Here is a 65,851-nt window from a genome sequence, read left to right as displayed (position 1 = left end):
CAGTGTTCCATGCAATAATAGCCCTATATAATACTGTATGCTTTCTTGAAGTTGTTCTGGATTTGGGGACTGTGGAAAGACCCCTGATGGCATGTCTGGTGGGGTAAGTGTGTGTGCGAGAGCTGTGTGTGTGTATGTTGACTCTGCAAACAATTTGGGGTTTTCAACACAATATTTCTTATAAAAAGAAGTGATGCAGTCAGTCTCTCCAACTCTTAGCCGAGAGAGATCGGCATGCATAGTATTTATATCAGCCCTCTGATTACAAAGAGTAAGACATGCTGCTCTGTTCTGGGCCAGCTGCAGCTTAACTAGGTATTTCCTTACAGCACTGGACCACACGACTGGACAATAATCAACATAAGACAAAACTAGAGCCTGCAGGACTTTTGGAGTGTGGTGTCAAAAAAGCAGAGCATCTCTTTATTACGGACAGACCTCCCCATCTTCACAACTATTGAATCTATATGTTTTGACCATGACAGTTTACAATCTAAGGTAACGCCAAGTAATTTAGTCTCCTCAACTTGTTTAACAGCCACACCATTCATTACCAGACTCAGCTGAGGTATTTGTATTTATTATGGATCACCATTAGCTTCCTGGGGTATGACAAAATTAAGGCAGTTATACGATTTTAAAAACATTACAATACATTCATTACAGAATTCACAACACACTGTGTGCTCTCAGGCCCATACTCTACTACCACAAAATCCATGTGTACAGTTGAAGTTTACATACACCTTAGCCGAATATATTTAATCTCAGTTTCTCAATTCCTGACATTTAATCCTAGTAAAGATCCCCTGTCTTAGGTCAGTTAGGATCACCACTTTATTTTAAGAATGTGAAATATCAGAATAATAGAGAGAATGATTTATTATTTCAGCTTTTATTTCTTTCATTACATTCCCAGTGGGTCAGAAGTTTACATACACTCAATTAGTATTTGGTAGCATTGCCTTTAAATTGTTTAACCCTTGGTTCAATGTTTCAGGTAGCCCACCACAAGCTTCCCACAATATGTTGGGTGAATTTTGGCCCATTCCTCCTGACAGAGCTGGTGTAACTGAGTCAGGTTTGTAGGCCTCCTTGCTCGCACACGCTTTTTCAGTTGTGCCCACAACTTTTCTATAGGATTGGGCTTTGTGATGGCCACTCCAATACCTTGACTTTGTTGTCCTTAAGCCATTTTGCCACAACCTTGGAAGTGTGCTTAGGGTCATTGTCCATTTGGAAGAACCATTTGTGACCAAGCTTTAACTTCCTGACTGATGTCTTGTGATGTTGCTACAATATATCCACATCATTTTTCTTCTCTGATGCCATCTATTTTGTGAAGTGCACCAGTCCCTTCTGCAGAAAAGCACCCCCACAACATGATGCTGCCAACCCCGTGCTTCACGGTTGGGATGGTGTTCTTCAGCTTGCAAGCCTCCCCCTTTATCCTCCAAACATAACGATGGTCATTATGGCCAAACAGTTATATTTTTGTTTCATCAGACCAGAGGACATTTCTCCAAAAAGTACAATCTTTGTCCCCATGTGCAGTTGCAAACCGTAGTCTGGCTTTTTTATGGCGGCTTTGGAGCAGTGGCTTCTTCCTTGCTGAGCGGTCTTTCAAGTTATGTCGATATAGGACTCATTTTACTGTGGATGTAGATACTTTTGTACCTGTTTCCTCCAGCATCTTCACAATGTCCTTTTCTGTTGTTCTGGGATTGATTTGCACTTTTCGCACCAAAGTACGTTCATCTCTAGGAGACAGAACGCGTCTCCTTCCTGAGCGGTATGACGGCTCCATGGTCCCATGGTGTTTATACTTGCGTACTATTGTTTGTACAGATGAACGTGGTACCTTCAGGCATTTGAAAAGGATGAACCAGACTTGTGGAGGTCTCCAATTTTTTTCTGAGGTCTTGGCTTATTTCTTTTGATTTTCCCATGATGTCAAGCAAAGAGGCACTGAGTTTGAAGGTAGGCCTTGAAATACATCCACATGTACACCTCCAATTGACTCAAATTATGTCAATTAGCCTACCAGAAGCTTCTAAAGCCATCAAATCATTTTCTGGAATTTTCCAAGCTGTTTAAAGGCACAGTCAACTTAGCGTATGTAAACTTCTGACCCACTGGAATTGTGATACAGTGAATTATAAGTGAAATAATCTGTCTGTAAACAAAGTACAAAGTAGATGTCCTAACTGACTTGACACCACTATAGTTTGTTAACAAGACATTTGTAGAATGGTTGAAAAACAAGTTTTAATGACTCCAACCTCAGTGTATGTAAACTTCCGACTTCAACTGTACATGGGTATGTTATCATGTGTGTGTGTATCCATGTGTCTGTGCCTATGTTTGTGTTGCTTCACAGTCCCCGCTTGTCCATAAGGTCTATTTTTAGTAGTCATGGCTCTATGTAGTACTGTACGCCTCCCATAGTCTATTCTGGATTTGGGGACTGTGAAGAGACCTCTGGTGGCATGTCTTGTGGGGTATGTATGGGTGTCTGAGCTGTGTGCTAGTCGTTTAAACAGACAGCTCGCTGCTTTCAACAAAATACAAGAAGTGATGAAGTCAACCTCTCCTCTACTTTGAGCCAGCAGAGATTGACATGCATATTATTGTTTGCTCTCTGTGTACATCCAAGGGCCAGCCGTATAGTCCTGTTCTGAGCCAATTGCAATTTTCCTAAGTTCCTCTTTGTGGCATCTGACCACACGACTGAACAGTAGTCCAAGTGCAACAAAACTAGAGCCTGTAGGACCTGCCTTGTTGATAGTGCTGTTAAGAAGGTAGAGCAGCGCTTTATTATGGACAGACTTCTTCACATCTTAGCTACTCTTGTATCAATATGTTTTGACCATGACAGTTTACAATCAAGGGTTACTCCAAGCAGTTAAGTCACCTCAACTTGCTCAATTTCCATATTATTTATAACAATATTTAGTTGAGGTTTAGGGTTTAGTGAATGATTTGTCCCAAATACAATGCTTTTAGTTTTTGAAATATTTAGGACTAACTTATTTCTTGCCACCCATTCTGAATCTAACTGCAGCTCTTTGTTAAGTGTTGCAGTCATTTCAGTTGCTGTAGTAGCTGACATGTATAGTGTTGAGTCATCCACATACATAGACACACCGGCTTTATTCAAAGCCAGTGGTGTGTCGTTAGTAAAGATTGAAAAAAGTAAGGGGCCTAGACAGCTGCCCTGGGGAATACCTGATTCTACCTGGATTATGTTGGAAAGGCTTCCATTAAATAACACCCTCTGTGTTCTGTTAGACAGGTAACTCTTTATCCACAATATAGCAGGGGGTGTAACAAAACAGCCACCACAATCTTTTTATCATACACTTCTCTGAGCCAAACATCAGTCATTTGTGTAAGTTCTGTGCTTGTTGCATGTCCTTCCCTATAAGCATGCTGAAATGTCAACTTCTTTATTGTAAAACAGCAATGTATCTGGTCAAACCCAATTTTTTCCAAAACTTTACTAAGGTTTGGTAACAGGCTGATTGGTCGGCTATGTGAGCCAGTAAAGCGGGCTTTACTATTCTTAGGTAGCGGAATGACTTTTGCTTCCCTCCAGGCCTGAGGTCACACACATTCTAGTAGGCTTAAATTGAAGATATGGCAAACAGGAGTGTCAATATCGTCCGCTATTATCCTCAGTAATTTTTTTCCCATCCAAGTTGTCAGACCCCGTTGGCTTGTCATTGTTGATAGACAACAATCATTTTTTCACCTCTTCCACACTCACTTTACGGAATTCAAAATTACTATTCTTGTCTTTCATAATTTGGTCAGATATACTTGGATGTGTAGTGTCAGTGTTTGTTGCTGGCATGTCATGCCTAAGTTTGCTAATCTTGCCAATGAAAAAAATCATTAAAGTATTTGGCAATATCAGTGGGTTTTGTAATGAATGAGCCATCTGATTCAATGAATGATGGAGCCGAGTTTGCCTTTTTCCCCAGAATTTCATTGAAGGTGCTCCAAAGCTTTTTACTATCAATATTTATGGCATATCTTTGTGTCATAGTGTAGTTTCTTCATATTTTTCTTCAGTTTAATCACATGATTTCTCAATTTGCAGTACGTATGCCAATCGGTTGTGCAGCCAGACTTATTTGCCATTTTTTTTGCCTCATACCTCTCAACCATACAATTTTTAATTTCCTCATCTGTCCACAAGTCCTTTTCTTAAAGGGTGCATGCATTAAAGGGTGCATTAAAGGGTGCATGCTTATTAGTAACTGGAATAAGCAATTTCATAAATGTGTCAAGTTCAACATCTGTTCGCTCCTCATTACACACCACAGACCAACACATTTTATTTACATCAACAACAGGAATCACTACAAAACTTATTGTATGACCTCTTATACACTATATTAGGCCCAGACTTTGGAACTTTGGATTTCCTAGATATGGCTACTATATTGTGATCACTACATCCGATGGATCTGGATACTGCTTTCAAGCACATTTCTTAGTAAAGATGTGATCAATACATGTTGATGATTTCATTCCTGTGCTGTTTGTAACTACCCTGGTAGGTTGACTCTGTTGATATCACATACATTATCAAGCATTTCACACATGTTATCCAGATACTGACTGTTAGCACTTGGTGGTCTATAGCAGCTTCCCACAAGAATGGGCTTTAGGTGATGCAGATGAACCTGTAGCCATATTACTTCAATAGTATTTAACATGAGATATTTTTACAGGAATGTGGTTCTGAATATAAACAGCAACACCTCCACCACTGGCATTTCTGTATTTTCTGTAAATGTTATAAACTTGTATTGCTACCACTGTATCATCAAAGGTATTGTCTAAGGGAGTTTCAGACATATTCAGAATATGAATGTCATCTGTTACAAGCAAGTTATTAATTTCATGAACCTTGTTTCTTAAGCTACATATGTTAATGTGGGCTATTTTGAGCACTTTTCTGGGATGCTTGCTTATTTTCATTGCTTTACTGGGAAGCTTAGCAGAAGTAGATATTCTCATGTTATTTATGTTAGTGCAGGGTGAGCTGCACACAGGGAACTTCCTACTAGGGTACACCGCCTCAGTGCTAACAGCATAAATCTGGTTCATAGACATATGATTGCTGCATACAATAGCTGTAGGATCAGCAGAGGCATTTAGGGCAGTTAGAGGGATATCAATTAGGTGACTTACATTGTGTCTACCACTGCCCCTGGTATAATGTACATTTGCTAAAGCATTATGATGACTCAGCGACACAATGGTAGGGATTAACTGAGCTGGGGTCATTGATAAGTCAGGTCTAGAATTTAGGGAATGATTTGTACCAAATACAGTGCTCTTAGTTTTAGAGATGTTCAGAACCAGTTTCTTACTGGCCACCCATTCCAAAATAGACTGCAACTTGATTAGCTGTGGTTTCTGGTGCGAATATGGTTGAATCATCACCATACATGGACCATTAAAGAAAACCCTTTGAGTTCTATTAGATAGATAGCTCTGAATCCACAATATGGCAGAGGTTGAAAAGCCATAATACATATGTTTTTTTCAGCAACAGGTTATGGTCAATAATATCAAACGCTGCAGTGAAATCTAACAGTACAGCTCCCACAATCTTCTTATCAATTTCTTTCAACCAATCATCAGTTATTTATGTCAATGCAGTACATGTTGAGTGCCCTTCTCTATAAGCATGCTGAAAGTCTGTTGTTCATTTGTTTACAGAGAAATAGCATTGTATTTGGTCAAACACAATTTTTTCCAACTGTTTGCTAAGAGCTGGCAGCAAGCTTATAGGTCTGCTGTTAGAACCAGTGAAGGCCGCTTTACCACTCTTGGGTAGCGGAATCACTTTAGCTTCCCTCCAGGCCTGAGGACAAAGACTTTCCTCTAGGCTCAGATTAAAGATATGACAGATAGGAGTGGCTATAGAGTCAGCAACCATCCTCAGTAGCTTTCCATCTAAGTTATCAATGCCAGGATGTTTGTCATTATTGATCGATAACAAAAAAAATCTGCTTTTTTTTCATTATTTGTTTTTTTATGCATGAATACGATGGCTCATTGTTAATTGTTGGCATTTCCTGCCTTATTTTGCCCACTTTGCCAATGAAGTAATCATTAAAATAATTGGCAACATCAAATGGTTTTGTGATGAATAAGCCATCTGATTCGATGAAAGATGGAGCTGAATTTGTCTTTCTGCCCATAATTTCATTTAAAGTACTCAAGTCTTTATATCAGTGATCTTGGCTTTATAATAGTTTATTCTCCTTTTTGTTGAGTTTAGACACATAATTTCTACATTTGTAGTAAGTCAGCCAGTCAGATGCGTAGCCAGACTTATTAGCCACTCCTTTTGTCCCATCTCTTTCAAACATACATTTTTTCATCTCCTCAATCCATAGAGCCTTAACAGTTCTAACAGTCAGTTTCTTAACAGGTGCATGTTTATCAATAATTGGAAGAAGCATTTTCATAAATGAATCAAGTGTAGCGTCTGGATGCTCCTTATTAGTCACAGCAGACCAACAAATATTTTTAACATCATCCACATATGAGTCACAGCAAAATCTTTTGTATTATCTGTTATACACTATTTTAGGCCCAGCTTTAGGAACTTTGGATTTCCAGGATATAGCCACTATATTGTGATCACTGCATCCAATGGCATGGATACAGCTTTAGAACAAAGTTCTACAGTATTAGTAAAAATGTGATCGATACATGTGGATGATCTTGTTCCTGTAGTGTTTGTAAACACCCTGGTAAATGTATTAATAACCTGAACCAGATTACAGGCTCTGGTTACAGTGAGAAGCTTACTTTTGAAGCAGACAGCTTGATGAAAACCAGTCAATATTCAGGTCCCCAAGAAAGTAGACCTCTCTGTTTACATCACATACAATATCAAGCATTTCACACATATTATTTAGATACTGACTATTAGCACTTGGTGGCCTATAGCAACACCCCAAAAGAAAAGGCTTTAGATGTGCCAAGTTAACCTACAACCAAAACACTTCAATAACACTTGACATAAGGTCTTCTCTAAGCATTACAGGGATATGGCTCTGAATATATACAGCAACACGTCCCTCATAAGCATTTCTATCTTTTCTATGAATCTTATATCCTTGAATTGCTACGGCTGTATCATCAAATGAATTATCGGAGTCTCAGAAATTGCTAATATATGAATGTTATTTGATGTTTGCTCATTTTTGATTTCATGAACCTTATATCGAAGGCTACATATATTAATACGGGGTATTTTCAGCCCTTTCCTGTGTAGCTTATCAGAGATAGACATAACATGGAAAAGATCAAACAAAGCAAGATACCAAAAAATATATTCAGCAGTCCATTAATCAATTGATGTATGTGTGTGCTGTGGGGTTGAAGCTACGAACCCATAGGCTTGGCTCTCTCATCCCTTCCAGGCTTCTGTCATAGTGGATGTAAGCAATGTACCCACGCGCTCTGGCAGCTTTCATGGCTGGGATGAGTTCTTTCCTCTTCTGGTGCACAGCTTCAGGATAGTCCTCGTTGATAAAGATATTGTAACAATGTGCGCTGAAGCAAGTCGGGAAGCAAGTTCAGGGAGTGAGTGTTTTAATAAAATAAATGGAACATAATACAAAACAAGAAACACTAACAGCACACAGACATGAAACAGAAACAATGACGCCTGGGGAAGGAACCGAAGGGAGTGACATATATAGGAAAGGTAATCAGGGAAGTGATGGAGTCCAGGTGAGTCTGACGAAGTGCAGGTGTGCGTAACGATGGTGACAGGTGTGCGCCATAACGAGCAGCCTGGTGACCTAGAGGCCGGAGAGGGAGCACACCTGACAGTACCCCTCCCCGACGCGCGGCTCCAGCCGCAGGACGCCGACCAAAATGACGATCCCAGGGATCAGGAGCGGAACCTGTCAGTCTGGCTGAGAAGTGGGAGCATGGCGACCTAGAGCGCCGGAGAGAGCCTACATATGTGATGCTCCCCCCTCCCTGGCGCATTCAGCTCCAGCCGCAGGGCGCCAACCAAAGGGACGATCCAGGGGATCAGGAGCGGACCAGTCACCCCGGCTGATGCGTGGGAACCTGTCGCCAGCTGGGGCGCAGGAACCTGACAGACCGGCTGAGGCATGCGAGCCTGTAGCGGCTCCCGGACCGACGTCATTCCCACCGGAAAAAAAAAAAAAAAACTATCCCTGATGCTTCCCTTAGGTGAGGCGTCATTCTGTAACAATGTGCGCTGAGAGTCGGGAAGCAAGTTCAGGGAGTGAGTGTTTTAATAAAATAAACGGAACATAATACAAAACAAGAAACACTAACAGCACACAGACATGAAACAGAAACAATGACGCCTGGGGAAGGAACCGAAGGGAGTGACATATATAGGAAAGGTAATCAGGGAAGTGATGGAGTCCAGGTGAGTCTGACGATGCGCAGGTGCGGGTAACGATGGTGACAGGTGTGCACCATAACGAGCAGCCTGGTGACCTAGAGGCCGGAGAGGGAGCACACGTGACAGATATACGTTCCTCTCAAGTTCTTGGCTCTTTCCACAACAGCTACCTTGTTCTTGAACCTCAGGAACTTGACCACTATCGCCCTGGGCCTGTCACCTGGGCCGGTGGTGGGTTTTCCAGTCCTGTGGGCGCGTTCCATCTCAATCTTCCTGTGGTCCATCTTCAATTTCTCAGAGATCATTTCCCTCACTTTGTCTTTAGACTCTGTCCAGGTCTCATGTGGAGTTTCTGCAATTCCGTCCACAACCATGTTGTTCCACCTTGATTGTCCCTCGAGTCTGATTTATCCATCATTGTTATCATGGATTCACACACAGAACTGATGTCCTCTCTCAATGACTTACAGATTGCTGTCATCTTGCCGTTCTCCTGTTTCAACTCGAGCTGACCCTGGGAAAACTGCAAACTGTTCATCAGGTCAAGGACCTCTCTGGTCAGGTTGCCCATTCTTTTATTAGTTGAATCCACCAGTATTTGGACAAAACACTTGAAGCTATTTTCTTGTTGTTGTAACAACTGCTTGTAGAACTATTTTTGTTTGTTCACCTGTGATAGAGAGACACTGTCACGTTGTATAAATGATTTTAAACAGGCGCAGGAATACGTAATAGGGGGTTTTAATACTCCTCCCAAAAATACAACATGCCATGAAAAGGCACGGGACAATGCTAAAAAAAAACACGTATATAAAAACACAGGGATGTAACCCAAACAAAAGAGCGTGGTTAAACCTCTAATAAATACACGGGATGAAACCCGTAATAACAATACACGGGACAAAACCCGTAATAACAAGTGCACAACACCAGCAGCGGGACGACATCGGCCTTGAGGACGACCACAAGGACGCGGTACGGGTCGGTCAGGGCCAGTTGCAGCTGCCGAAGTAGCGGCGGTGTCGGACGGACCAGTTGCAGCTGCCGAAGTTGCGACGGCGTCGGACGTGCCAGTTGCAGCGGCGTCGGACGTGCCAGTTGCAGCTGCCGAAGTTGCGACGGCGTCGGACGTGCCAGTTGCAGCGGCGTCGGACGTGCCAGTTGCAGCTGCCGAAGTTGTGGCGGATGGGCCAGTTGTAGCTGCCGAAGTTGCGACGGCATCGGATGTGCTGTTCCCGCTTGCTCCATTTAGGGTCGGTTATTCTGTCACGTTGTATAAATTATTGGAGACAGGTGCAGGAATACGTAATAGGTTTTAATACTTCCCCCAAAAATACAACATGCCATGAAAAGGCACGGGGACAAAGCCCAAAACAAATACCTATACAAAAACACAGGCATGTAACCCAAACAAAAGGGCGAGGTTAAACCTCTAATAAATACACGGGACGAGACCCATAATAACAATACACGGGAGGAGACCCGTAATAACAAGTGCACAACAACAGATGGGACGAGACCCATAATAACGAGTACACAATACACGCAGCACGAAAGCCGAAACAACAAAGCACAGGTACTCACAAGACCAACGGACATGGGAACAATAACCCACAAGACAATGGTGAACAGAGGGCACATATATACAATTACTAATTAGGGGAAATGGGATCCAGGTGTGCGTAATGAAACAGTTCAGTGACGCCTAGAGCCGGTGACGTAGACCTCCGGTCATGGTGCACTGAATGAGCAGCAGTACCGGGGGAATCCGTGACAGACACCACTGTCCTCAATGGTACTCCCGTGGCTTTGGTCTTTGTTATGGTAGCTAGCAACGTAGGTTACGCTGTTACTACTCGCAGTTCCAGACAGGGCAGGTCTGGGACCTATTCGTTAACCAGAAGAGCAACTTGGCTGACACACATTTTTTTGTCACTCAGGTCCAATCGGTCTGGATGTCGTCGTGTCTGGGTCTGATTGTTCTCGGTTCCGTTCGGGTCTGGGTCCCCCTTTTTCTTAAATGATCAGGTCCATTCTGGTCCAGTTCTGTTTGTCCTCAGGTCCAGGTCCAACTTTTTGGACCCGAAAATACCTCCATGGGCCATTTCACATATCCACTTTCGGGTGGCAAAGGGAGAATCATCTTTGTTGTGTGGCATCATTGGTTACAGTTAGGATTAAACTGAGCTGACATTGAGGACTAAGGATTTGAGGTAATTGGGTGAGTCATGTGTCACACAGTCCAGCTGTAATGGCCCCAGGAAAGAACACAGACAGAGGTGGAGACAGAACACACTAATGTGATGTTAACTTCTGACTCAGTAATTTGATTGTTTTTTTTAAGGTCGTTTGTCATGAAGCTGTTTGTGTGATTTAAAAAACAACATTCATACAGTATGTATTTTACCATGGTGCTGCTATCGAGAAAATGTGTGGTTTTGGCAAAGGCTGCTTTATCTTTTTTTGTATCAAATAGAAGAAAGGTATTATGAAGTTATCCCATTTATGTTCCATCTTGCCTGAGACACAGTTCTCCCAACTTGGATCCAGAAGCTAAGATGAGCTGTGCTGTGATTACTGATAGCCTGTCCCGTGAGTGTGTGTGTGTGTGTGTGTGTGTGTGTCCGTCCAAGCTGATGAGGGTGCAGGAATCTATTGGCTGCAGGCTCAATTCAACACTTACCATTAGCATCTTTTGAGAGGGAGAGACAGAGAAAGAAAGACAGAGAGGGGAAGGGAGAGGGAGATGTGAACATCGTGTTTGTGTTATTCATTAACAATAACCACGTCTAGTACCGTATTCAGTTGTTGCGGGGTTCGGACAATAAATACATAGGCTATTCCCGGGAGCTCACCGCGGAATATACCCCAGGCACGTCGCTGGCGCACGAGGCTCTGCAGTCCAGTGACACACGGTCCCGGGATTTCTCGCACCGCTCTCCTGTTTTCTCTCTCCTTCTTCTCTTTTTTTCGCGGTTAAGGATGAAATGCTCTGCCAGCTGACATTTTTACCGCAGCAGCCACATGAACAGACCAATGGAGCTATGACGTGTGTGTCGGTGAGTCTCATCTATCACCCTGTTCTTCTGTGTGTGTGTGTTTGTTGTCCTGTAGGCTACAACACTCATTACTATTCATCGGATGTTGCGCTTCACAGTGAAAATGTTGTGACTAAAACCCGCTATAAAATGTATTTCACTATAGGCTGTAGATAGATAATATAGCTGGACAGCAGATGGATAAGGTTGCTTTCTTTAGATATGTCCGGAGTCAAAGCGTCATGATCTAAGCTGCACAACCTGTGTCATGGCCACTGTAGCACCTGGGGGGTGTCACTGCAGCGAATGGAGAGGAATGGGCTCTGATTAAAATATTCAGCCATATGCAGCTGATACAGGCCCAGACATAGGACGTTGCAGCGCCGTAGGCCTACCAGTCACAGCTAAGAGATACATTTAGATGTTATTTGTGGTCCACAAATATTAACCCCCCCCCCCCCTCTAAAATCAATTCAATTCAAATGACATGTATTGTCATGAATGGGGAGACCAATACAATATCTATACAATAAGAACAATTACTTGTCCTAAAAATGTTAATGCGCATGGGGGGGGGGGGGGGGGGGGGGGCTGAATTTAATAGCAAGGGCTGAGATTTAGAAACCAATAATTACAATGAGGAAATAGCTAACGAGTAACATTGGGGTATTTTGTATCTGTTTTTCCCACCTTAATTCATGACAGGTTGTTGTCACATACTATGCTGCCAGCTCTAAGATTGTTGGCATGTTGATTTTGAATGTAGGCAGAAAAGATTATTCCTCCGAAACAATAATTACACCATGCTATTGCCATGTTATTACCAGTTTATTCTGTGCTGTAGCCGGTAGTCCATTGTAAAATGCTACCAAGATTACTCTCACTTACTCTGTAGTTGGGGCATGAGAGGAGAGCATGTCTCTCAGTTTCTATCATTCTGCACCCTGAAAGGTTGTACAGCTTGTTCTCTCTGGCCAGTGATGTTTTTTTAATTAGGTCTTCATATCTATACTGTAAAGTCTGCCTTTATTTGCACTATGGGCTGTATCAAAACTTGCATGCATTTTTTTTCAACTGGCAGTAGAAGAGGGAATTTGCCCAGTTCAGCCCACATGCTAAGAGGAGTCTCAATGTACAGTTGAGGTCGGAAGTTTACATACACTTAGGTTGGAGTCATTAAAACTAGTTTTTCAACCACTCCACAAATGTATTGATAACAAACTATAGTTTTGGCAAGTCGGTAAGGACATCTACTTTGTGCATGACACAAGTCATTTTTCCAACAATTGTTTACAGACAGATTATTTCACTTATAATTCACTGCATCACAATTCCAGTGGGTCAGAAGTTTACATACACTACGTTGACTGTGCCTTTAAACAGCTTGGAAAATTCCAGAAAATTATGTGATGGCTTTAGAAGCTTCCGATAGGCTAATTGACATCATTCGAGTCAATTGGAGGTGTACCTGTGGATGTATTTCAAGGCCTACCTTCAAACTCAGTGCCTCTTTGCTTGACATCATGGGAAAATCAAAAGAAATCAGCCAAGACCTCAGAAGAAAATTGGAGACCTCCTGGTCTGGTTCATCCTTGGGAGAAATGTCCAAATGCCTGAAGGTACCACGTTCATCTGTACAAACAATAGTATGCAAGTATAAACACCATGGGACCACACAGCTGTCATACCACTCAGGAAGGAGATACGTTCCGTCTCCTAGAGATTAATGTACTTTGGTGAGAAAAGTGCAAATCAATCCCAGAACAACAGCAAAGGGCCCTGTGAAGATGCTGGAGGAAACAGGTACAAAGGTATCTATATCCACAGTAAAACGAGTCCTATATCGACATAACCTGAAAAGCCGCTCAGCAAGGAAGAAGCCACTGCTCCAAAACCGCCATAAAAAAGCCAGACTACAGTTTGCAACTGCACATGGGGACAAAGATCATACTTTTTGGAGAAATGTTCTCTGGTCTGATGAAACAAAAATAGAACTGTTTGGCCATAATGACCATTGTTATGTTTGGAGGAAAAAGGGGGAGGCTTGCAAGCCGTAGAACACCATCTCAACCGTGAAGCACGGGGTTGGCAGCATCATGTTGTGGGGGTGCTTGCTGCAGGAGGGACTGGTGCACTTCACAAAATAGATGGCATCATGAGGATGGAAAATTATGTGAATATATTGAAGCAACATCTCAAGACCTCAGTCAGGAAGTTAAAGATTGGTCGCAAATGGGTCTTCCAAATGGACAATGACCCCAAGCATACTTCCAAAGTTATGGCAAAATGGCTTAAGGACAACAAAGTCAAGGTATTGGAGTGGCCATCACAAAGCCCTGACCTCTATCCTATAGAAGATTTGTGGGCAGAAATGAGCAAGGAGGCCTACAAACCTGACTCAGTTACACCATCTCTGTCAGGAGGAATGGGCCAAAATTCACCCAATTTATTGTGGGAAGCTTGTGGAAGGCTACCTAAACGTTTGACCCAAGTTAAACAATTTAAAGGCAATGCTACCAAATACTAATTGAGTGTATGTAAACTTGTGACCAACTGGTAATGTGAGGAAAGAAATAATAGCTGAAATAAATAATTCTCTCTACTATTATGCTGACAATTTCACATTCTTAAAATAAAGTGGTGATCCTAACTGACCTAAGACAGGGAATTTTTTATAGGATTAAATGTCAGGAATTGTGAAAAGCGGAGTATAAATGTATTTGGCTAAGGTGTATGTAAACTTCCGACTTCAACTGTATATATAATTCAAGGTCTGTCTCTCCATCTTTGTCTGTCTCTGTCTCTCTCCCTCCCTCCAGGCAGAGCAGTGTGACTGTGCGGAGAGAACTGGGAGGTGAGTGGCTGACCCAGGGAGGAGAAAGACATATTCTGAGACCATCGCTGTTTGAGTGTGTGCTAGACTCACAGTCGGAGTCCTGATCTAAACACCAACGCTCCCACCGTCCCTCCCACATGTCTCCCCCGTATCCCCCCACCCCTCTCCTCTTTCTCCCCTCCTCTCTACTGTGTGTCCTCTCCATGCTCCTGTCCCTGTCCAAACTGAGGGGCGTCCTCCCCCCTCTCCTCTCCCTTATCCTGTCCCTCCCCCCTGCTGCTAGCCAGTCAGTCATCACCACGTCCCAGGGCAGACTGAGGGGTCAGTTGACCCCCATGCCCTCTGACCTGCTGGGCCCTGTGGTCCAGTACCTGGGGGTCCCCTACGCCCGCCCCCCCACCGGGGAGAGACGCTTCCAGCCCCCTGAGCCCCCCCTGTCCTGGCCGGGGGTGAGAAACACCACCCAGTTCTCCCCCGTCTGCCCCCAACCTGTAGAGGAACACAGCCTGCTGACAGAGATGTTACCTCTCTGGTACTCTGCCAACCTGGACATAGCCAGCGCATACCTGTCACAGCAGAGTGAAGACTGTCTCTACCTCAATATATACGTCCCTACTGAGGAAGGTATGTAGTATGTACAAACACACACACACGCCATCTACCTCAACTTATATTATGCATGCACCCACATGTTTCTTTGATATCTGCAAGAGCTATTTAGCGCTCTGAAAATATGGCTTGTGTGTGTGTTTCCAGACATCCATGATGAGGGCGGTCTGCGGCCGGTGATGGTGTACGTCCACGGAGGTTCCTACTCAGAGGGGAGCGGCAGCATGATGGACGGCAGTGTCCTGGCTAGCTATGGAAACGTCATCGTCATCACAATCAACTACAGACTGGGAGTACTGGGTTAGTCACCTTCACCTTCATCATCATCATCATCATTGTCGTCATCATCACCATCATCACGTCATTGTCATCATCATCATCATCGTTAAATTCTGCCTAATCACCTTTCTGTTACTCTCTCACTGGTTGAAATGTCACATTTCTGTGTTGCCACTGGGAAGCTAGCAGCCTGTACACAGCCAGATTCATCTCTTGTGTGTGTGTGTGTGTGTGTGTGTGTGTGTGTGTGTGTGTGTGTGTGTGTGTGTGTGTGTGTGTGTGTGTGTGTGTGTGTGTGTGTGTGTGTGTGTGTGTGTGTGTGTGTGTACGCCTGGTTAGAGGGGAGCCATCAGCTCTGTGTTTATGGCTCACAGTAGGTGGAGTTCAATTAAGCTTATGAGAGAAGGATGAGAGGAGAGAGAGGAGAAGTGGGGGTGAGAGAGTAGAGGAGAGAGAGAAGAGAGGCAGGGTGAGAGGCAAGGAGGTGAAGGGAATGGGAGAGAGGGTGAGTGAAGGGGGAGAGAGGAGGGGAGAGGAAAGTATAAACTGAAAGAGGGAGTGAGGGAGTGGAGGAGGAGGAAAAGAGGGGAGGGGAGGAGGAGGAAAAGAGGGGAGTGGAGGAGGAGGAAAAGAGGAGTGGAGGAGGAGGAAAAGGGGGAGGGGAGGAGAAGGAAAAGAGGGGAGTGGAGGAGGAAAATGGGATGGGAGGAGGAGGAAAAGAGGGGAGGGGAGGAGGAGGAAAAGAGGGGAGTGGAGGAGGAAAAGGGGATGGGAGGAGGAGGAAAAGAGGGGAGTGGAGGAGGAGGAAAAGAGGGGAGTGGAGGAGGAGGAAAAGAGAGGGGGAGGGAGGAGGAGGAAAAGATGGGAGTGGAGGATGAGGAAAAGAGGGGGAGGAGGAGGAAAAGGGGATGGGAGGAGGAGGAAAAGAGGGGAGTGGAGGAGGAGGAAAAGAGGGGAGTGGAGGAGGAGGAAAAGAGGGGAGGGGAGGAGAAGGAAAAGAGGGGAGTGGAGGAGGAGGAAAAGAGGGGATGGGAGGAGGAGGAAAAGAGGGGAGTGGAGGAGGAGGAAAAGAGAGGGGAGGGGAGGAGGAGGAGGAAAGGGAAGAGGAAGGGGGGGAGAGGAGGGTTGAAGTGATCTGACATGATCATTTAAGGTCACATGTATCTTGTGGCACAGCCCTCAGTGACACCCACACGCTCCAGCTCATCCTGTATATGTCTGTTAGTGACACACTCATGTCCCTAGTGTGGTGTGTGAATTAGTGACACACTCCTTTTGCGTCTGCGTCTGTGCATGTGTTCAGTGACACGCAGATGTTCTGGTGTCCCAGGTCTACCCCAGGTCTGACTGAGGGTGGTGAGCCACGGTCACATGACATCATTAGTCACTGAGTCCTCAGGGTTTGGCTACACTGCAAAACATGTCTGTCAATCTCACCAAGATTTTTCTTGTGTTAAGACAATGAATATTGTCTACAGTAAGGCTTAACAACTGCAGCCACATACTGAGTTAGCGTTAGGCTTAGGTTGTAACAGCATACTGTAATACTTGTTATTATTGATTTATTAAAATCATTAATGAGAGATTTATAAGTATCTGCCGTAGTAGCCAATCCCCAGTGAGCCGACTACATGTAGTCCCAGAATTGTAAGGAATCAAACCTAGTGTTTCCTTTTGAAGTAGTGTTTCCCTTTAGTTCCTAGCCCATATTTACATCCTGTTGTTCATATCTTTGATGAAAAGTATTTTTAAATAAGATATTCCTGTTTGATGTGTTATTTAAAAAATTTTTTTTACTCTTGATATTTACTAGACTTTCCTTTAATATTTTTGTGTATTTTTATGTGTTATTTCTTCAGGTTTCCTCAGTACGGGTGACCAGGCAGCTAAAGGCAACTATGGTCTGTTGGACCAGATCCAGGCTCTGCGCTGGGTGAAGGAGAACATTGCTGCATTCAGCGGAGACCCAGACAGAGTCACTGTGTTTGGCTCCGGAGCTGGAGCCTCCTGTGTGAGCCTGCTAACTCTGTCCCACTACTCTGAGGGTAAGTAACCTCTAACCCCTGAACCCAACCTCTGAACCCTTACCCTTGACCTCTTAACTTCTGTCAGCCTGGTCACACTTCACAAAGAGTCACCTCCAATTCCTGACCTATAACCTCTGACCTCTAACCTCTGTCAGCATGCTGTGTATCAGATCTGTTCCAGAAGGCGATCATCCAGAGTGGGACAGCCCTGTCCAGCTGGGCGGTCAACTACCAGCCAGGGAAGTATGCAAGGCTGCTGGGGGACAAAGTGGACTGCAGCCTGGAGGACTCATCAGAGCTGATCGCCTGCCTGCAGGGGAAGACCTACCAGGAGCTGCTGGAAGAGAACATCACCCCAGCTAAATACCACACCGCCTTCGGACCTGTCATCGACGGTGATGTCATCCCTGACGACCCCCAGATACTCATGGAGCAGGTGAGAAAATATTAAACACTCTATGGTTTATATACACTGTGTCTACCAAACATTAAGAACACCTTCCTAATACTGAGTTGCATCTTGATACACACAGGAAACTGTGAGTTGCAGTTCTTGACACAAACCAGTGCACCTGGCACCTACTACCATACCCTGTTCAAAGGCACTTAAATCTTTTGTCTTGCCCATTCCCCCTTTGAATGGCACTCATACACATCTACACTGATTGAAGTGGATTTAAGTGACATCAATAAGGGATCATAGCTGTCACCTGGATTCACCTGGTCAGTCTGTGTGTTTTAAAGAGAAGGTGTTTGTAATGTTTTGTATACTACTCAGTGTACATTATACATGTATTACAAGTTATATGGTTTCTTCGTTTTGGCAAGATTTCATTTTGGGTTCTGAGATGATGGTTAAGGATGCATTATATATATCTTTTTTATTTTTTATTTTATTGAATATCGAAACATTTCGAAACATACAATATACTTGCAGTGAAGCCGCTCAACAACTACATCATACCAGTCATCCAACAGATTCCCATTCAGAGTGACACACAGAAGCATCCAGGGTCAATGCCCTGCTCAAGGGCATGTTGACCGATCTACCACCAGGCCAAAAAACATGAACCGGAACCCTCCATGATCCCCCCACAGTTCCCCAAATAAAAAATACAGTTAATTCCATTTCCCACCCCCAAGAACCCCCCAGTGCACCAACAACTAAGAGAATGAACTAAAGAGAAAAAAGGAAAAGACTGAAGAAAACAGCAAACAGCAATACAAAAAATTAAATAAAGAAAAAAATTACAATTAAAACAAAGGACATCAAGGACAACTAAAATCATAACAGCAATGCCAACTGTATATGTTTGTGTGCATGTCTGGCACTATTACATGTATGTGTGTGTTCTTGTATGTGTTTATTTGAATGAGAGTGTGTGTATATGCATGTGTACACACACCTGCACGGCATCAGCCTTTTTACTTTTATCTTTGACCATCATTCTATCTCTCACACAGCAACTCCACTCCCACTTGTCTCCAATTCCACATACCAACCCTCAGCTTCCCTCAGCCCATCCCATCTATCTCTGCTGGCCACCCACTTCGGGTTTCTACACAACACATATCTTTCAACTATGCTGTGATGTTTAACGTACAATTTCAATCTATCAAATAGAATCCACTAATCTAATCGAATAGAATCCACAGATTGCGAGTTGAAGATAAATCATTTTACTACGAGTATTAGTATATTAGTAATTGACTGACCCGGTCTCTCCAGATCTCCTAATAGTGCTATTTCTAGGGTCAATTTTAGATCAATGCTATGCATTTTCAGCCATTCCTGAACCTGAGCCCAGAAACAGTCTACCTGAGGGCAATACCAAAATAAATGGTCTATTGATTCTGTATCCTCACAACAAAATCTGCAGAGCTTCGATGATTTTATGCCCCAAATATAATATTCAACATTTTGTTGGTGGCAAGAATTATATAATAATTTTAGCTGAAAAGCACGAAGTCTTGAATCTTGCGTTGTTTTACACATCAACTCATACACCCTGTACCATGGAATCGGGACATCAAAAATCTCTTCCCAACTATTTTGCAATCTGTATTGCACAGTTGTCAACATCCTGGTCCTCAAATGAAACTGGTATACTTTCCTATTTATGCTATTTTTATTCTTCTGCCAGTTTTGATCCTTTATATTGGACAGACAGACCAGTTCCCTGGACAGACAGACCAGCCACCCGCCTCCTCCATTTTTGGGGCAATGCTGTAATCAATTGGTTGTACTCTTGGATTGAGCAGACCTTTCCGTACAATTCTGATAACTCCATGAAGGACATAACTCTACCATTCCAATTTACAATATCATTTAAGAACAAAATACCCTTTTCAAACATCTTTCCCATAAATACAGGTATTTTATCAACCAGCACATTTGAGTTCAGCCATAATATTTGTTGTAATATTTGTTCTATCTTTTCAGGGGGATGAAATTGAAATTGTAGCCAGCTCTGCAATGATTGTTTGAAAAAGAGAGATACGTTGAAAAAAGTATCATTTTCAATTAATCAAAAATGAGACATTGTTAGGGCTGTCTCTCTCCTCATCCTCGGACGAGGAGAGGAGAGAAGGATCATCAGACCAAAATGCAGCAGTAGGGAAATAGGCCATCTCTTTATTTGGAAAAACTATGATGGCAACACGAAAGAAACAAAACACTTTCAAAAGTACAAAACAAGAAAACGACGTTGACGAAACCTGAACATAAACTTACATAACTAAACGTAAACTCACGGACAGGAAACAGACGACATCAAAATAAACGAACAGCCAAACAGTCCCGTATGGTACATACATTCGACGACACAGGAGACAATCACCCACAAACAAACAGTGAGAACACCCTACCTAAATATGACTCTTAATTAGAGGAGAACGCAAAACACCTGCCTCTAATTAAGAGCCATACCAGGCAACCACAACCAACATAGAAACAGATAACATAGACTGCCCACCCAAAACACATGCCCTGACCTAAACACATACAAAAACAACATAAAAACAGGTCAGGACCGTTACAGAACCCCCCCCTCAAGGTGCGAACGCCGGGCGCACCAGCACAAAGTCCAGGGGAGGGTCTGGGTGGGCAGTTGACCACGGTGGTGGCTCCGGCTCTGGACGCTGTCCCCACACCACCATAGTCACTCCCCGCTTCTGTCTTCCCCTCCCAATGACCACCCTAAAACTAACATCCCCTAAATGAACGGCCAGCACCGGGAGAAGGGGCAGCACCGGGACAAGGGGCAGCACCGGGACAAGGGGCAGCACCGGGACAAGGGGCAGCACCGGGACAAGGGGCAGCACCGGGACAAGGGGCAGCACCGGGACAAGGGGCAGCACCGGGACAAGGGGCAGCACCGGGACAAGGGGCAGCACCGGGACAAGGGGCAGCACCGGGACAAGGGGCAGGTCCTGGCTGAGGGACTCTGGCAGATCCTGGCTGAGGGACTCTGGCAGATCCTGGCTGAGGGACTCTGGCAGATCCTGGCTGAGGGACTCTGGCAGATCCTGGCTGAGGGACTCTGGCAGATCCTGGCTGAGGGACTCTGGCAGATCCTGGCTGAGGGACTCTGGCAGGTCCTGGCTGAGGGACTCTGGCAGGTCCTGGCTGAGGGACTCTGGCAGGTCCTGGCTGAGGGACTCTGGCAGGTCCTGGCTGAGGGACTCTGGCAGGTCCTGGCTGGACGGCTCTGGCAGGTCCTGGCTGGACGGCTCTGGCAGGTCCTGGCTGGACGGCTCTGGCAGGTCCTGGCTGGACGGCTCTGGCAGGTCCTGGCTGGACGGCTCTGGCAGGTCCTGGCTGGACGGCTCTGGCAGGTCCTGGCTGGACGGCTCTGGCAGGTCATAGCAGGACGGCTCTGGCAGGTCATGGCAGGACGGCTCTGGCAGGTCATGGCAGGACGGCTCTGGCAGGTCATGGCAGGACGGCTCTGGCTGGTCATGGCAGGACGGCTCTGGCTGGTCATGGCAGGACGGCTCTGGCTGGTCATGGCAGGACGGCTCTGTAGGGAGGAGAAGGAGAGACAGCCTGGTGCGTGGTCTAGGCACTGGCTGCGCTGGAGAGGAGGAAACAGCTGGAGAGAGAACCCGGAGAGACAGCCTGGTACGGGGGGCTGCCACCGGAGGACTGGTACATGGAGGTGGCACCGGGTATACCGGACCGTGAAGGAGGACACGTGCTCTTGAGCACCGAGCCTGCCCAACCTTACCAGGTTGAATGGTGCCCGTAGCCCTGCCAGTGCGGCGAGGTGGAATAGCCCGCACTGGGCTATACTGGCAAACCGGGGACACCATTCGTAAGGCTGGTGCCATGTATGCCGGCCCGAGGAGACGTACTGGAGGCCAGATACGTTGGGCCGGCTTCATGACATCCAGCTCGATGCCCAACTTAGCCCTCCCAGTGCGGCAAGGTGGAATAGCCCGCACTGGGCTAAGCACGCGTACTGGGGACACCGTGCGCTTTACCGCATAACACGGTGTCTTACCAGTACGACGCCTTCTACCTCCACGGTAAGCACGGGGAGTTGGCTCAGGTATCCTACCCGGCTTTGCCACACTCCTCGTGTGCCCCCCCCCAAGAAATTTTTGGGTCTGACTCACGGGCTCCCAACCGCGTCGCCGCGCTGCCTCCTCATACCAGCGCCTCTCAGCCTTCGCTGCTTCCAACTCCGCCTTGGGACGGCGATATTCCCCTGGCTGAGCCCAGGGTCCTCTACCGTCCAGGATCTCCTCCCAAGTCCAGAAGTCCTGGTTGCTCTGTTGAGCATTACCTTGCCGCTTGGTCCTAGGTTGGTGGGTGATTCTGTTAGGGCTGTCTCTCTCCTCATCCTCGGACGAGGAGAGGAGAGAAGGATCATCAGACCAAAATGCAGCAGTAGGGAAATAGGCCATCTCTTTATTTGGAAAAACTATGATGGCAACACGAAAGAAACAAAACACTTTCAAAAGTACAAAACAAGAAAACGACGTTGACGAAACCTGAACATAAACTTACATAACTAAACGTAAACTCACGGACAGGAAACAGACGACATCAAAATAAACGAACAGCCAAACAGTCCCGTATGGTACATACATTCGACGACACAGGAGACAATCACCCACAAACAAACAGTGAGAACACCCTACCTAAATATGACTCTTAATTAGAGGAGAACGCAAAACACCTGCCTCTAATTAAGAGCCATACCAGGCAACCACAACCAACATAGAAACAGATAACATAGACTGCCCACCCAAAACACATGCCCTGACCTAAACACATACAAAAACAACATAAAACAGGTCAGGACCGTTACAGAACCCCCCCCTCAAGGTGCGAACGCCGGGCGCACCAGCACAAAGTCCAGGGGAGGGTCTGGGTGGGCAGTTGACCACGGTGGTGGCTCCGGCTCTGGACGCTGTCCCCACACCACCATAGTCACTCCCCGCTTCTGTCTTCCCCTCCCAATGACCACCCTAAAACTAACATCCCCTAAATGAACGGCCAGCACCGGGAGAAGGGGCAGCACCGGGACAAGGGGCAGCACCGGGACAAGGGGCAGCACCGGGACAAGGGGCAGCACCGGGACAAGGGGCAGCACCGGGACAAGGGGCAGCACCGGGACAAGGGGCAGCACCGGGACAAGGGGCAGCACCGGGACAAGGGGCAGGTCCTGGCTGAGGGACTCTGGCAGATCCTGGCTGAGGGACTCTGGCAGATCCTGGCTGAGGGACTCTGGCAGATCCTGGCTGAGGGACTCTGGCAGGTCCTGGCTGAGGGACTCTGGCAGGTCCTGGCTGAGGGACTCTGGCAGGTCCTGGCTGAGGGACTCTGGCAGGTTCTGGCTGAGGGACTCTGGCAGGTCCTGGCTGAGGGACTCTGGCAGGTCCTGGCTGAGGGACTCTGGCAGGTCCTGGCTGAGGGACTCTGGCAGGTCCTGGCTGAGGGACTCTGGCAGGTCCTGGCTGGACGGCTCTGGCAGGTCCTGGCTGGACGGCTCTGGCAGGTCCTGGCTGGACGGCTCTGGCAGGTCCTGGCTGGACGGCTCTGGCAGGTCCTGGCTGGACGGCTCTGGCAGGTCCTGGCTGGACGGCTCTGGCAGGTCCTGGCTGGACGGCTCTGGCAGGTCATAGCAGGACGGCTCTGGCAGGTCATGGCAGGACGGCTCTGGCAGGTCATGGCAGGACGGCTCTGGCAGGTCATGGCAGGACGGCTCTGGCTGGTCATGGCAGGACGGCTCTGGCTGGTCATGGCAGGACGGCTCTGGCTGGTCATGGCAGGACGGCTCTGGCTGGTCATGGCAGGACGGCTCTGGCTGGTCATGGCAGGACGGCTCTGGCTGGTCATGGCAGGACGGCTCTGGCTGGTCATGGCAGGACGGCTCTGTAGGGAGGAGAAGGAGAGACAGCCTGGTGCGTGGTCTAGGCACTGGCTGCGCTGGAGAGGAGGAAACAGCTGGAGAGAGAACCCGGAGAGACAGCCTGGTACGGGGGGCTGCCACCGGAGGACTGGTACATGGAGGTGGCACCGGGTATACCGGACCGTGAAGGAGGACACGTGCTCTTGAGCACCGAGCCTGCCCAACCTTACCAGGTTGAATGGTGCCCGTAGCCCTGCCAGTGCGGCGAGGTGGAATAGCCCGCACTGGGCTATACTGGCAAACCGGGGACACCATTCGTAAGGCTGGTGCCATGTATGCCGGCCCGAGGAGACGTACTGGAGGCCAGATACGTTGGGCCGGCTTCATGACATCCAGCTCGATGCCCAACTTAGCCCTCCCAGTGCGGCAAGGTGGAATAGCCCGCACTGGGCTAAGCACGCGTACTGGGGACACCGTGCGCTTTACCGCATAACACGGTGTCTTACCAGTACGACGCCTTCTACCTCCACGGTAAGCACGGGGAGTTGGCTCAGGTATCCTACCCGGCTTTGCCACACTCCTCGTGTGCCCCCCCCCAAGAAATTTTTGGGTCTGACTCACGGGCTCCCAACCGCGTCGCCGCGCTGCCTCCTCATACCAGCGCCTCTCAGCCTTCGCTGCTTCCAACTCCGCCTTGGGACGGCGATATTCCCCTGGCTGAGCCCAGGGTCCTCTACCGTCCAGGATCTCCTCCCAAGTCCAGAAGTCCTGGTTGCTCTGTTGAGCATTACCTTGCCGCTTGGTCCTAGGTTGGTGGGTGATTCTGTTAGGGCTGTCTCTCTCCTCATCCTCGGACGAGGAGAGGAGAGAAGGATCATCAGACCAAAATGCAGCAGTAGGGAAATAGGCCATCTCTTTATTTGGAAAAACTATGATGGCAACACGAAAGAAACAAAACACTTTCAAAAGTACAAAACAAGAAAACGACGTTGACGAAACCTGAACATAAACTTACATAACTAAACGTAAACTCACGGACAGGAAACAGACGACATCAAAATAAACGAACCGCCAAACAGTCCCGTATGGTACATACATTCGACGACACAGGAGACAATCACCCACAAACAAACAGTGAGAACACCCTACCTAAATATGACTCTTAATTAGAGGAGAACGCAAAACACCTGCCTCTAATTAAGAGCCATACCAGGCAACCACAACCAACATAGAAACAGATAACATAGACTGCCCACCCAAAACACATGCCCTGACCTAAACACATACAAAAACAACATAAAACAGGTCAGGACCGTTACAGACATGGCAATCTGCACAAACAGATTTTATTTTATCTGGTTTAGCATCCCAGATAAAGCAAAATATTTTTTGCTCATATGATTTGAAAAACGAATCATCAGGAGTAGGCAGCACCATAAGTAAGTGAGTAAACTGAGATATGACTAAGGAGTTAATCAGGGAAATTTTTCCATAAATAGACAGGTATTTACCTCTCCATGGTTGCAGGAGCTTGTCTATTTTTACAAGTTTTCTATTGAAATTCATTGTGGAGAGCTTATTTATATATTTTGTGATATGAATACCAAGTATGTCTACTTCACCATCAGGCCGTTTTATAGGTAAACTGCAGGGTAATGTAAAAGTGAGTATTTTTTAAGGATCCAATACGTAATATTGCACACTTGTCATAATTAGGTTTTAGTCCAGAGAGTACAGAAAAGTTATCTAGATCTTCAATGAGACATTGCAGGGATCTAGCTTGTGGACTTAATATAAAACTTGAGTCATCAGCATACATGGACACCTTTGTTTTTAAGCCTTGGATTTCTAATCTTCTCATGTTGTTATTGGATCTGCTTTTAATAGCTAGCATTTCGATGGCCATAGCGAATAGATATGGTGACAGCGGACACCCTTGTTTAACTCCTCTTGACAATTCAAAACTCAAAAGCCGTTAAAAATAAAATCCAGTCCTACTTTATCAAATGTCTTTTCAAAATCCGCTATAAATACCATTCCTGGCTTCTTATATGTTTCATGATGTTCTATTATTTCTAGTAGTTGTTGTATATTATCTCCAATGTATCGTCCATGTAAAAAACCTGTCTGATCAGGATGAACAATACCTGGTAAAAACGTTTTTAATTCTGAGTGCTATGCATTTTGCTAGTATTTTTGCATTACAACATTGAAGTGTAAGGGGCCTCCAGTTTTTTTTAGATAGACTGGGTCTTTATATCTGCCATCTTGTTTTAATAATAGAGAAATCAGACCTTCCTGCTGAGTACCTGACAGACTACCATTTCTATAGGAGTAGTTAAAACAATCTAACAATGGAGCTTTTAGTATATCAAAAAATACTTGATATACCTCTACCGGTATGCCATCAAGCCCTGGGGTTTTTCCAGACTGAAAGGATTTAACCTCTCTAGGGTACGTGGGACGGTAGCGTCCCACCTGACCAATATCCAGTGAAATTGCAGAGTGCCAAATTCAAAAATAGAAATACTGATTATAAAAATTCAGAAAACATACAAGTGTTATACATAGGTTTAAAGATTAACTTCTTGTGAATCCAACCATGGTGTCAGATTTCAAAAAGGCTTTACGGCGAAAGCATACCATGCAATTATTTGAGAACATCGCCCAGCAGACAAATCATTACAAACAGTAACCAGCCAAGTAGAAGAGTTACACAAGTCAGAAATAGAGATAAAATTAATCACTTACCTTTGATGATCTTCATATGGTTGCACTCAGAAGACATTCATTTACTCAATAAATGTTTGTTTTGTTCGATAAAGTCTCTCTTTATATCCAAAAACCTCCGTTTTGTTCGCGCGTTTTCTTCAGTAATCCACAGGCTCAAATGCAGTCACAACAGGCAGACAAAAAATCCAAATTGTATCCGTAAAGTTCATAGAAACATGTCAAACGATGTTTATATTCAATCCTCAGGTTGTTTTTAGCCTAAATAATATATCATATTCCACCGGACAATAACGTCATCAATATAAAAGGTAAACAAGAAAGGCGAGCTCTCGGGATTGCGCATGAAATAGCTCTGTGACAATTTAGGGTCCAGTCATTCAGACTGGTCCTACTCCCTCATTTTTCAGAATACAAGCCTGAAACAATTTCTAACGACGGTTGACATCTAGTGGAAGGCATAGGAACTGCAATTTGAGTCCTAAGTCAATGGATACTGTAATGGCATTGAATAGAAAACTACAACAACAAAAAATCCTACTTCCTGGATGGATTTTTCTCAGGTTTTCGCCTGGCAAATCAATTATGTTATACTCACAGACATTATTTTAAGTTTTGTAAACTTTAGAGTGTTTTCTATATTCTATATGCATATCCTAGCCTCTGGGCCTGAGTAGCAGGCATTTTACTTTGGGCACGCTTTTCATTCGGAGGTGAAAATAGTGCCCCCTACCCTAGAGAAGTTTTTTTAGCCTCAAAAAGTAATTTCTCTGTCATTTGGCCTTCGCACTGATCTTTCTGTACATTTGTTAATTTTCCATTTTTTATATTATTTGGAAAGAATTCCTTACCATAATCTTCATTCAGTGGGAAAGGATGAGACGGAAAAGAGAACATCTGCCTAAAATAATTAGCTTCCTCTTTATAACATATATAACAACATAACATATTAACATATCATTCGGAGAATCATAGATGACTACGTATTCAGTAACGAGTTTCTGCAAATTCTTTTTGTTAGCGTTCCTGTATTGGAGATTCAGGAAGAATTTTGTCCAATTTTGTCCATATTCCATCCAGTTTGCTTTATTTTTGTAATAGATTACATTAGATCGTTCTTGAAAAAGTTCCTCAAGTTCTTTTTATTTTTCCTCAAACTTATTTTGTATCTCTGTAGTATCGTTTTTATTGCTGTCTACCTGTACTATTAGTTCATGGATTTCCCTTGTTAGTCTTGTCTCTTTAGCCAGAAACTGCTTTTTTTTTTAAATTATTGATGAATATTGAATTGAATGAACCCTGAAGGTACATTTAAAGGTATCCCAAAAAATTAAGGGGATTTGCTGAACCTATATTATACTGGAAAAATTCAGTTATAAATGATTTTGTCTTAGTTAAAAATAAGTTGTTCTCCAGTACACTTTGATTAAATTTCCAATATGTGAATGCTAATTAGATGATGATCCGATTGCATTCTGTCTCCTATTAAAACTTTTTTAACCTTTGATGCAAGAGAGAAAGAGACAAAAAGGTAGTCAAAACGACGAGCTTGATTAAGTCTCCTCCATGTATATCTCACTAGGTCTGGGTTTTTTAGTCTCCAAATATCCACTATTTCTAATGTGTCCATAATATTTGTGATTTCCTTAAAGGCACGGTGATGATAGTTTGTAGAGTGATTACCTTTACGGTCCATTGAGGTACTTAACACTGTGTTATAGTCTCCTACCATAATGATTAGATCATTTGTTGCCTGTAAGTTCAATAAATTGGTATAAATGTTTTGGACCATATAGATTAATGAGCCAAATCTCTTTTTCGTCCACTTTCGTCCACTTGCGAATCATTCCTGACTATTTGCACATTCAGATCGACATTTTTGTTAATTAATATCATCACACCTTTTGAGTTCCTTTGTCCATGACAGACAATTATTTCACCACCCCATTCCTTTTTCCACGCAACTTCATCTAAGGATGTAGAGTGAGTTTCCTGTAAACAGTATATGTTATATTCCCTTTCTTTTAGCCATGGAAAGACTGATCTTCTTTTTTTATAATCTGCTAAACCGTTACAATTATAACTAGCTATACTTATTTCACCCCTTACCATAACTAGATACTATTCTCAGTCTAAATTGACCATAATTAGTGCTTGTAAAGTTACTGCCATCAGAGGTATTATGAAGGTCAAAACTAGAACTTTCAAATGTCTGATATTTAGAATTCAAGAAATAGGTTCTAGCAATATTTGTTTTATTCCCTTGCCTGTTTGCCTGTGAGCCAATGCCACAGATGTTAGAAAATTGTGACAAGATATTATGTGTGTAGCAAATCTGAGTAGGTTGATGTGTATGATATTGGATGTGATATAGTGAGAGTGTGTACGATGTCTGTACAAGTGTAAGACTATAATGTGTGATGTCCAAATAAATAATAACTCTGCCAATTTGCATGGTTGAGTGTCTATGTGTGTAACATGTAGTGCGTAGAGCCTTAATATTCATGATGATAATTGTAATCCATATCGTATCACCATCATAGTTGCATCATAATTACCTTTAACATAACTGAAAAACACATCCCAGCATTTCCATAGCAATTGACGTTTCACATAATCATGAAAGAGACCTTGCATTACTCTAGACGGCTTCATTACAGTACAAATGTATTCCGTACAATATGTTATTATTCCCCAATGCCCCTATTCTGATATCTTCCCCTTGCTTGTTGTAAACATATATAAACTTGTAGACAAATACATAAAAAAGATAGACAAACAATGAACACATTAAATTATAAAACAGTTCTCGACAATAGAGAGAGAGAAGAGAAGAGAAAAGAGAGAAAGAGAGAGTGAGAGAAGAGAGCGAGATCAGGTGTGTGTGTGTATGTATAAGTCCGTATGTGTAAGCAAGCATGTAATTGAGTACGTGTGTGTTCATATCCACTTCATAATGTTCTGATATTTTTACAGTTTCCATACCTTCTTTTTTTTCGTAACCTGAAGTCCCTGAAGAATTTAGTACAGCCACGGTGTTATGGAGCTGTCTCGGAATAGCTGTTCATCTATAAAGACTTTGTCCACAATGATAAAGGCACGCCTACCATCCTCCCTTTGTTGTCTTTGTACCGGATACAGTCTCTTACGATGTTTGTTTATCTCCCTTGGAAATTGGTCATTGAGACCGAATTTGGCCCTTCCACTGCTTTTGATCAGCTCCTTTTGTTGGTAGTGTTCATATTTTGCGATGATCGGTCGGGGACCCTTGGTCTTGTCGCTCTGAGCTCCAAGTCTGTGTACTCGGTGGAAAGCCACCTTGTTTACAGTCTCTGTAGGAAGTTTCAAGTCGGATTGCATGAATTGACTGATCGCGCCTGGATTATTGGATGCGTCCTCAGGAATCCCAGATTTTTATTTATTTTCATGCATGCTACAACTTTGTATGTCTACTAGCGACTCCTTCATCACCCTGTTTTCCCTGAGTAGACAATCCATGTCGGAATCGTGGATTTTTACCTTGGCTGTGAGTGTCTTTTTTTTCTCTTTGGCGCGTGAGAATTTCACTCTGGCTGAACTCCAAACTCCCCCTCAGCCCTGCTACCTCCTCACACAACTTTTCCAGTGTTGCATGCATTCCAGCCAGAGCACTAGCCTCTACCTCAATGATAAGTAAATCGTCTGTGTCTGTAGATGAATCTGTTTTTCTTTTTCTTGTCTGGTTAAAGTTATTTTGTGAGGTGGTCGGATCTTTCCATGATGGAGTATGTTGTTCCTTCATAGCGTAAAGCTGTTGGTACTCGTCGATTTCCCTCAGGATCTCCTTAGTATCCAGATTGGCTCTTTACTGCAACCAGTTGTTTTACGAAAAGAGTCTTTCCCACGACAACGACAGGTGTCTGTAGTACAGCTGTAAATGAACACAAACTTGCAGTCCCAGCCGTAAAGGCTAACCGCGTCGTGGAATCATTAGCAACAAAACTTTAGTTCGGATTAAAATCGATTTAATGAAAATGTTTTAATATAAACAACAAACCAAGTGTAGACAGTACAATGTTCTGTTGCGCATAATATTGCATAATATTGTTATTGACAACCCTGTTCTTCACACACAGGGGGAGTTCCTCAACTATGACATCATGCTGGGTGTGAACCAGGGGGAGGGGCTTAAGTTCGTTGACGGGATGGTCAATGGTGAGGATGGCGTCTCCGGCGACGATTTTGACTTTGCCGTGTCAGACTTCGTGGACAGTCTCTATGGCTACCCGGAGGGGAAGGTAGGCTGCAGGAAAATGTCTATCCACATTCAGTGCTTCTATGCAGTTGCTGGTGGGCAAAGAATATGTTCAGCAAAAAGTAAAAATAGACTCTGCATACTGCAATCCATCTATGCTCCCATGTGCTTTATTGACAAGGTATTTTTTATCCTTGCGGTAGGACACGTTGAGAGAGAGCATCAAGTTCATGTACACAGACTGGGCCGACCGGGAGAACCCTGAAACCCGGCGGAAGACGCTAGTCGCTCTGTTCACTGATCACCAGTGGGTGGCGCCGGCGGTGGCCACAGCAGACCTCCACGCCCAGTATGGATCGCCAACATACTTCTACTCCTTCTACCACCACTGTCAGAGTGACGTGTCGCCCGCCTGGGCTGACTCCGCCCACGGAGATGAGGTGCCGTATGTGTTCGGTCTGCCGCTGATCGGACCCACGGACCTCTTCAACTGTAACTTCTCTAAAAACGACGTGATGCTCAGCGCCGTGGTCATGACATACTGGACCAACTTCGCCAAGACAGGGTGAGATAAATGTCTTGTATAAATCTTTTGCTAAGAAACATCTCTTACTTTCCTCTAATGAATGGTAAAGTAACCATGATTAACCTTTAAGATAACTTTTCCTGACTGTGTTTTTCTTCTATGTCTCAGAAATCCTAACCAGCCAGTGCCCCAGGACACCAAGTTCATCCACACCAAACCCAACCGCTTTGAGGAGGTGGCCTGGGCCAAGTATACCCCCAAGGAACAGCTTTACCTGCACATCGGCCTGAAGCCACGCGTCAGAGACCACTACAGGTAGATACGATAATCACAGACCATTACAGACCACTACAGGTAGATACAATAATCACAGACCATTACAGACCACTACAGGTAGATCAAATTATCACAGACCATTACAGACCACTACAGGTAGATCAGATTATCACAGACCATTACAGACCACTACAGGTAGATCAGATCATCACAGACCATTACAGACCACTACAGGTAGATCAGATCATCACTGACCACTACAGACCACTACATATAGATCAGATAATCACAGACCACTACAGGTAGATCAGATCATCACAGACCACTACAGGTAGATCAGATCATCACAGACCATTACAGACCACTACAGGTAGATCAGATCATCACTGACCACTACAGACCATTACATATAGATCAGATAATCACAGACCACTACAGGTAGATCAGATCATCACAGACCACTACATGTAGATCAGATCATCACAAACCACTACAGGTAGATCAGATAATCACAGACCACTACAGGTAGATCAGATCATCACAGACCACTACATATAGATCAGATAATCACAGACCACTACAGGTAGATCAGATAATCACAGACCACTACAGATAGATCAGATAATCACAGACCACTACAGGTAGATCAGATCATCACAGACCACTACAGGTAGATCAGATCATCACAGACCACTACAGATAGATCAGATCATCACAGACCACTACAGGTAGATCAGATCATCACAGACCACTACAGATAGATCAGATCATCACAGACCACTACAGATAGATCAGATCATCACAGACCACTACAGGTAGATCAGATCATCACAGACCACTACAGATAGATCAGATCATCACAGACCACTACAGATAGATCAGATCATCACAGACCACTACAGATAGATCAGATCATCACAGACCACTACAGGTAGATCAGATCATCACAGACCACTACAGGTAGATGTTCCCCTGCCTGCCTTTCTTGCTGCTGCCATATCATGTTAAATCATGTATAATGAACCACTTTGCACTGTTAGCACTTCATGCTAGCAGCACTTGCCACTTTCCACTTCTATCTGTTTAATGTATAATAACTATAATTTATAATGTATGATGTTATCTTATGTTATTGTGTATATTTTGTCAGATTCCTTGTGAAATATAGTTTTTCTTTTTATGGATGATGATTCTGCTGAAAAACCAAACCCAAAAACGTTTCTCCACCTCCAGAGCCACCAAGACAGCGTTCTGGCTGCAGCTGGTTCCCCACCTCCACAACATCAACGAGTTGCTGCAGTACGTGTCCTCTGCAACCCACAGCCCTCCCCAGGACACAACTCCTCACTCCTACACCAAGCGGCTGTCTAAAGGCCTGGGCCTGGGCAGCACGCGCCACCCCAACCCCACGTCCACGCCCCAGACTCCGGCACTGCAGGGGGAGGAGCTGCAGGTCCCCCACCCCGTCATGGAGGACTATTCCACTGAGCTGAGCGTTACCATCGCAGTGGGAGCCTCACTCCTCTTCCTCAACATCCTGGCCTTCGCTGCTCTGCTCTACAAGAAAGACAAGCGCAAGATGGAACATCGCAGGCCGCCACGCCCACCTCCACGCCATGATATCATCAATGCTGACATCACACACCAGCTGCAGGGGGAGGGGCTTCTGAAGCAGCTGGAAGCTGAGGCCCTGCATCAACACAACACCCTGGAGATACACGACACACACAACATACACCACACGCTGGAGGCTCTTGACACCCTGGACACACAGGACATCTACAACACTCTGGACACCCTGCGACTGACCTGTCCACCAGACTACACCCTGACGCTGAGACGCTCCCCTGACGATGTGCCCCTGATGACTCCCAGGTCTCTGCCCATGACCCCTGGCTCTCACCCCGCCACCCCCATGACTCCCATGACACCTGGATCTGTTGTGGGGATGCAGCCCATGCGGGGCTTTAGTCCTTACAGTAACACACACTTGCCCCATACGCACACGCACACACACCCCAACACACACACACACTCCACCACACGCGTATAACCACAGACAGAGATGGAGCAGGACAGTTTCTCCAGTCCAACTAAGATGACGATCCAGTCTGCCGTGTTGCATGTGTAGAACACTGAGGGAGAGGAAGTGATGAACTCTGGGAGAGGAAGTAATGTGCATCAGTAAATGGAACATTATAAATGAGAACATCCAAAATGGCTGCCAATATGGTCCATACATCATGGAAACATTGCTTGTCTATAAGCTGCATCAAAAATGGTCTGTGTTGCCGTATGACTTGCTCTGGAGTGGGGCTTCTGTGGTGTGCAGATCAGATCAGACTACTGACTGAACCACTCTGGGAAAAACTTGAAGAACCAGTGAAATTTGAATGTAGAATTTTTCAATTGCAATGAAATCCTTCAGAGGATCAACGTTCCCTGCAGCTCTGTGCTCAGCCTGGCCATAGATGTGGTCGGAAGGATAGGAACAGACAGACAGAGTGAACAACAGACGGATGGGGAAAGATTCAGACTCTATTCCTGGCCTTTAGGTCAAAGACCTCTGAAGGGTTCAACAATAACAAGTTCAACAGTCCAAAGGTCACATCTACCAACCAGCAGTCTGTTCAAAATTGTAAATAACTTGTAAACATGATGGAGAAAAGATTGTAAGATTTAAAGGTTTTACTGTTTTATCGCATCAAAATATGTTATTTAAGGCTTTATTTTGAGTTGATTATAAATGTATAGGTCCTCAGAACAAGATGTAATTTTACGCTTACTTCTGACATCTTAACCCTGACCCTAATCCTAACCCTGATTATATCTATGCCCACCCTCTTCTCTGATCCGAGACTTGTACTTGGACATGGAACTGGGTCTGTCCTGTCATGTCTCTCTGTCATGGTCCCTTACCTTTGTCCTTAGGCTAAAGGCGTCAGCATGCTTTAGTTCGAATGAGTGTGCTCGCATAATCCCTTAAAAGACCTTTGTTTGAAAAATGAAAAATAAGCGGCAATAGTACTATTTGTACATTTTGAGATGCCGTAATCACTTCCCCAAAATAGTCAAGAAATCTTTCATTAATTTTGACGTTTTTTGCCAAAGAGATCTAAGTCGCGCAATTTGACATCTAACTAAGATGTTTGGTGCAGTATTTCTCAAGTGAAAAAATCTGCATCAGAACGAGTCGTTTCGAGTTGAATGACAACAGGCACTTGATTGAACAATTCCGACGAGGGGGTGTAGACTTCGGCTTGCCTCGCAATTTTTTTTGTGTGTGCCTGAACAGTTGAAAAAACCCTTGCGGAAGTCCAAAACAAACAAAAACTTCGCAAAATGTTGTCATAATATATGCACAAACTGTTGTGAACTGTTTCAGAAGCACGTCTTAACCCCTGACCCTAACCTCTAACCCTGATCCACATCCTAAACTCGACCTTCATCCTAACCTCAACCTGTCTATGAACCCGTATTTAAGTCCCATACCCTAGACCCCTTACCCGAAACGCTAACGTCTAACCCAGAGACTTAACTGATCAGTTGACCTGAGACCGGAATTCAATCATGCTGAAGTCTAAAACGTTACGATTGAATTCCGTCCCGACACATATTCTGCATTTGTGAGCTTTTTGAACCACAAAAGTAAACTAAATAATATCATATACTGTATTGTATTTAAAGAAAGCTGAAACAGTGGATCTGAAACGATGAATCTTATTTGAAATGCTAGATTAGAAGATGTCTTTTTTTATAATTATTTTCAGTTTCTGCGTAAACGGATGGAAGGAGTCTTTGCTGTATGAGAACTTTCTGCTGCATTTTGTTAAATAAAATATATCTGTATTTTACCATTTATATGCTTCTCATATACAGTGCCTTCAGAAAGAATTCACACCCCTTGACTGTTTCCATTTTTTTGGTGTTAAAGCCTGAATTTAAAATGGATTAAATTGAGATGTTGTGTCACTGGCCTACACACAATACCCCATAAGGTCAAAGCGGAATTATGTTTTTAGAAATGTTTACAAAATAATTAAATATTAAAAGCTGAAATGTCTTGAGTCAATAACTATTCAACCCCTTTGTTATGGCAAGCCTAAATACATTCAAGACTGAAATTTTGCTTAACAAGTCACATAATAAGTTGCATGGACTCACTCTGTGTGCAATAATAGTGTTTAACATGATTTTTGAATGACTACCTCATCTCTGTACCCCACAAATACAGGGGCTTTTGAAGCAGCTGGAGGCTGAGGCCCTGCATCAACACAACACCCTGGAGATACACGACACACACAAAATACACCACACGCTGGAGGCTCTTGACACCCTGGACACACAGGACATCTACAACACTCTGGACACCCTGCGACTGACCTGTCCACCAGACTACACCCTGACGCTGAGACGCTCCCCTGACGATGTGCCCCTGATGACTCCCAGGTCTCTGCCCATGACCCCTGGCTCTCACCCCGCCACCCCCATGACTCCCATGACACCTGGATCTGTTGTGGGGATGCATCCAAACTAAGACGACGATCCAGTCTGCCGTGTTGCATGTGTAGAACACTGAGGGAGAGGAAGTGATGAACTCTGGGAGAGGAAGTAATGTGCATCAGTAAATGGAACATTATAAATGAGAACATCCAAAATGGCTGCCAATATGGTCCATACATCATGGAAACATTGCTTGTCTATAAGCTGCATCAAAAATGGTCTGTGTTGCCGTGTGACTTGTCCTGGATTGGTGCTTCTGTAATGTCCAGATCAGATCAGACTACTGACTGAACCACTCTGGGAACAACTTGAAGAACCAGTGAAGTTTGAATGTAGAATTTTTCAATTGCAATGAAATCCTTCAGAGGATCAACGTTCCCTGCAGCTCTGTGCTCAGCCTGGCCATAGATGTGGTCGGAAGGATAGGAACAGACAGACAGAGTGAACAACAGACGGATGGGGAAAGATTCAGACTCTATTCCTGGCCTTTAGGTCAAAGACCTCTGAAGGGTTCAACAATAACAAGTTCAACAGTCCAAAGGTCACATCTACCAACCAGCAGTCTGTTCAAATATGTAAATAACTTGTAAACATGATTGAGAAAAGATTGTAAGATTTAAAGTTTTTACTGTTTTATCGCATCAAAATATGTTATTTAAGGCTTTATTTTGAGTTGATTATAAATGTATAGGTCCTCAGAACAAGATGTAATTTTACGCTTACTTCTGACATCTTAACCCTGACCCTAATCCTAACCCTGATTATATCTATGCCCACCCTCTTCTCTGATCCGAGACTTGTACTTGGACATGGAACTGGGTCTGTCCTGTCATGTCTCTCTGTCATGGTCCCTTACCTTTGTCCTTAGGCTAAAGGCGTCAGCATGCTTTAGTTCGAATGAGTGTGCTCGCATAATCCCTTAAAAGACCTTTGTTGAAAATAAAAAGCGACAATAGTACTGTTTGTAGGAGATCTAGGTCGCGCAATTTGACATCTAACTAAGATGTTTGGTGCAGTATTTCTCAAGTGAAAAAATCTGCATCAGAACGAGTCGTCTCGAGTTGAATGACAACAGGCACTTCATTGAACAATTCCGACGGGGGGGCGTAGACTTCAGCTACTGACTCCAGGTACCGACTCCGGCTACCGACTCCGGCTACCGACTCCGGCTTGCCTCGTGAAAAAATTAAGTGTTCCTGAACAGTTGAAAAAACCCTTGCGGAAGTCCAAAACAAACAAAAACATCGCAAAATGTTGTCATAATATATGTACAAACTGTTCCGAACTGTTCTGGAAGCATGCGGACGCCTTAACCCCTGACCTGTAACCTCTGACCCTGACCTCTAACCCTGATCCACATCCTAACCTCGACCCTCATCCTAACCTCAACCTGTCTATGAACCCTTATTTCAGTCCCATACCCTAGACCCCTTACCCGAAACGCTAACGTCTAACCCAGAGACTTAACTGATCAGTTGACCTGAGACCGGAATTCAATCATGCTGAAGTCTAAAACTTTACGATTGAATTCCGTCCCGACACATATTCTGCATTTGTGAGCTTTTTGAACCACAAAAGTAAACTAAATAATATCATATACTGTATTGTATTTAAAGAAAGCTGAAACAGTGGATCTGAAACGATGAATCTTATTTGAAATGCTACCATAGGCTAGATTAGAAGATGTCTTTTTTTAATAATTATTTTCAGTTTCTGCGTAAACGGATGGAAGGAGTCTTTGCTGTATGAGAACTTTCTGCTGCATTTGGTTAAATAAAATATATCTGTATTTTACCATTTATATGCTTCTCATATACAGTGCCTTCAGAAAGAAGAATTCACACCCCTTGACTGTTTCCATTTTTTTGGTGTTACAGCCTGAATTTAAAATGGATTAAATTGAGATGTTGTGTCACTGGCCTACACACAATACCCCATAATGTCAAAGCGGAATTATGTTTTTAGAAATGTTTACAAAATAATTAAAAATGAAAAGCTGAAATGTCTTGAGTCAATAACTATTCAACCCCTTTGTTATGGCAAGCCTAAATACATTCAAGACTGAAAATTTGCTTAACAAGTCACATAATAAGTTGCATGGACTCACTCTGTGTGCAATAATAGTGTTTAACATGATTTTTGAATGACTACCTCATCTCTGTACCCCACACATAAAATTATCTGTAAGATCCCTCAGTCGAGCAGTGAATTTCAAACACAGATTCAACCACAAAGACCAGGGAGGTTTTCCAATGCCTCGCAAAGAAGGGCACCTTTTGGTAAATGTGTAAAAATGTAAAAAGCAGACATTGTATATACCTTTGACCATGGTGAAGTTATTCATTACACTTTGGATGGTGAATCAATAGACCCAGTCACTACAAAGATACAGGCGTCCTTCCTAACTCAGTTGCCAGAGAGGAGGGAAAACGCTCAGGGATTTCCCCATGAGGCCAATGGTGACTTTAGAACAGTTACAGAGTTTAATGGCTGTGATAGGAGAAAACTGAGGATGGATCAACAACATTGTAGTTACTCCACAATACTAACATAAATGACAGAGTGAAAAGAAGGAAGCCTGTACATCATACAAATATTCCAAAACATGCATATTGTTTCCAAAAAGGCACTAAAGTAAAATGTAACTTTATGTCCTGAATACAAAGCATTATGTTTGTGGCAAATCCAACACATCACTGAGTACCACTCTTCATATTTTTAAGCATGGTGGTGGTGGTGGCATAATATTGTGTGCTTGTATTCGGCGAGGACTAGGGAGTTTTTAGGATAAAAAAAATCGGAGTAGAATTAAGCACAGGAAAACCTGTTGCTCAAGGTGATTCTAACATCTATTGACTCAGGGGTGTGAATACTTATGTAAATGAGATATTTCTGAATTGAATTTTCAATACATTTGCAAACATTTCAAAAAACATCCTGTTTCTGTCCCCAGGACGGACACACACACATGGCACACATGCTTTGCTCTTGTCACGCCCTGATCTGTTTCACCTGTCCTTGTGCTTGTCTCCATCCCCTCCAGGTGTCGCGCATCTTCCCCACTTATCCTCTGGGTATTTATACCTGTGTTTTCTGTCTGTCTGTGCCAGTTCTTCTTGTTTGTTCAAGTCAACCAGTGTTTTGTGTCTCAGTTCCTGTTTTTTACAGTCTCTCTTTTCTCACCCTCCTGGTTTTGACCCTTGCCTGTCCTGACCCTGTACCCGCCCGCCTGACCACTCTGCCTGTCCCTGACCCTGCCTGCCATTCTGTACCTTTGCTCCACCTCTGGATTACCGACCTCTGCCTGACCTGACTCTGAGCTTGCCTGTCATCCTGTACCTTGGCCTCTACACTGGATTATCGACCCCTGCCTGCCTTGACCTGTCATTTGCCTGCCCGTTACAATAAACATGGTTACTTCACACAGTCTGTACTTGGGTCTTACCTTGATTCCTTATAGTTCATTTTAGATCCTCGTGGGGAATTATAAGGAAATCACCAGTGCTCTTTCTGGTGGAAATTAAATTGTCGTTCTGGAGAGGAATTTTGAGGGAAAATGTGAAGCTGGAGATTAAGTGATTAAGCATTCGCTCTACATCCAAAGAACAATAGCTCACAGGGCCTGAATTACAATGACTCTCTTCTCCTCTTTCTCATTCATCACTAGCCACCCCCCCCCCCTTGCATCGCTATTTTCGGATTGTGCCCTCCTTTGAATGTGAGCATGATGCTGTAACCTTGCAGAATAATACCTTATTTTCCTTCTGACACACTAAAGGGGAGTTTTTCTATTTAAAGGGATGAAATAATAGGGGGCTTTTCACACTGCACATTTTCCTGCTTAGGCCAGATCTTAAAGCTAAGCTGCCCTGGTCTGGAGCAGGGTCACTGTCTGTTTGGTGTTAGCCCCAGAAATCTCCCCAAATTTCCAGTGTGAAAGGTAAAAATATTTAGTAGGCATCAACATTTATTTAATCTCTCGTGGACGTAACTGGTACCATAGAATCTGTTAATTATGGAATGGAATGCGTGGGATAACGAGCAGCAGTAATTCTGGTGTTTGGGTTTTTCGTCACTGGTTATTTGAACAAATCATAATTTCGCAGGTGTTAGCATCTTTTGAATTTCTGAAGGGGAGGGGACATTCGCCCGCAAGTTGCAAAGAGAGAGGACGAAGCTCCTCATTCTGGTTCCGGTCCTTGTTCTAGCATTTCTTGATCCCCTCTCTTAACATGTATAGACCCACAACTTAATTGAGAAGCTGACCAATTACGTGAGACTTTAGTTCTGGGTTAACCGAGATGAACATTCATTATCCAATTACACTGCATCACCATTACTACATTTGGATATTTTCTCTAAGTAATTTGTTTGTTCTGGTGCCTAGAAAGGCTGGAGTTGACACAAAATACTCAAAACCCAATATAGAGCTCTTGAAACTTCACGATTTATACTTCTTTCTTTCTCTCTCCATCTCTTCCTTCTCTCACATCCTGGCAACAGTAACTACACTAAGGGACCTGAACAGAATGCCTTTTCCCATGGAGCCCTTCTCTGCCCTAGATAGATACTGTTGCTCATGCCGCACACATGCGCACGCACAGACACACAGACACACAGACACAGACACACACGCACGCACGCACGCACGCACGCACGCACGCACGCACGCACGCACGCACGCACACACACACACACACACACACACACACACACACACACACACACACACACACACACACACACACACACACACACACACACACACACCTATATATACATACAGGTCGGGTGAAGGTGCTGAATGTTGCCTGAGAACCGAAGTGAAACTCGTAAATCCGTTATTATATCTGAGATTACATTTTCATTATGTATGAAACTGTAATGGAGTAATTCCATGTTAAATCCTTTAAGAAGCCTTATTCCCTTATTCTGAGTTTGTGTTTAATTGTTGCCTGAGGCTTAGTGACCAAGCTGTGCTTTGATGCTGGAGTTTGTTTATCTTTAAAACCGCATCTCTGTTCTATTTCTGTTCTGCTGCCGCAGCTGATACAAGAACTGAACAGATTTTTAAAAGATGAAATGAAACTGCAGCCAGAGCTCTTGGTGCTGTGCATCCGGCTTATAGGGCCTTAATTGAGATACTCAATAGTCCATCAGGTCTACAGACAATTGTATTAATATAGTCATTAGTCCTTCAAAGCTAACTCAGTAGTTATGACATTTATGAACCATTAGGCCATCAGAAATAATCTTTCTGCAGGGATAATGTAGTTTATTAGTCCATTAGAGACAAATCCACTAAATAGAAATACACAAAGACAGAAAACGTGGGTCTGAAATGCTATCCTTAAACAGCGACTGCCTTTAAAAAGCAACAAATCCCTTTGAAAACGGCCTATGTGGCATTGACATGAGTCAGAAAACAGTTATTCCAGTGTCAAAATTGACTACAAAGTGTAAATAGGGTCATTTTGGTCATAAAGTCAGTCTCGCCTAAAACTGAGTTTGGAGCATCTGTGAGTCACAACAAATAAATAAAGGCTGGGTTTTGATTCGAAGATGTTCATTTGTCCACTAATATGGGGTGAACAGTTGCAAGATTGCCTTTTTTAGTTGAGAAATACTACACCAAAGATAGATAGATGTAAAACTGCACAGCTAAAACGTCAAAATTAATTACAGATTGCTTGAGTTATCTTAGATTCATTCTGGGGATTTTGAGGAAGTAAAATAGGCTTCCGCGTGCGTCTACAGTGTCTCATGGGGGACTAACATCATTAACCAAACACGGAATAGGTCAAGAAACACACCTCCAAGACTGAAATCTATTTTTTTAATAAGCAACAGAAAAACACACGTTACAATCGGCGTGTTCAGTGGCTCTTTAACTGTACTGTACATAACAGTCCCCAACTCTCACACATTGAGAAAAAGCTCCATAGTCCAAATATGTAGGGCTAAAGTATACGCTATTGTATTAACAATGTATGAGGGGACACTATGGTCTAAGTGATATATGTTTGGACTTCGGAGTCAAAATTAATGAATAAACCATTCAAGTGGTTGTCCAACTATCTGTGTGCTTCTAATATCAACAAATGCCACTAGGTGTCCTTCTTGCTTCATAATCCCAAGAGGATAATAATAAAGCCGGTGAAATGTAGCCTGACGACTCACACTAAATTATTCTGTTGCTCTGTCGTTCGCTACTTACTTTAGTCTGAGACTGCCATCATTGGTCGTTTGTGGTGACCAGGGGCGTTGTACAAAACAAAGTCATCAGCGATTGGATCGTCTCGAACCAATCAGAGTATTAAAGCCAATGACGAATTTTCAAACTGCCGCATTACCCACCTTTGTTCTGGCTCTTGCCCAACCCATCGGTTTGTGGACCAATCAGATGGCCCTGAATGTGTTCGTATTTGGTGAAGGGTCAGGAAGGTACTCAGATCCAGACTCATTGCAGAGAAGAAACTAATGTTTGCGGGTGTGGCGTAGCATTTGACCGGAGTCTGGGTAGCTAGGCAAAGTGAAATGTTGAATAAACGGACAATTGCACAAGAGTACAATATAAAAAATCTGTGAAAATATATTGTTTTTTTTATTGTACTCTAAATCTTTCCAGCTGAGCCTAAATGTATGATAATTATTCAGTAACAGGTCACACTTTATACAAATGAGCCTAAAAGGGTTTATATCGGGGGAAAAAAAAGGTACAGTAGGATTTACTGCTTCACAGATCGTGTGTGTCTATGTTCAGTTCACATGGCCCTATGTGGGTGTGACTGATGTGTGTGTGTGTTCTGGCTGGTGTGCGTGTGTACCATTCACATTGCCTGTCCTCTGGTGGATGAGTGTATATGTACCGTTCACAGGGTGTGGGTGTGTGTGTGTGTGTGTGTGTGTGTGTGTGTGTGTGTGTGTGTGTGTGTGTGTGTGTGTGTGTGTGTGTGTGTGTGTGTGTGTGTGTGTGTGTGTGTGTGTGTGTGTGTGTGTGTGTGTGTGTGTGTGTGTGTGTGTGTGTGTGTGTGTGTGTGTGTCATTCAGGCAGGAAGGAAGTTTGGCTTTAAAAGCTTTTACTGTTCTCAAGGCAAACACTCACTGTCCAAGTGAAGAAACACACACTTCCCATCTGAAAAGAGGGAGTGGACCTCTACAGCAGTGGGGAAACTGTCAGTGAGGAAGATAGAGTAACTGGGTTTACAGAGATCAGAGGTGTTGACCTCTAGACAGACAGAGTAACTCCACCCACTGAGGTCAGCCTCTATAACTTCCACCTCGTTGATGTCTCAGCTACGTGTGTGCGGGTGTGTGGTTATTTGTGTGTGTTTGTGTGTGTGTGTGTCAGTCAGTCAAGTCAGTCACTCCTCTTCTCCTAGGGCCCCTTGGTTTAGTGGGCTGCTCACCCACTCTGGAGGGGCTTTGGCATTAGGGGTAGTTTTAGTGCTAGGGGTCCTGGAAAGTGGTCAGCTCTAATGTGGGGCATCATTCAGATGGTGTGTGTTGCAACTTTACTAAACAGCTGTTAGGAGAGTAACTGTCAGTGATTATAGACTGTGAGGTGGTTTCACTCACTAAATCACCACAGCCTGTGTGTACAGTAAGCTTCTAGGGTCAGGACTCAGGAGAGGAGAGAATCACTCTCCTTGCTCCAAAGACATACGACAGCTCTAGCTGTAGAGAGCGTCGGTGTGTGACATGTGCTGACAGGTCCTGCAAAGCCTCTGGTTGTTTTGATCTTTTTACCGTCAGTGACCAGCAGTCCTGCTTTCTCCTGCACACACCCTCCTTTTTCTCATGCATACACCCTTCTCTTTCTCCTGCAAACGCCCTCCTCTTTCTCATGCATACACCCTCCTCATTCACCTGCAGACACCCTCCTCTTCTCCTGCAGACACCCTCCTCTTTCTCCTGCAGAAACCCTCCTCTTTCTCCTAATGACACCCTCCTTTTCTCCTAATGACACCCTCCTTTTCTCCTAATGACACCCTCCTCTTTTTCCTGCAGACACCCTCCTCTTTCCCCTGCAGACACCCTCCGCTTTCTCCTGCAGAAACCCTCCGCTTTCTCCTGCAGACACCTTCCTCTTTCTCCTGCAGACACACTGCGCTTTCTCCTGCAGACACCCTCCTCTTTCTCCTGCAGACACCCTCCTCTTTCTCCTGCAGAAACCCTCCTCTTTCTCCTGCAGAAACCCTCCTCTTTCTCCTGCAGACACCCTCCTCTTTCCCCTGCAGACACCCTCCTCTTTCTCCTGCAGACACCGTACTTTTTCTCCTGCAGAAACCCTCCTCTTTCTCCTGCAGAAACCCTCCTCTTTCTCCTGCAGACACCCTCCTCTTTCTCCTGCAGACACCCTCCTCTTTCTCCTGCAGACACCCTCCTCTTTCTCCTGCAGACACCCTCATCTTTCTCCTGCAGACACCCTCCTCATTCTCCTGCAGACATGCTCCCTTTCTCCTGCTGACACCTGCCTCTTTCTCCTGCAGACACCCTCCTCTTTCTCCTGCAGACACCCTCCTCTTTCTCCTGCAGAAACCCTCATCTTTCTCCTGCAGACACCCTCCTCTTTCTCCTTCAGACATCCTCCTCTTTCTCCTGCAGACACCCTCCTCATTCTCCTGCAGACACGCTCCTCTTTCTCCTGCAGAAACCCTCCTCTTTCTCCTGCAGACACCCTCCTCTTTCCCCTGCAGACACCCTCCTCTTTCTCCCGCAGACACCGTACTTTTTCTCCTGCAGAAACCCTCCTCTTTCTCCTGCAGAAACCCTCCTCTTTCTCCTGCAGACACCCTCCTCTTTCTCCTGCAGACACCCTCCTCTTTCTCCTGCAGACACCCTCCTCTTTCTCCTGCAGACACCCTCCTCTTTCTCCTACAGACACCCTCATCTTTCTCCTGCAGACACCCTCCTCATTCTCCTGCAGACACGCTCCCTTTCTCCTGCTGACACCTGCCTCTTTCTCCTGCAGACACCCTCCTCTTTCTCCTGCAGACACCCTCCTCTTTCTCCTGCAGAAACCCTCATCTTTCTCCTGCAGACACCCTCCTCTTTCTCCTGCAGACACCCTCCTCTTTCTCCTGCAGACACCCTCCTCATTCTCCTGCAGACACGCTCCTCTTTCTCCTGCAGACACCCTTCTCTTTCTCCTGCAGAAACCCTCCTCTTTCTCCTGCAAAAACCCTGCACTTTCTCCTGCAGACACCCTGCGCTTTCTCCTGTAGACACCCTGTGCTTTCTCCTGCAAACACCCTCCTCTTTCTCCTGCAGACACCCTCCTCTTTCTCCTGCAGAAACCGTCCTCTTTCTCCTGCAGAAACCCTCCTCTTTCTCCTGCAGACACCCTCCTCTTTCTCCTGCAGACACCGTACTTTTTCTCCTGCTGACACCCTCCTCTTTCTCCTGCAGACACCCTCCTCCTTCTCCTGCAGACACGCTCCCTTTCTCCTGCTGACACCTGCCTCTTTCTCCTGCAGACACCCTCCTCTTTCTCCTGCAGACACCCTCCTCATTCTCCTGCAGACACGCTCCCTTTCTCCTGCTGACACCTGCCTCTTTCTCCTGCAGACACCCTCCTCTTTCTCCTGCAGACACCCTCCTCTTTCTCCTGCAGACACCCTCCTTTTTCTCCTGCAGAAACCCTCATCTTTCTCCTGCAGACACCCTCCTCATTCTCCTGCAGACACGCTCCTTTTCTCCTGCTGACACCTGCCTCTTTATCCTGTAGACACCCTCCGCTTTTTCCTGCAGACACCCTCCTCTTTCTCCTGCAGACACCCTCCTCTTTCTCCTGCAGACACCCTCATCTTTCTCCTGCAGACACCCTCCTCATTCTCCTGCAGACATGCTCCCTTTCTCCTGCTGACACCTGCCTCTTTCTCCTGCAGACACCCTCCTCTTTCTCCTGCAGACACCCTCCTCTTTCTCCTGCAGAAACCCTCATCTTTCTCCTGCAGACACCCTCCTCTTTCTCCTGCAGACACCCTCCTCTTTCTCCTGCAGACACCCTCCTCATTCTCCTGCAGACACGCTCCTCTTTCTCCTGCAGCAACCCTCCTCTTTCTCCTGCAGACACCCTCCTCTTTCCCCTGCAGACACCCTCCTCTTTCTCCTGCAGACACCATACTTTTTCTCCTGCAGAAACCCTCCTCTTTCTCCTGCAGAAACCCTCCTCTTTCTCCTGCAGACACCCTCCTCTTTCTCCTGCAGACACCCTCCTCTTTCTCCTGCAGACACCCTCCTCTTTCTCCTGCAGACACCCTCCTCTTTCTCCTGCAGACACCCTCATCTTTCTCCTGCAGACACCCTCCTCATTCTCCTGCAGACACGCTCCCTTTCTCCTGCTGACACCTGCCTCTTTCTCCTGCAGACACCCTCCTCTTTCTCCTGCAGACACCCTCATCTTTCTCCTGCAGACACCCTCCTCTTTCTCCTGCAGACACCCTCCTCTTTCTCCTGCAGACACCCTCCTCTTTCTCCTGCAGACACCCTCCTCATTCTCCTGCAGACACGCTCCTCTTTCTCCTGCAGACACCCTTCTCTTTCTCCTGCAGAAACCCTCCTCTTTCTCCTGCAAAAACCCTGCACTTTCTCCTGCAGACACCCTGCGCTTTCTCCTGTAGACACCCTGTGCTTTCTCCTGCAAACACCCTCCTCTTTCTCCTGCAGACACCCTCCTCTTTCTCCTGCAGAAACCGTCCTCTTTCTCCTGCAGAAACCCTCCTCTTTCTCCTGCAGACACCCTCCTCTTTCTCCTGCAGACACCGTACTTTTTCTCCTGCTGACACCCTCCTCTTTCTCCTGCAGACACCCTCCTCATTCTCCTGCAGACACGCTCCCTTTCTCCTGCTGACACCTGCCTCTTTCTCCTGCAGACACCCTCCTCTTTCTCCTGCAGACACCCTCCTCATTCTCCTGCAGACACGCTCCCTTTCTCCTGCTGACACCTGCCTCTTTCTCCTGCAGACACCCTCCTCTTTCTCCTGCAGACACCCTCCTCTTTCTCCTGCAGAAACCCTCATCTTTCTCCTGCAGACACCCTCCTCTTTCTCCTGCAGACATCTTCCTCTTTCTCCTGCAGACACCCTCCTCATTCTCCTGCAGACACGCTCCTCTTTCTCCTGCAGAAACCCTCCTCTTTCTCCTGCAGACACCCTCCTCTTTCCCCTGCAGACACCCTCCTCTTTCTCCTGCAGACACCGTACTTTTTCTCCTGCAGAAACCCTCCTCTTTCTCCTGCAGAAACCCTCCTCTTTCTCCTGCAGACACCCTCCTCTTTCTCCTGCAGACACCCTCCTCTTTCTCCTGCAGACACCCTCCTCTTTCTCCTGCAGACACCCTCCTCTTTCTCCTGCAGACACCCTCATCTTTCTCCTGCAGACACCCTCCTCATTCTCCTGCAGACACGCTCCCTTTCTCCTGCTGACACCTGCCTCTTTCTCCTGCAGACACCCTCCTCTTTCTCCTGCAGACACCCTCCTCTTTCTCCTGCAGAAACCCTCATCTTTCTCCTGCAGACACCCTCCTCTTTCTCCTGCAGACACCCTCCTCTTTCTCCTGCAGACACCCTCCTCATTCTCCTGCAGACACGCTCCTCTTTCTCCTGCAGACACCCTTCTCTTTCTCCTGCAGAAACCCTCCTCTTTCTCCTGCAAAAACCCTGCACTTTCTCCTGCAGACACCCTGCGCTTTCTCCTGTAGACACCCTGTGCTTTCTCCTGCAAACACCCTCCTCTTTCTCCTGCAGACACCCTCCTCTTTCTCCTGCAGAAACCGTCCTCTTTCTCCTGCAGAAACCCTCCTCTTTCTCCTGCAGACACCCTCCTCTTTCTCCTGCAGACACCGTACTTTTTCTCCTGCTGACACCCTCCTCTTTCTCCTGCAGACACCCTCCTCATTCTCCTGCAGACACGCTCCCTTTCTCCTGCTGACACCTGCCTCTTTCTCCTGCAGACACCCTCCTCTTTCTCCTGCAGACACCCTCCTCATTCTCCTGCAGACACGCTCCCTTTCTCCTGCTGACACCTGCCTCTTTCTCATGCAGACACCCTCCTCTTTCTCCTGCAGACACCCTCCTCTTTCTCCTGCAGAAACCCTCATCTTTCTCCTGCAGACACCCTCCTCATTCTCCTGCAGACACGCTCCTTTTCTCCTGCTGACACCTGCCTCTTTCTCCTGTAGACACCCTCCGCTTTTTCCTGCAGACACCCTCCTCTTTCTCCTGCAGACACCCTCCTCTTTCTCCTGCAGACACCCTCATCTTTCTCCTGCAGACACCCTCCTCATTCTCCTGCAGACATGCTCCCTTTCTCCTGCTGACACCTGCCTCTTTCTCCTGCAGACACCCTCCTCTTTCTCCTGCAGACACCCTCCTCTTTCTCCTGCAGAAACCCTCATCTTTCTCCTGCAGACACCCTCCTCTTTCTCCTGCAGACACCCTGCTCTTTCTCCTGCAGACACCCTCCTCATTCTCCTGCAGACACGCTCCTCTTTCTCCTGCAGAAACCCTCCTCTTTCTCCTGCAGACACCCTCCTCTTTCCCCTGCAGACACCCTCCTCTTTCTCCTGCAGACACCATACTTTTTCTCCTGCAGAAACCCTCCTCTTTCTCCTGCAGAAACCCTCCTCTTTCTCCTGCAGACACCCTCCTCTTTCTCCTGCAGACACCCTCCTCTTTCTCCTGCATACACCCTCCTCTTTCTCCTGCAGACACCCTCCTCTTTCTCCTGCAGACACCCTCATCTTTCTCCTGCAGACACCCTCCTCATTCTCCTGCAGACACGCTCCCTTTCTCCTGCTGACACCTGCCTCTTTCTCCTGCAGACACCCTCCTCTTTCTCCTGCAGACACCCTCCTCTTTCTCCTGCAGAAACCCTCATCTTTCTCCTGCAGACACCCTCCTCTTTCTCCTGCAGACACCCTCCTCTTTCTCCTGCAGACACCCTCCTCATTCTCCTGCAGACACGCTCCTCTTTCTCCTGCAGACACCCTTCTCTTTCTCCTGCAGAAACCCTCCTCTTTCTCCTGCAAAAACCCTGCACTTTCTCCTGCAGACACCCTGCGCTTTCTCCTGTAGACACCCTGTGCTTTCTCCTGCAAACACCCTCCTCTTTCTCCTGCAGACACCCTCCTCTTTCTCCTGCAGAAAACATCATCTTTCTCCTGCAGAAACCCTCCTCTTTCTCCTGCAGACACCCTCCTCTTTCTCCTGCAGACACCGTACTTTTTCTCCTGCTGACACCCTCCTCTTTCTCCTGCAGACACCCTCCTCATTCTCCTGCAGACACGCTCCCTTTCTCCTGCTGACACCTGCCTCTTTCTCCTGCAGACACCCTCCTCTTTCTCCTGCAGACACCCTCCTCATTCTCCTGCAGACACGCTCCCTTTCTCCTGCTGACACCTGCCTCTTTCTCCTGCAGACACCCTCCTCTTTCTCCTGCAGACACCCTCCTCTTTCTCCTGCAGAAACCCTCATCTTTCTCCTGCAGACACCCTCCTCATTCTCCTGCAGACACGCTCCTTTTCTCCTGCTGACACCTGCCTCTTTCTCCTGTAGACACCCTCCGCTTTTTCCTGCAGACACCCTCCTCTTTCTACTGCAGACACTCTCCTCTTTCTACTGCAGATACCTTCATCTTTCTCCTGCAGACACCCTCCTCTTTCTCCTGCAGATACCTTCATCTTTCTCCTGCAGAAACCCTCCTCTTTCTCCTGCAGACACCTTCATCTTTCTCCTGCAGACACCCTCCTCTTTCTCCTGCAGACACCCTCCTCTTTCTCCTGCAGACACCCTCCTCTTTCCCCTGCAGACACCCTCCTCTTTCTCCTGCAGACACCTTTCTCTTTCTCCTGCAGAAACCCTCCTCTTTCTCCTGCAGACACCCTCCGCTTTCTCCTGCAGACACCCTCCTCTTTCTCCTGCAGACACCCTCCTCTTTCCCCTGCAGACACCCTCCTCTTTCTCCTGCAGACACCTTTCTCTTTCTCCTGCAGAAACCCTCCTCTTTCTCCTGCAGACACCCTCCTCTTTCTCCTGCAAAAACCCTCCGCTTTCTCCTGCAGACACCCTCATATTTCTCCTGCAGACATCCTCCTCTTTGTCCTGCAAAAACCCTCCTCTTTCTCCTGCCGACACCCTTCTCTTTCTCCTGCAGAAACCTTCCTCTTTCTCCTGCAAAAACCCTGCACTTTCTCCTGCAGACACCCTGCGCTTTCTCCTGCAGACACCCTGTGCGTTCTCCTGCAAAAACCCTCCGCTTTCTCCTGCAGACACCCTCATATTTCTCCTGCAGACACCCTGCGCTTTCTCCTGCAGACACCCTCATATTTCTCCTGCAGACACCCTGCGCTTTCTCCTGCAGACACCCTCATATTTCTCCTGCAGACACCCTGCGCTTTCTCCTGCAGAAACCCTCATATTTCTCCTGCAAAAACCCTCCGCTTTCTCCTGCAGACACCCTCATATTTCTCCTGCAGACACCCTGCGCTTTCTCCTGCAGACACCCTCATATTTCTCCTGCAGACACCCTGCGCTTTCTCCTGCAGAAACCCTCCTATTTCTCTGACTCTCCCTCTCCTAATTTTTTACCTCACACACATGAACAGTCCCATTGTAAGGATTTATGGCTGGAGCTGACACACAACACACACAGACAGGCAGACAGACACATACACACGTCAGTCAGATGTTTCCAGACTGGAATGTCTGCGTGTCTGTCCAGCGAAAGGTTTTGCTTTCAAGGTTCAGTGAGAGCCATCACACATGGAAAGGTGCTTTATATGTTGAACATTTCAAGTGACGGGCAGATGGAGCCAATCCTAAATAATTCTGCCTGTCCTGTCTGATATATCCAGAGCCAGAAGTCACAACACATGTGCATGTGTGTATGTGTCGTGCCAATCCAAACTGTACCCCTTGGCTTGTCTTTGTCACATTTTGAAATGGGGATGTACTACCTGAACTTGTCCAATAAGAAACCCACATTTTTGTTTTCTGCTTCAAATTGTTTTTGCTATGGTGTTTACTACGGTGACCTACTGTACACAACCCTAGCCAAACTAAACCAGGCCATAACGGGCTGAAGGCTAGAGGGCCTTGCAATCAGAGTCTGTGTTAATACGCAGGATTTTGGACCTCCCCAGGTCGAAAGTGCTTCCTTGTGTGAATCATTAGATGTTGGTGGTTGGCAGGGTTGTCCAGAATACCATTATGTTTTCTATAGCCACATCTGCCTGGGCTAATATAATAGTATCTGGGGATTAAGCTTAATAACAGTTAAGCAGAGCCTCTTACTAACAGGCTAATAACCCTCTGCCTCGCAGTAACACTGGCCTCATTCATTCTCCTTTCTTCTCCTCCAGTGACTTCTACTGTTTCTCTGATTTTCACTGGCTGAGTAAATTAAATGACTTGATTTACTGCGCTTAACGTTTCTGAAAATTCAATCTGAACTCAATTAGAAAACTATAAACAAGTAACAGACACATAAAATGACTGTAGTTGTTCAAATGCTGCAGCCATCACAGCATAGAAACCCAGGTAGGAGCCCACAGCCTAAATTACTTTACCATCCTCAAGTCTAGTCTACATCCACTGCCACCACAGATGAATTATGCTCAACATTACAACCAATGCCTTGTCTCTCTGAGCACCAGCAGAACTGATGTTGGAGTGTTGTAACAGGGTTGTTAACGTGATGTGAATGTAAGTGACTCTAAGTAGTGATGTCATTCATACATAGCTGCAGGTGAGGCCTGATTTCCTACCACTTCTGTGTTTAAATTAGCACTATCATGTGCTATTAGTGGTATTAACTAAAGTAAGATGGTGTTAGTGGTTATAAAAACTAAACTGCTATTTAAGTGGCTCCACGGTAATCAGTTTGAATGTACAGATTTAAAGAGGAAAAAGACTAATAAAAGACCTGGCAGACTACAATCAGATTACAATGACTCTAAGTCAGTGTGTGTGTGTGTGGCTTTCATTTTGTGTTTGTTTTTCTCTTCATTTTAAAAGCTTCCACATTAACTGGATACACATGTCAACAGCTAGCCTTGTGTCCCCTCACAACCCCTCTCTCTCTCCTCCTCTTATCCTCTTCTCAATCTCAATTTTTAGTCAATGGTTCATATTTGCATCTTCGGTTAGTTGAGGGGTTCTTGGAGGAACCTTCAATGGTTCAATGTAGCAACGGGTTCCTGGAGGAACCCTGGAGTGGAGGCGTGACTTAGTAGGGGCGAGGCTTTAACTTCTCTGCGCTACGGATCCCTTTTACGGGATCATTTTCCTAAACAACCGCTGAATTGCAGGGCGCAAAATATTACAAAAAAGATTTATAATCATGCAATCACAAGTGAAATATACCAAAACACAGCTTAGCTTGTTGTTAATCCACCTATCGTGTCAGATTTTGAAAATATGCTTTACAGAGAAAGAAATCCAAGCTTTTGTGAGTGTATCAATCAATGCTAGAACAGCTAGCCCCAAATTAGCATGGTCACGAAAGTCAGAAAAGCAATAAAATTAATCGCTTACCTTTGATAATCTTCGGATGTTTGCACTCACGAGACTCCCAGTTACACAATAAATGTTCTTTTTGTTCGATAAATATTACTTTTATAACAAAAAAAACGCCATTTGGGTTGCGCGTTATGTTCAGAAAACCAAATCCTTGTTCCGTTCGACGAAAATTCCAAAAAGTATCCGTAATGGTCGTAGAAACATGTCAAATGTTTTTTATAATCAATCCTCAGGTTGTTTTTAACAAACATAATCGCTAATATTTCAACCGGACCGTAACCTATTCAATAAGAGAGAAAAAGAAAATGGAGAGCTACCCTCTCGCGTGCAGGAACTAATCAGAGGACACCTGACTACTTTTGAAAAATCTCGCTCATTTTTCTCGCTCAAAATAAAAGCCTGAAACTATGTCTAAAGCCTGGTCACAGCCTGAGGAAGCCATTGGAAAAGGAATCTGGTTGATACCCCTTTAAATGGAAGAAAGACGGGCCAGGAAACACAGATAAAAAAAGAAAATCACTTCCGGGTTAGATTTTCTCAGGTTTTCGCCTGCAGAATCAGTTTTGTTATACTCACAGACAATATTTTGACAGTTTTGGAAACTTTGGAGTGTTGTCTATCCCAATCTATATGCATATTCTACGATCTGGACCTGAGAAATAGTCAGTTTACCTTGGGAACATTATTTTAAAAAATTTAAAAAATCTGACCCCTAGCGTCAAGAGGTTTTAAGATATATCTTTTTTTCCCCCAGCCATTTGAGTAAATGTCATTCTTGTTAACTTCTCTAGGGTAGGGGGCAGCATTTTCACGTTTGGATGAAAAGCATACCCGAATTCAACTGCCAGCTACTCATCCCCAGGAGATAAGACATGCATATTATTAGTATATTTGGATAGAAAACACTCTGAAGTTTCTAAAACTGTTTGAATCATGTCTGTGAGTATAACAGAACTTATTTAGCAGGCGAAACCCTGAGGACAAACCATTCAGATTTTTGTTTTTTGAGGTCACTGTCTTTTCAATGAGATTTCATTGGGAAACCAGATTTCTAAGCGAATTGCTTGCAGTTCCTACGGCTTCCACTGGATGTCAACAGTCCTGAGAAATAGGTTGAGGTTATTCCTTTGTGTAATGAAGAAATATGGCCATCTTGAAGTCGGGTCACTCCAGGTGTCCTGTTTGATTGAAGCGCATGTCCAGAAGGCATGCTACATTTCGTTTTAATTCTGTATTGAACACAGATCATCCGTCTTCAATTTTATCGATTATTAACATAAAAAAATACCTAAAGTTGTATTACAAAAGTAGTCAGACATTTTTTGGCAAAGTTTACAGGTAACCTTTGAGATATTTTGTCGTCACGTTTGAGCAAGTTGGAACCTGTGTTTTTCTGGATCAAACGCGCCAAATAAATTGACATTTTGGATATATATCGACGGAATTAATCAAACAAAAGGACCATTTGTGATGTTTATGGGACATATTGGAGTGCCAACAACAGAAGCTCGTCAAAGGTAAAGCATGAATTATATTTTTATTTCTGCGTTTTGTGTCGCGCCTGCAGGGTTGGAATATGCTTCTCTCTTTGTTTACTATTGTGCTATACTCAGATAATAGCATCGTATGCTTTCGCCGAAAAGCTTATTTCAATTCTGACATGTTGGCTGGATTCACAACCAGTGTAGCTTTAATTTGGTATCTTTCATGTGTGATTTAATGAAAGTTTAATTTTATAGTAATTTTCATAGTAATTAATTTGAATATGGCCTTCTGCATTTTCTCAGGCTTTTTGCCATGTGAGACAGTAGCGTCTTGCTTAAACTCAGATTTTTGGATATAAATATGAACTTTACCGAACAAAAAATACATGTATTGTGTAACATGAAGTCCTTTGAGTGTCATCTGATGAAGATCATCAATGGTTAGTGATTTATCTCTATTTCTGCTTTTTGTTACTGCTCTCTTTAGCTGGAAAAAAGGCTGTCTTTTTCTGTGACTTGGCTCATACCTAACATAATCGTTTGGTGTGCTTTCGTCGTAAAACCTTTTTGAAATCGGACACTTTGGCTGGATTTACAACAAGTGTAGCTTTAAAATGGTGTAAAATACTTGTATGTTTGAGGAATTTAAATTATGGGATTTCTGTTGTTTTGAATTTGGTGCCCTGCAGTTTCACTGGCTGTTGACAAGGTGAGACGCTACCGTCCCACATACCCTAGAGAAGTTAATCTGTTCTGTTGTATTGTCATTGCATGTTAAGGTTGAAAACTGACAGTGTTTTAGCTTCAATGAGGTTAACAGAGATGTATGAGTTCCTCAAGAGCCTGTGCAAATCCTAGAGTTGGAACAGTTACCACTTTTTTACTGTATGTAATCAGCAATGTTACAACTATTAATATTATATTAGAATATGTAATATGTATAAATATTCAAGGAACATTTTAATTTGCAGTGTACAAACTTAACATGATGCACAAGAATGACATTTATGCTTACAGGTGACCAAAAATGTAATCCCTCCCATCACAAAAAGATTCCAGTTTGAACATTTACACTGGGGTTCCTCAAAGTGTAACGAATGTCGTCGGGAGAAGGAGAAGACCAAGGTGCAGCGTGGTAAGTATTCATAATACTTTTAATAAATACGAATACTAGAACAAAAAAACAACAAAGCGACAAACAAACAGTTCTGCAAGGTGCAATACACAAAACAGAAAACAACTACCCACCAAGCACAGGTGAGAATGAGGCTACCTAAGTATGGTTCTCAATCAGAGACAACGATAGACAGCTGCCTCTGATTGAGAACCACAGCAGGCCAAACACCTAGCAATACAAAACACAGAACAAAACATAGAATGCCCACCCCAACTCACGCCCTGACCAACCAAAATAGAGACATAAAAAGGATCTCTAAGGTCAGGGCGTGACACAAAGACCCTTTTCAGAGGGGTTCCTCGAGGAACCTTTTTCAACTGGAAAGGTTCCACCATTGTGGCAACCCAAAAGGTTCTTCCAGGCACCTTTATTTCTAAGAGTGTAGTCTGAAACAGAGCTGATATAGTGTATATCAAGTATACAGCATAATCTGGCCCAGAGGAGAGCAGACACAGCAGGAGGAGGAATGTGAATGGATTTGGACAGAAAACTATTTTCCCCTGGAGAACATTTTACACTATAAACGTCCATTCCATCAGGATTAAGTAGTTTAGATATCTCAGTCCATGCAATCTCTGGGCTCTGAGAGACCAGCAGTGGCTGTGTAAAAACAGCCAGGATAGAAACACAACTGCTTGATTATTATTGTTCTCTGTACTTCCTGTCCACTGGAACATTTTTCAGACTTTAGCAAGCCATGAGCTAAGAAACTGTCCCTCGAGGTAAGTCCCTAAAACACCCTCTCACTTTTTCTTAGGTTAGGGGTTAAGGTTAGATTCTGCTCCTTCAGGCATGTTTGAGTGTTTGTGTCCATGGCAGCCTGTCATTAGCATGCAGAACACACCTTTTTCTGCTTGTGAATGTGTTGCTGAACATGCCTCTCTGTGCTTGTTAGTGTGTTTACTATGTGTTTACTGTGTTTTTACTGTGTTCCACCTTTCATTCAGGCCAAGCCCTGGAGCGCCACCACGGCACCCCGATGTGACAGACGGAACATTACCTCCCCAGATTACTGCTTCACCTTGTCTCACACACACACACACACACACACACACACACACACACACACACACACACACACACACACACACACACACACACACACACACACACACACACACACACACACACACACACACACACACACACACACACACACACACACACACACACACACACACACACACACACACACACACACACACACACACACACACACACACAAAGCAATTAAAATATACAATATACTTCAGATTCCAGTAATAAACATGTCTAATTCCTTCACCTATTCAATCACTCATTCACCCCTCTGTTACTTGTTACTTGTCCTTATGACTGGCTGAAATGTACTCGCTCACCCATTCACACTCATTTCCTCACTCACCCACTCACTCCCTCTTTCCCTCACTCACCCACTCATTATTTTTTTCTCACTCACAAACTCCCTCTTTCACTCACTCACCAGGGGTGGAAAGTGTAGTGAAATATCCAGGGTTGGGTTGGTTACTTTCTAAATGTAATCTGTTACAGTTACTAGTTACCTGTCCAAAATTGTAATCACTAACGCAACTTTTGGATTAACCAAACTCAGTAATCTAATCCGATTAGTTACTTTTAGATTACTTCCTCTTAAGAGGCATTAAAATAAGACAAAAATGTATGTTACCAATTGAACAACATCAATTGCAGGATAAATCAATGTTAAAGTTTACATAGCTGGCCATATATGGATGTTACATTTTAATTTAACCCATCGCTTTCTACTACATATAATAATACGATTAAATGATATCTTTACATTAAAAACCAAAGTTTATCAGAATTCCAGTCATTCCAATAAATGATATACCCCTTGATCTTCAAGAATAGGACCTGGAAATATGGAAGTATAGATTAGCCAAATTGTTTTACCTGAGCATAAGCTCAAAACTAAAGATTTATTAGCCAGCCCTACTCTGTTGTTTATGATTTTGTTGTTGTCATGACGTGTCCCTTTCTGGGTATAAATGGTGGCATCCCCCTCTCTCCCTCACTCCCTCCTACACCCAGGTTCTGTTATCTCAGGCCATACATTCCTGGTGGAGAATCACGTGGCCGAACTCTTAAATCGCCAAAATGGGAAAATGAAACAAAATGTCCACTTGTGAGGTGGGAATGTTCCGTGGACACTTAAGGGACGGGTATGACGAGTGTGTTTCATTTGATGACCTCAGAGAGGACAGGAAACACACATAACTATATCTCTGAATGTGTACATTTCTCAATTATGGGGTTTGCATCTAATCCTTGTATAAAATGAATGAGTAAAGATGAAACTATTTGTGAAATTATGTACTGTAATGTTAAACCTTAATGTGACAGAATTGTATTCCCTTTAAAGTTTAACTATGTCATTGGCCCGCCCCCGTGAGGACAGGCGTCATAGAACCGCCTTTTCTACTGTTACGAATAAAAAACCCTCCGGAGGAAATCCTCTTCAGACCACGCATACCTTGGTGTAAACTGATGTGGCACAGGTTTGAGTTTAGACTAAGCAAACCCACAACGTGAGCTGTGATTGCGAATAGTTATTGAATTCCTAACCATACCACGTGGAGCATTGGATACACGGCTGTTATGTAAACCTGCGACGAGAATACCGACAACCGCCGAAACATCTATTCTATGAGAACATTTCTGAATGGTACTCTGAAGTACCCATTCTAACCATGAAAGACTTGGCTCTTCAGGGAAACAGAGAGAGAGACTCAGATGAACTCTCCAGCAGATGGACTGACGATTCCAAAGGAGATCATGACGACACATGGGCAAAAATATATATTGATTGCAATTTTTCCCGAATGAGTGAGCGTTCATGTGCAAAGGATTAGCATTTCAATTAATATAATTATCAACTGTGTGTTGTGATCCCTTTTGTCTTTCCCGTTCTCTCAGTCCAACCCCCTTTCCTTTGTCCACCAAGCCGTCATTTGCTTAGCCTACTAGGAAATCTTCCCTATCATTTGTTAATAACATATCTACTGTTGTTTGTTTATGCATTTCTGTGATTATTTAGTTAGTTAGTAAATAAATGATTAAGCCAATTGGTGTATGGATGATTTATAGTAAAGGCTGGGTTTGTGCAGATAACCAACAATTTACGACGTTTGGAAAGAGACTGACGTGAGGTAAAGAATAATTCATTAATAAGAAGACTAAGTGATCAGATATTAAAATATCTGAAGAGTTATATTAGGTAAATTATAACTTTGTAATCTGAAGATTTACCTTGGTGCCCTGACTTCCAAGTTAATTACATTTACATGATTAGCTTAATCACATAATAATAATTACAGCGATTTGATTTGATAAAATAACAGTCTTCACTTTTAATGATGCCAAAGACATAACATTGTCATGGAGGACTCGAGTTGAAAAAAAATGCTGCGGTCATGGAATAGCATGCTTTGATCAATAATAAGTGATATCCATATCACCGTAGACTACACCACTGCTCTCATCCTTGCCTCCAAACGTTTATTCAAGTTAGATAATCTTTGGATGCCGACAGCAGTTGCACCATTGGAAGAATAGCTTGGACTGTAGCCTACAAAAGCCTGTTCCTGCTCTTTTCCCGCGATCCATCAAACACATTTGGTGTCTCATCATAGTGGTCTCTGACTTGTGGTCAGAGTCGCTCAGGTGGAACAAACTTAAACTTGCACCTTTTTTCAACGCTGATTTGAATGTCATTGAGAAAACAGAGAAGTGTCAAAGATTTATTTTCGCAAACATCCTTTCTGATTTTAAAAGTATCTGTAATTTGATTACAATATTTTTTTCTGGTAAGGTAACGGATTACAGTTACCGTTTTTTTGTAATCCCTTACATGTAACGGATTACATGTAATTCGTTACCTCCCAACCCTGGAAATAACATTCTCAAGTAGAAGTACTGTTACTTTAATGAAATTTTACTCAAGTAGATTTTGAAAAATACAAAATAAAAGTACAAGTACTCGGAAAGCTACTCAATTACAGTAATGAGAGTAGTTGCAATTAGTTATTTTACACCTCTGCACACACACACCCTTTCCTTATCCACAGCTCAATCACCTCATATAAACAGGCAGACCAGAGAAGAGGAACTTCAAAGCTGTGCGTTTAGCTTTCACTGCTGAGGAGAACGGAGAGGAGAGGAGAGGAGAGGAGAGGAGAGGAGAGGAGAGGAGAGGAGAGGAGAGGAGAGGAGAGGAGAGAACAGGAAAGAAAGGGAAAGGAAAGGAGAGGAGAAGATTAACAGAGTGGAGGAGACACTTTTAAGAGTCCAGTATATAATGGCCATGGTCCCAAAATGTAATTTCCATGTGCTCTCTTTCCTCCCTGCTCTCCCCTCTTTGCTCTCCCTATCTCTCTGTCTCCCTCGCTCTCTGATCTCCACCTCTTCTCTTCTCTCTCCCCCTCTCTACTCTCCCTCCCCTATTCTCTCCTCTCCCCCTCTCTAAAGTAGCCAGGTGGTCACAATGTAAAAAAAATCCTTACATTTTTACAGTAAATGACTGGCAGCACAGAAGCCAGTAAATTACTGTAGATTTACAGGACCTTTACAGTAACACAAATGTACAGCATATTACTGGAAAACCTGATTACAGTAACATGTATTTCTAGAATGTACTGTGCATTACTGGAAGTAAACTGTTGCAGACTTACAGTGCAGGTAACTAGTGCCAACGACGGGCAATATTTCTGTTAGATTAATTTGATATAGGTATTTCAATACTTTCAATACCTATTTTGCAATTTGCATTTCACTGTCCTGATCTACAATACACGTAGCCTATTTTGTAACAGTTAAATTAGAATAAATGTATTTCATATTTTCGAACACAAGTACAGTGGCTTGCGAAAGTATTCACCCCCCTTGGCATTTTTCCTATTTTGTTGCCTTACAACCTGGAATTAAAATGTATTTCTTGGGGGTTTGCATCATTTGACTTACACAACATGCCTAACACTTTGAAGATTCAATTTTTTTTTGTGTGAAACAAACAAGAAATAAGAAAAAAAACTGAAAACTTGAGCGTGCATAACTATTCACCCCCCCAAAGTCAATACTTTGTGGAGCCACCTTTTGCAGCAATTACAGCTGCAAGTCTCTTGGGGTATGTCTCTATAAGCTTGGCACATCTAGTCACTGGGATTTTTGCCCATTCTTCAAGGCAAAACTGCTCCAGCTCCTTCAAGTGGATAGGTTCCGCTGGTGTACAGCAATCTTTAAGTCATACCAAAGATTCTCAATTGGTTTAAGGTCTGGGCTTTGACTAGGCCATTCCAAGACATTTAAATGTTTCCCCTTAAACCACTCAAGTGTTGCTTTAGGGTCATTGTCCTGCTGGAAGGTGAACCTCCGTCCCAGTCTCAAATCTCTGGAAGACTGAAACAGGTTTCCCTCAAGAATTTCCATGTTTTTAGCGCCATCCATCGTTCCATCAATTCTGACCAGTTTCCCAGTCCCTGCTGATGGAAAAACATCCCCACAGCATGATGCTGCCACCACCATGTTTCTCTGTGGGGATGGTGTTCTCGGGGTGATGAGAGGTGTTGGGTTTGCGCCATACATTTTCCTTGATGACCAAAAAGCTAAATTTTAGTCTCATCTGACCAGAGTACCTTCTTCTATATGTTTGGGGAGTCTCCCACATGCCTTGTGGCGAACACAAAACATGTTTGCTTATTTCTTTCTTTAAGCACTGGCTTTTTTCTTTTTTCCTTTTTTCTTATTTTACCTCCTTTTTCTCCCAAATTTCGTGGTATCCAATTGGTAGTAGTTACTGTCTTGTCTCATCGCTGCAACTCCCGTACGGACTCGGGAGAGGCGAAGGTCGAGAGCCATGCGTCCTCCGAAACACAACCCAACGCACATCCAACCCGGAAGCCAGCCGCACCAATGTGTCGGAGGAAACAACGTGCAAACGACCTGGTCAGCGTGCACTACGCCCGGCCCGCCACAGGAGTTGCTAGTGCGCGATGAGACAAGGATATCCCTACCGGCCAAACCCTCCCTAACCCGGACGACGCTGGGCCAATTGTGCGCCGCCCCATGGGCCTCCCGGTCGCGGCCGGCTGCGACAGAGCCTGGGCTCGAACCCAGAATCTCTGGTGGGCAATAGCTTTTTTCTGGCCACCCTTCCCTTAAGCCCAGCTCTGTGAAGTGTACGGCTTAAAGTGGTCCCATGGACAGATACTCCAATCTCCGCTTTGCAGCTCCTTCAGGGTTATCTTTGGTCTCTTTGTTGCCTCTCTGATTAATACCCTCCTTGCCTGGTCCGTGAGTTTTGGTGGGCGGCCCACTCTTGGCAGGTTTGTTGTGGTGCCATATTCTTTCCATTTAAAACAAATTGATTTCACGGTGCTCCGTGGGATGTTCAAAGTTTCAATTTTTTTTAATAACCCAGCCCTGATCTGTACTTCTCCACAACTTTGACCCTGACCTGTTTGGAGAGCTCCTTGGTCTTCATGGTGCCGCTTGCTTGGTGGTGCCCCTTGCTTAGTGGTGTTGCAGACTCTGGGGCCTTTCAGAACATGTGTATATATACTGATATCATGTGACAGATCATATAACACTTAGATTGCACACAGGTGGACTTTATTTAACAAATTATGTGACTTCTGAAGGTAATTGGTTGCGCCAGATCTTATTTAGGGGATTCATAGCAAAGGCGGTTAATACATATGCATGTACCACTTTTCTGTTAATTTGTTTTTGAATTTTTTTCAATTCATTTCACCAATTTGGACTATTTTGTGTATGTCCATTACATGAAAAACCAATTTAAATTACAGGTTGTAATGCAACAAAATAGGAAAAACGCCAAGGGGGATGAATACTTTTGCAAGGCACTACTTGTAAGTAGTCCGCTTAACTACAACATTCTCGGTAACGGTAACATAATGTTTTTAGTTGCTATGACTGTGGTATATTCTTGTTTACCTTTATTTTAATACACTGACTGTAAGTTGCACTGGATAAGAGTGTCTGCTAAACGACCAAAATGTTCATGTAAATGTCAAAATGAACACTTGCAAAGCGCACTGCTTGGATATTATTCTAATGACCTCTGCCCCCAAACAAGCCCACATTTGATCAAAATACAAATCATTTGAGGGCGGAGCTCATTAGAATAATACCCAGCAATGTGCTTTGCAAATGTTAATTTTTAACATTTCCATTTTGGTAATTTAGCATATGTTCTTGTCCAGAGCAACAGTCGTGCCTTCATCAGAGCTTGATAGAAAAAACACATATCACAGTCATAGCAAGGAAAACATTTCAATGTTTCAAACATTTCAAACAATGTTGTTGTAGTTAAGGATACATTGGTCTTCAAAATACCCTGAATTTGCAATAAAATACCTTTTGGATATACTGTATTTTTAGCCAAGTATTTTACTTTAATATTCACAGAAACATGCAACCAGCTTTCTGTAATTTACTGGAAAATGCAGAGTAATGACACAATACTGTAAGAAACTGAATGCTACTGTAATCACATTATTATTTTACTGTAATTATATGGGATTAGTGCAAGCAAGTTGGCTGCTAGGTATTTGTATATTACAGCATATTTATTAATATTGGTGTTTTATGTCACTTGTACTTATTTCTAGAGGCCTAAACAAAGGCTTCCAAACTCTGGGATTACAGGGCAAAACAGATCAAAAGGATATGGCTTAATATTCAACAATTAAAGGTTTAAGACCCAGTGTCACTTTGATATGTCCCCTATATACACAAATTTAAATCAGTTTTACCTCATGTCTACCAGCATGCTACATGGGCAACCAGAGGGGAAAAAAACTCTAGACCACCTTTACTTCACACAGGCCCTCCATTTGGAAAATCTGACCACAATTCTATTCTCCTGATTCCTGCTTACAAACAAAAACTAAAGCAGGAAGTACCAGTGACTCGCTCAATACGGAAATGGTCAGACGACACGGATGCTACGCTACAGGACTGTTTTTCTAGCACAGACTGGAATATGTTCTGGGATTCTTCCGACGGCATTGAGGAGTATACCACCTCAGTCACCGGCTTCATCAGTAAGTGCATTGACGACGACTCCCCACAGTGACTGTACGTACATATCCCAAACTGAAGCCATGTATTACAGACAACATTCGCACCGAGCTAGAGCTTCCGCTTTCAAGGAGTGGGACACTAATCCGGACGCTTATAACAATTCACGTTATGCCCTCCGATAAACCATAAAACAGGCAAAGCGTCAATACAGGACTAAGATTGACTCCTACTCCACCGGCTCTGGCGCTCGTAGGATGGGCTAAAAACCTTTTATGCTTTCTTCGAGGCAAGCAACACTGAAGCATGCATGAGAGCACCAGCTGTTCCGGACCACCAAGAAAGCGAAGTTAACCTGCCTAAATGACTACTGTCCCGTAGCACTCATTAACATTAACATCGGCGGGGCTGTAGTGGAGCGGGTCGAGAGTTTCAAGTTCCTTGGTGTCAGCATCGACCAATGAACAATTATGGTCCAAACACAACAAGACAATTGTGAAGAGGCCACGACAACACCTTTTACCCCTCAAGATTCGGTATGGGTCCCCAGATCTTCAAAATGTTCTACAGCTGCACCATCGAGAGCATCCTGACCGGTTACATCACCGCCTGGTATGGCAACTGCTCGGCATCTGACTGTAACGCGCGAGGGTAGTGCGGGTACAGAGGGTAGTGCGTACGGCCCAGTACATGGGGCCAAGCTTCCTGCCATCCAGGACCTATATACTAGGCGGTGTCAGGAAAGCCCTAAAATTTGTCAAAGACTCCAGTCACCCAAGTCATAAACTGTTCTCTCTGCTACCACAAGGCAAGTGGTACCGGAGCGCCAAGTCTAGGACCAAAAGGCTCCTTAACAGCTTCTACCCCCAAGCCATAAGACTGCTGAACAATTAATCATATGGCCACCCGGATTATTTACATTGACCCCCTCTCTGTTTTTATACTGCTGCTACTCGCTGTTTATTATCTATGCATAGTCACTTCACCCCTACCTACATGTACAAATGACCTCGACTAACCTGTACCCCCGCACATTGACTCAGTACCGATACCCCCTGTATATAGCCTCGTTATTGTTATTTTATTGTGTTACTTTTTGGGTTATTTTTTCTTTAGTTTATATTAGTAAATATTTTCTTAACTCTTTCTTGTACTGCACTGTTGGTTAAGGGCTTGTAAGTAAGCATTTCAGCACATGTGACTAATAAAGTTTGATTTGATTTGAATTTGAGAGAAATAAGCTTTTTGTGCTCAAAGAAAATTTCTGGAATCTTTTATTTCAGCTCATGAAACATGGGACCAACACTTTACATATTATATTTTTGTTCAGTGTACATTAAATTGCCTGGGCACTACTACCACATATCACTTAAATTGGTACAGCACTCTCACTAATGGGTGCAACAAGTATAGCGTCTTACAAGGCACCCCTCAAAATGTGTTAATGAGACATAACAATATCATGCACCCACAAAAGGTTTTTGACGCTCCAAAATTAAAATATGGTACAGTATTTTGTGGGGCTGTACTAAATTGCAGTAAATTACTGGCATTACAGTAGCCATTAAGTTACTGTAGATTTACAGGACAAAAAAATAAAATAAAATACAGTATGGTACTGTATTCTGAGGGGTACAGCATTCTCACTAATCGGTGCAACAAATATAGCCTCTTACATGGCACGCCTCAAAATATGTTAATGAGCCAGAGATTATATCGCTGCCCACAACAGTTCCCCACAATGCACTATAATTCACTGTACTTTACTGTAAAATGTTACAGCAGCATAGTGGAATGCCATTGAGTCCCCATAATGCATTGCTCTTTACAATACTGTACAGTAATATAGAATTACAGTAGTAAATTTACAGCAATTTCTTACAGTGTAATGGTAAATGTTGGTCTGCTCCCAGAGCCCAGCGCTACTAGACCACCTGTCTGCTGTTTGTCAGGCCAGTTTACGACATGATAGAGCAGCATTTAATCTGTTCTTATATAAAAACATATTTATCCAAGAGACTCCAGGAGACTTGCATTGCATAAGCCAGTTAGCCCTCTCTCTCCAAATCTAGAGCTCAACTCTCATATTCATCAATGTCTATGGTCCCCAGTAAGCGAATGGGAAAGTCTTGATAGCAGCTGTGAGTTTTATAGTTATACTTTGGAAAAGGAGCTTGAAATCTGTTCCAACTCTGCTTGACTGAAGGTAAAAGCCTGTCTCACTCCTCTGCCAGGATCTAATGATAACAGTGAGAATATCTATATTGTAAACTCTGTACAGCCTGAGGCGGGTGGGCTTCCCAGAGCCTCATCTCTCGACAACCCAGACTTACGCATGTCCTAGAACAGCAAAGTGCCTCATTTTATGAAGTATGTTTGCTCACGCATAGAATATTTTATAGTTTTTATAACAATAACTCGCTTGCGGATTGGAGTGAAATAATTAACTACTTTAGCCATGATGGCTTTGGGAACCCCCACTGGATGCTAATAGAAGTAACAGTGATGATAATAGAGGGTCCTAGCAACAGAGGTGATAATATCTCAGAGACAAGGCTTGATACTGGCAGGTGTCAAATCAAATTGTATTTATCACATGCTTTGTAAAAAACAAGTGTGGACTAAGAGTGTAATGCTTACTTGTGGCCCTTCCCAACAATGCACAGAGAAAGAAAATAGAGAAATCATATAAAAGTCAAAAACGTAATAATAAAAGTAATAATAGATACACAATGAGTAATGATAACTTGGCTATATACATAGGG

At 44.3% G+C, this 65,851-nt stretch overlaps 1 protein-coding gene across 2 annotated transcripts; it reads left to right on the top strand.

Annotated features, from left to right (window-relative positions):
• The first annotated feature begins 11,040 nt into the window (after window positions 1–11,040).
• On the top strand, window positions 11,041–37,644 carry LOC139538834 (neuroligin-4, X-linked-like). Of its 2 annotated transcripts, none has more exons than XM_071341317.1 (9): window positions 11,041–11,484; window positions 14,283–14,923; window positions 15,056–15,208; window positions 17,047–17,232; window positions 17,370–17,650; window positions 30,422–30,583; window positions 30,744–31,105; window positions 31,235–31,381; window positions 32,576–37,644. In XM_071341317.1, exons 2-9 carry the CDS (start codon window positions 14,437–14,439, stop codon window positions 33,393–33,395), a joined length of 2,598 nt encoding a protein of 865 aa, XP_071197418.1. In that variant the 5' UTR covers window positions 11,041–11,484; window positions 14,283–14,436; the 3' UTR covers window positions 33,396–37,644. The 2 variants fall into 2 exon arrangements, with proteins under 2 accessions (XP_071197418.1, XP_071197419.1); XM_071341318.1 differs by having other exon boundaries at window positions 11,042–11,484; window positions 17,385–17,650.
• Window positions 37,645–65,851: the final 28,207 nt, after the last annotated feature.

Source organism: Salvelinus alpinus, chromosome 14, assembly GCF_045679555.1.
Source record: "Salvelinus alpinus chromosome 14, SLU_Salpinus.1, whole genome shotgun sequence".
NCBI lineage: Eukaryota > Metazoa > Chordata > Actinopteri > Salmoniformes > Salmonidae > Salvelinus > Salvelinus alpinus.
The sequence above is the reverse complement of the archived record's forward strand: the minus strand, read 5'-3'. Positions and strand labels throughout refer to the sequence as shown.

Coding starts and splice junctions, on each gene's coding strand:
- LOC139538834 (XM_071341317.1), top strand. CDS start 14,437: ATGTCTCCCCCGTATCCCCCCACCCCTCTCCTCTTTCTCCCCTCCTCT. Junction 14,924..15,055: donor ATACGTCCCTACTGAGGAAG/GTATGTAGTATG, acceptor GTGTGTTTCCAG/ACATCCATGATGAGGGCGGT. Junction 31,106..31,234: donor ACCAACTTCGCCAAGACAGG/GTGAGATAAATG, acceptor TCTATGTCTCAG/AAATCCTAACCAGCCAGTGC.